Source organism: Mesoplodon bidens (assembly GCF_964165515.1).
Source record: "Mesoplodon bidens genome assembly, chromosome: 15".
Taxonomy (NCBI): domain Eukaryota; kingdom Metazoa; phylum Chordata; class Mammalia; order Artiodactyla; family Ziphiidae; genus Mesoplodon; species Mesoplodon bidens.
In genome coordinates this window covers 68,009,115-68,081,203 of record NC_138171.1, presented here as the reverse complement: position 1 = coordinate 68,081,203, position 72,089 = coordinate 68,009,115, and the positions used below count along the sequence as shown (strand labels likewise).

The 72,089-nt window shown below is 42.9% G+C and overlaps 2 protein-coding genes across 3 annotated transcripts; both read right to left on the bottom strand.

Moving 5' to 3' along the window:
- Positions 1-14,156: 14,156 nt before the first annotated feature.
- Positions 14,157-14,632, bottom strand: LOC308629792 (small ribosomal subunit protein eS12-like). The gene has a single exon (XM_081258030.1). It carries the CDS (start codon positions 14,550-14,552, stop codon positions 14,214-14,216), a length of 339 nt encoding a protein of 112 aa, XP_081114156.1. The 5' UTR covers positions 14,553-14,632; the 3' UTR covers positions 14,157-14,213.
- Positions 14,633-23,866: 9,234 nt separating this feature from the next.
- On the bottom strand, positions 23,867-58,637 carry ZNF133 (zinc finger protein 133). Of its 2 annotated transcripts, none has more exons than XM_081257866.1 (4): positions 58,042-58,637; positions 42,222-42,348; positions 41,290-41,388; positions 23,867-25,785 (listed from the first exon to the last, which is right to left on the bottom strand). In XM_081257866.1, the coding sequence occupies exons 2-4, from the start codon at positions 42,340-42,342 to the stop codon at positions 24,026-24,028; spliced, it is 1,980 nt and encodes a 659-aa protein (XP_081113992.1). In that variant the 5' UTR covers positions 42,343-42,348; positions 58,042-58,637; the 3' UTR covers positions 23,867-24,025. The 2 variants fall into 2 exon arrangements, with proteins under 2 accessions (XP_081113992.1, XP_081113993.1); XM_081257867.1 differs by having other exon boundaries at positions 41,290-41,385.
- Positions 58,638-72,089: the final 13,452 nt, after the last annotated feature.

Below are 72,089 nucleotides of genomic sequence, written 5' to 3'. Positions count from 1 at the left end.
CTCCTCACCAGACAGGCAACCCCAGGCTTTTCTTCCATCCAAGCCCCACCACCCGCTATGTGCCCCGGCCCATGCCAGCTCACACTTTGGTGGCATCACACAAGGGGATGGGAGTTAACAAGGCGGGGGAAGGGAGAATTCACTCTCTCTGCCTGGCTCTTGAGTTGGGACCTCCGTCTCCTCCTGCCCTCAGACTGGGCCCAAACCAGTGCCCCTGGTTCTCCGGACTTTGGACTCAAACCAGAACTACATCACCAGCTTTCCTGAGTCTCGGCTGCAGATGACAGGCGGTGAGAATTCTCAGCCTTCGTGAGAGCACGAGCCAGTTCCGATAATAAATCTCTCTGTGTTTATCTGACTGGCTGTTTCTCTGGAGAACGCTGACCAATACACTTCTGTACTTTACTGTCCTTTTTTTCTTTGATATTCATCCCCGTATTCACTCTCTTTTTTCCCTTCAAACTGGGGGTACAAAGTGCTGAGGACCAGTCATGACAGGCAGCTCTATGATGACGCCCAGCGAGTCCCTCTCGTGGACACCGTGGGGTGCCCCTCCTGTCATTGGATGTTATGTGGCAAAGGTGACGTGAGTCTGTAATGTAATTAAAGCCATAATCAATTGATTTAAAGTTAATCAAACAGGAGGTGATCCTGGGTGGGCCTGACCTTATCAGTGGAGCCCTTTAAAAGAGTGGCTCAAGGTCAGAGACTCGAAACAGCCGAGTCCTCCTTTTGGTTCTGAAGAAGCACACTGCAGGCTGTGGGGACCCATGGGCGGCCGCCTGGAGCTCAAGGCCTCGGAGCTGAACTCGGCCACGAGCCTGCTGGGGTGGGAGCTGCAGGGGGCCTGTCTCCCCTCGGCCCTACTGCCCACAACACCTCTCCCCGCAGTGTCTCCGCCCGCCCAGGGAGGGGGGTTGGTGGCAGCTTTCGCTCCTCTGCAATGTCCACCTTCTTTCTTTTCCCTTTTCTGTGGCCTTTGGCTTTGGCGCTGCTGGGCTTTCAGGTCATTTTGCTCTGTTCTGACACTGCCCACCTAGGGCCACCCCAGTGCATCCCCCCTGGGTCCCCCCCGCGGCTGCTGTGTCCAGGATGCTCATACCCGCGGGCTGGGATGATGCTCTCTCTGGGCTCCCGACCCTGTCAGCCCACCTCCAGACCCTGCCCTTGCTCAGGCCTGGCCTCCCCTCCTCCCCTGGGCCCTCCATCCTCCTCCTTCCCATCCTGCCCACGTCCTGCCTTTCACCAGGCAGCCTCATCTGTCCTCGTGAGAAAACCAAACCCCCTTCCCGAGTTGGCCAGGGACTCCTGGACCAGGGGCTGAGGCCATCATGCAGGCTCTTCTCTGGTTCTGCTCCTGAGGTCCTACCTGGGCTCCAAAAATTTACCTGGCCCCTCAGCTCCGGGCCGGGCAGGACTGGCTGCCCTCCTGCCCCCCCACCACTGGCCCCAGCCGCATGTGCCTCTCCCATCAGCAGAGATGACGCATCCAGCTGGTACCTCCCGGGTCACAGGCCCGTCTCCCCGGAGACTAAACACCTGCGGGCGCAGAATCTTGGTGCCTCCTCCCAGTTGCTGGCACATGGCTGATGAGTCTGATCCACTTCACCTGCCGGCACTAATCAAGGTCGTTTTCAGATTCGCACGTCCTGCAAGCCGCATGGAGCCTGAACGGTAAGATGTTTGCCCGAGCTGTTTCCAGGAGCTTGGAATCAGCTGCGTCTGTGTGAGGTCAGCCAGTTAAGATGCGCCAGCGTCGTGGAGTGACCTTTAGAAGGTGCGGAGCCTGAAGCCTAGGGATACCTGCGCAGAATGATGATTATCACACCTTTTCCCAATCACCTCTCCCCACGCTCCCCATGCTTCAGACCGCCTTGCTGCTTGATTGGTTATGCCATAAAGACCCCAGCCCCGCGCCTTCGGGGAGGTGGATTTGAGATTTGTTCTCCCCTTTCCTCGCTCGGCTGCTTTGTGAATAAATCCTTTCTTTGCTGCAAACCCCGGCGTCTCGGCTTCTGCGTGTCTGGCAAACTGAACATGGTGAGGTAGGTTCTCAGCAAAGAGCTGTGGAGAAAATTCACTGTGGCCTTTGGGTTTGGGCAAAAGAATTTTGTAGCCAAACTGCAGGTTTTTCAGCAGGGGTATTCCGGCTGTGAGGTTTGAAAAACATGTTATTTTTTTTATCAGATAGTTCTAATATAACGTTGTAGATAAAAATAAAAGTACGTGTGTCAGTAGACTAGAAAATGTTTGGGTATCAACTGTTTTATAACCTAAAAAAAACCTTCAAACTATTTTAAATTTCAGATAATATCCTGGTTACGTGGGTTTATGTGTTGTTATAAAACGGGTAACGTTGCAGTATGTTTTGTCTCTTAGACACATTTATAATCAAGGTAGATATTTAGGCTTCATCAAATTCTGACAGACTAAATGATTTACTAATTCTCTTACTGAGATAATTTATTGTTTTTGCAAACCATTACATGCTTATTGTAAGAAATTAAAACAATGCAGAAAATTCAAATGAAGAGGGAAAAATTGTACCATCCAGAGAGTTTTCTAAACGTCTCTGTGGATAGACTTATGTAAATTTTTTTTTTTTTTTTTTTTGCGGTACACGGGCCTCTCACTGTTGTGGCCTCTCCCGTTGCGGAGCACAGGCTCCGGACGCACAGGCTCAGCAGCCATGGTTCACGGGCCCAGCTGCTCCGCGGCATGTGGGATCTTCCCGGACCGGGGCACGAACCCGCGTCCCCTACATCAGTAGGCGCACTCCCAACCACTGCGCCACCAGGGAAGCCCATGTAAATATTTTTGCACACTAATAATATTGAAATCGATTTCCTTGTTTAAAAAAATAATATCCTGACTTTTTGCTCCATATGCCAAGAAATATGTTACTTGTTGGGAAAGAATACCTGCTTCTCCTACTCTCCTTTTTTCTTAAATTCCTTAAGATCAGGAACAGCTTTTACAAGGGAAGTGAAATTATCCAATCAAAAGGTGTTTAAAGAGCATTTAGCGTGTGCCTGCCCTTTGGTGACTGTGACAGTGACAGCTTAGTCCGTGGGTCCCTCCACTTGTCAGGAAGGCAAGTTCCTCAAAGGGCACCAGCTTCGCTCTGTCTTCCTGTCTTCCCTCTGCTCCAGGATCCGTCCCCAGCCAATCCCTGTAGACTTGTCGCTCTGTGTAAACAGCAAGCAGAACCTGCAGGTGTGCAGGATGTGGGTTTACCCACCTCTGATCACAGTTGTGATCAAATGCAGCTGGTCACAACCAGCGAGAAGAGGAGAAGGCAGGTCCAAATCTCTCTTGTGATTTGAGAGAAATCAGAGGCTTCATTCCTTAGCTCTCTTATAATTTGTACTGATTCTCTGGTTTCCAGAAGCTGGGGAGCCACTATGTCTGTGGAGCTGTTTGCTTACTTATCCAAGCCCTGGAGGAGGAGGCTGAGGCTGGGCAAGCTGGTGATAGTGTAGCTGCAGCAAAACCAACATGCCACCAAGTGTCATTGAAATGAGGTTGGGGGTGGCTGGAGGAGGAGGCCTGTATGTGTCAGATTTACTAGAAACGGAAAAAGGAAATCTCTAACAAAGCATTAAATTATTACATGTTCCAAAACTATTTGTGCTAAGCCTCAGGGGTTTTTTGGTTTTGTTTTTTGTGGAATGACTATTGGAATTCCAGCTTTTCTCAGTGGTTGGCACAATTTTAATTATAGCAGGACAGATGCTAGCCTGGTCTGCATTTCTGTGCCTCTCCTTTTGATTTATACATTCACTCACACATTCTTAACTTTTTTAAAATTAATTTATTTATTTATTTTTGGCTGCATTGGGTCTTCGTTGCTGCACTTGGGCCCTCTCCAGTTGCTGTGAGCGGGGGGTTGCAGAGCACGGACTCTAGGCGCGCGGGCCTCAGCAGTTGTAGCACGCGGGCTCTAGAGCACAGGCTCAGTAGTCATGGCGCACGGGCTTAGTTGCTCCGCGGCATGTGGGATCTTCCCGGACCAGGGCTTGAACCCGCATCCCCTGCATTGGCAGGTGGATTCTTAACCACTGTGCCACCAGGGAAGCCCTCATTAAGTTTTCAAAGTAAATTTTTATAGAGCACATACCAAATGCAATGTGCCATATTAAGTTTTTTCAAACAGTTTCCTTGAGGATTTAGAGGTGTTCTGTGATAAAGAATGGAAAAAATCTTGATATTATGCTACAATGATGGGGGGGCGGTGGAGAAGCTGCCTGGATCAAGTTAGATGATCATTCTTTTTTTTTTTTTTTTTTTTGCGGTACGCGGGCCTCTCACTGTTGTAGTCTCTCCCGTTGCGGAGCACAGGCTCCGGACGCACAGGCTCAGCGGCCATGGCTCACGGGCCCAGCCGCTCCGCGGCATGTGGGATCTTCCCGGACCTGGGCACGAACCCATGTCCCCTGCATCGGCAGACGGACTCTCAACCACTGCGCCACCAGGGAAGCCCCTAGGTGATCATTCTGATAAGCTTTTTCTCTGAAAACTGTTCATCTGAGGTGCCCAAAGTTACATAAGGATATTGGGTAGAAAACATGTTTAAGGTTTTCACAATTGAGATCCTTAAACCGTCTGTAACTTAGAATGTTTTTACTTAAAACAGTGTTTAAGTAACCAGTCCCCTGGTTTCCAGGGGACTGTGCCCGTGGTGTTCCAGAACCTCCTGTCTGCTTTAACAATACACCAAGAAGTTGCTGCATCCTGAGTCCACATGGCAGGGACACCAGGACCACAAACTCACCAGTCATGGCTTCTGTGGATGGTGGGACTCTCTCTGGCCTGATCCAGTAACGGTGAAGTCCCTGCCTGGAGCTGGGACCCCAGCTTCAGGCATCCTGGCCCTGGGCCATGGAGGTACATCTCTGGTTGGAGTGTGTCCCAAACACCATTTTTCATTTTTCTTTGATTTACTTCTGCAGGGGGTCCCAAGAACTCACTCCAGTTGCTTTTTTCCCCTTGTCTGTTTACAAAAATGCTCCAGTCCCAGGTTCCTGCTCCTCCTTGACCAACTACAAAATTGAAAAGACTTAGTTTCTCCCAGCACTCCAGTCAGTCAGCTGCATTCCCAGCAACTTCAGGGGGCTTCCTTTACATCAAAGACACGGACCGGGGGCTTCCCTGGTGGCGCAGTGGTTGAGAGTCCACCTGCCGATGCAGGGGACACGAGTTCGTGCCCCGGTCCGGGAAGATCCCACGTGCCACGGAGTGGCTGGGCCCGTGAGCCATGGCCGCTGAGCCTGCACGTCCGGAGCCTGTGCTCCGCAACGGGAGAGGCCACAACAGTGAGAGGCTCGCGTATCGCAAAAAAAAAAAAAAAAAAAAGACACGGACCGGAAGACTCCGTAGTCGGCTCCTCCCTCCTCCATTTGATCCTGCAGTGACGGACAGAAGGGCACAGATGCTTTCAGGCTCGAATTGTACAGAGAGCTGGACCATCTCCTGCCTTTCCAGGGAAGAACTGGACGCCACAAACTGCTGGTGGTTTTGTCCCAGGAAGTGGGTAGGGGGCTCAGGAGAACAGAGCTGGGCCCGGGGAGCAGCTGTGGGCTCCCCGCAAAGGCAGCCCTGTCACCCTCTTGCTGCCCCCCTTCTGTTGAGGACCCTTTCCTGGGTGAGTCGGGAGCGGGCACTGCATGTGGTGGGGATCCAAGCCTGGGGGCGGCGCAGGGCTCTTGTTGCCCTTTGGTTGGCCAGACCAGCATGTATCTGTAGCGAAAGCTCTTAAATACGTGGATCATCTGATGACAGAGGAACTTACACATTTCTTAAAACAGGCTTTTTCTGGGTTTGGGCCAAGTTTTTTATTAGAATGCAAATCCAGTCTAACATGGTTCCGTTCGGATAGGACCTAAGAAACATCTGCATGGAATTTGCTGAATATTTTGGACCTGCTTTGCCGCCTTCTCCCCTAAAATTCCCTCCTCATCTCTTACATCAACTCTTCCCCCCCGCCCTTACCTTCATCTCTCTGTTTACCCTTCCTGTCTCCTCCCTCCCCGCCCCCCTTAACCTTCTCCCCTCCCACTCCCCTCCCCCATCCTCCTACCCACCCCCTCCTTCCCCTCCTCACCTGTATTTCTAAGTGTTACCCACCCCACCATCTCTTCCTCACCCTCTTGTTTCCCAGAGGCGGTATTTTGTATTTACCTTAATAGACTCATTGCTTTAATTTGTTCATTTCTCCTCAGTGAAGACTCATGTCAGTGTTTTACGGGGAGACCCCCTTGTTTATTTAGGGAATATGAATTTGAACTGGGACACTCACCTCACGTGAATATAAACTCTGTAAGTTTTCACATATGCAAAACATATGTAAATTTTCACACAATACAGGAATCTAGCTACTGAAAACTGTCAATGTGTACAGTGTCTAGAAGTTCATTCCTGGAATTCTCACTAATCTCCCATTCTTTCCCCAAAGGAACAACTGGAAAGTTTTTAATTCTCTTAAACCGCATGGACATAATCAAATATGTGTGTATACCTGGCTGCCACACGTGATGTCATGCTCACTTACATGTACTATTGTTGATGCTCTTCAGTGGCTGGTGGGCCTTTGTGGGTGGTCAGTATTAGTAAGTGACTGACTGGCAGGATTGGTACATACAGGTTCATAGTGATGCTGGGCCTGTGTCAGGGGCTTGTCAGCTCCCAGGCTTTGCTCTAAGGAGCACAGATATGGAGCAGGCAGGGAGGTGGTTCTTCCCCATTCCAGACTGCTGAGTAGGTGAAGGAATTTAACTCACTTCCTCCAGGGCAAAGCTGACTTCCTTACTCTCATCCTACCCACGTGGTTGGAGATGGCCCAGAGTGCCCTGTGCTTGAGCTCTATGCCTCTGACATCCTTACATCCATACTAGACTTTGTTTTTTAAAGTATTCTATTTCTTTACTTGTTTAGATTTTCTGTTTCTTCTTGAATCAATTTCTGTAGTTCATCGTTTTCTACGAATTTGAACATTGAGTCTAGGTTATCTAATTAGTTGAAGAGTGTACAGTTGTTCATAGTATTTCCTTGTATTCCCTATGATTTTTGTAAGGTCAGTAACAATGTCCTCACTTCAATTTCTGATATTAGTTATTTGCATCTTTCTCTTTTTTTCTTTTGTTGATCTTTTTCAAAGAACAAACTTTGGGGTTCACTGATTCTATTGTTTTCTATTCTCTCATTTTTCTCCACTCTAATCCTTATTTCCTTCCTTCTGCTAACTTTGAGTGTACTTTTAACTTTCCTTTTCTAGTTTCTTAAGGTGGAAGTTTGTTACTGATGAGATCTTTTTAAACGTAGGCATTTATAGCTGTAAATTTTCCCTGAGCGCTACTTTCAGTTTCCCATATCTCTCGATATGTTGTGTTTTCATTTTCATTCATCTCAAAGTACTTTCTAATTTCCTTTACGATTTCTTCTTTGAACCATTGATTATATAAGAGGGTGTTATTTAAATTTCCACAGGTTTGTGAACATGGATTCTGCTGCTGCTGTGTGGTGTGCTCTGTAGGTCTGGTTGGATTAGAGTGGTATTCAGTTAGGTCTGGTTGGATTAGAGTGGTATTCAGTTCCTGTTTCTTTGCTGAGCTGATAATTGTTTTGGCCACTCTTGAAAGTAGAGTATTGAAATCTCCAATGACTGTTGTTGAGTTTATTTCTCCCTTCTGTCCTGTCAGTTTTGCTTCGTGTATTTTGAGGCTCTGTGGTTAGGTGCAAATTATGCTTACAGAAAGAGCTGTTTGGGGCAAGTTAGTCAATCCCTTTAATTTTCTCTAAACTCTTTATTGAAAATGGCAACAATGATATAAATTTAAAAACTCAGGTATATTGGGTAGAAACAAATCCTCAATGGTGGCACACCCAACTTGAATTACTCCTGGATCCTTTGTGAGATGGTCTTGTCTTGGAAATTGCATTGGTGGTGGTTAGTTGCCACAGAAGCCCAGAGATGCCACCTTGCTGACTTATTAATGGTCCAAAATGTCCTTCCATGAGGTCCATGCGTTCTGTGTTTCAGACAACTTGAATATAAGAAGCACACACAGCTCAAAGTGAGGGCTGCCTCTGGGGAGGGCAGTGCGAGTTTTTCTAGCTGTAATTCTGTAACGTTGATCCCCTCAACTTGCAACAAGTGTCCAGAGTCGAATGTCCTGTCTCCCCTCCTAGAGTAAATTGCCAGAAGCATTACTTTGTTCCCCCCGAGACATCTCTTTAGTAGGTACTACTTAGTACCTTTATTAGTACTAAGAACTTGCTTCCCAGAATTTACGTTGGGGAGGGCTAGAAAATAGGCAACCTAACTTACATTTTCCAAAAGAGAGGTATAGCTTATAACAATTCTTTAAAAATGCTTCCTTTTAAACTAGAAAACTCACAAGTATGTGGAGACATGCTACTGAACATGCTACTTAAACAACCAATGGGTCAATGAAGAAATCAAAAGCAAAATAAAATACCTTGAGACAAACTAAAGTGGACATACAAGGTACAAAAACTTAAGGGATCAGCAAAAGCAATTCTAAGAGAGAAGTTCATAGCAATAAATGCCTACCTCAAGAAACAAGAAAAATCTCAACCTTTATACCTCAAGGAACTAGAAAAATAACAAACTAAGCCCAAAGTTAGTAGAAGAAAGAGAATAACAAAGATAATAGAGAAGCTCAATGAAACTAAGAACTGGTTCATTGAAAAGATAAACAAGACTGACAAACCTTTAGCTAGACTTAACCAACAAAGAAGATAGAGGGCTCAAATCAGAAATAAAAGGTGTTAAACTGAAACTACAGAAATACAAAGGCTAATAAGAGACTACTGTGAACAATTATACACCAACAAATTGGACAACCTAGAAGAAACAAATTCCTAGAAACAGGCAGCCTTCCAAGACTAAATCATGAAGATATAGAAAATCTGAACAGATTAGTAGTAAAGAAATTGAATCAGTAGTCAAAAACATCCCAAGAAAAGTTCAGCACCAGATGGCATCGCTGAATTCTCTCAAATATTCAAAGATGATTTAATACCTATGCTCTCAAACTCTTCCAAAAATTGAAGAGGAATAAATGCTTCCAAAATCATTTTGAGACCAATACTACCCTGATATCAAAACCAGACAAAGACATTACAAAGAAAGAAAATTACAGGCCAATATTCCTGAAGGACATGGATGCAAAAATCCTTGAAATTTAACAAACCAAACAAAACAGTACATTAAAAGTGTCATACACCATGATCAAGTGGGATTTTTTTTCCAGGGATTCAAGGATGGTTCAACATGTGCAAATTAGTCAGTGTGATACACCACATTAGCAAAATGAAGGATAAAAATCATATGAGCATCTCAATAGTTGCAGAAAAAGCATTTGACAAATTCATCTTTTTTGATTAAAAACTCCACGAAGTGGGTAGAGAGGAAACATACCTCAACATAATAAAGGTCATATATAAGAAGCCCACAGCTAATATCATACTTGATGGTGAAAAGCTGAAAGATTTTCCTCGAAGATCAGAAACAAGACAAGAATGCCCACTCCTGCCACTTTTATTCAACATAGTATTGGAAGTCCTAGCCAGAGCAATTAGGCAAGAAAATAATAAGAGGCATCCAAATTTGAAAATAAGTAAAACTCACTATTTGCAGGTGACAAGATATTATATGTAGAAAACCCTAAAGACGCCACCAAAAACTGTTAGAATAAATGAATTCAGTAAAGTTACAGAGTACCAAGCAATATATAGAAATCTGTTGCATTTCTGTATACTAGAAATTTCTATCAAAGAAATTAAAAATCCTATTTACAATTGTGTAAAAAAGTATTAAATACCTAGGAATAAATTTAACCAAGATAGTGAAAAACCTGTATACTGAAAACTATAAGACACTGATGAAAGAAGTTGAAGACACAAATAGAAAAATATTCCATACTCATGGACTGGAAGAATTAATATTCTTAAAATGGCCATACTACCCAAAGCAATCTACAGATTAAATGCAATTTCTATCAAAATTCCAATGGCGTTTTTCCCAGAAATAGAACAAACAATCATAAAATCTATATGGAACCACAAAAGACCCCGAATAGCCAAAGCAATATTGAGAAAAAAGAACAAAGCCAGAGGTATCACATTCTGTGATTTCGGACTATGTTACAAAGCCACAGTAATCAAAACAGTATGGTACTGGCATAAAGCCAGACACAGATCAATGGAACAGAATAGAGTTCAGAAATAAACCCATGCATATATGGTTAATTAATTTACAACAAAGGAGCCAAGAATATACAATGGGAAAAGACAGTCTCTTTGATAAATGGTATTGGGAAAACTGAACAGCCACATGTAAAATAAACTGGACCACTGTCTTACACCATACACAAAAAGTAACTGAGAATGGATTAAAGACTTGAATGTAAGACCTGAAACCATAAAACTCCTAGAAGAAAACATAGGCAGTAAGCTCTGTGACATTGGTCTTGGCAGTGATTTTTTGGATTTGACACTGAAAGCATAGTCAACAAAAGCAAAAATAAATGAGTCTCCATCAAACTGAAATGTTTCCTTTGCTGTGCACAGAAGCTATCAACAAAACGAAAAGGCAACCAACTGAATAGGATAAAATATTTGCAAATCATATCTAATAAGGGGTTAATATCCAAAATACATAAAGAACTCACATAACTCAATAACAAAACACGAAACCATCTGATTAAAAAATGGGCAAAGGATCTGAAGAGACATTTTTCCAAAGAAGACATACAGGTACATGACGAGATAATGGCTCAACATCACTAATCATCAAGGAAATGCAAATCAAAACCACAATGGGATATCAATTCACAGCCGTTAGAATGGTTATTATCAAAATGACAAGAAATAACAAGTGTTGGTGAGGATGTGGAAAAAAGGGAACCCTTGTGCACTGTTGGTGGGAATGTAAATTGGTGCAGCCACTATGGAAAAATAGTATGGAGGTTCCTCAAAAAATTAAAAATAGAACTATATATGATCCAGCAATTCCACTTCTGGGTATTTATCCAAAAAAAAACTGAAAGTACTAACTTGAAAAGATATATGCAACACCTCATAGTCATTGCAGCATTGTTTACATTAGCCAAGATATGGAATCAACCTAAGTGTATATCAACTAATGAATAAAGAAGATTTATATATATATACACATGCAATGGAATATTTTTCAGTTGGAAAAAGAAGGAAAGCTTGCCATTTGTTACAACATGGATGGGCCTCAAGTGCATTATGCTAAGTGAAATATCAGAAAAAGAAAAATTGGGTGTTATCTCACATATATGTGGAATCTAAAAGAAAAAAAAACCAAAAACATTTTGGATATAGAGAACAGATTGGTGGTTGCCAGAGGCCGGGTGGTGGGCAAAATGGGTGAAGGTGGTCAAAAGGTACAAACTTCCAGTTATAAAATAAGTCCTGGGGATGTGATGTACAGCATGGTGAATATAGTTAGTAACACTGTATTGTAGATATAAAGTTGCTAAGAGGGTAAATCTTAAAAGTTATCATAATAAAACATTTTGTAACTATGGTGACAAATGTTAACTAGACTTATTGTGGTGATCATTTCACAATATATACAAATATCAAATCATGTTTTACACCCAAAACTAATATAATGTTGTATGTCAATTATACTTCAAAAACAATCTTTCCTTTTTGCCCCTGCTTTGAAATGCAGTATTTCTCATAAACCCAACGCCTGCATGTATAGAAATCTGTCTTAATTATTACAGCTCTATAGTATGTTTTTGAAATGTCTTAGAGGAAGTCTCCCACCATTTATCAAAATTCTTTGCTTTTCTCCAAAATTTGCTCTTCTAGATGAAACTTGGAATCTATGATGGTCCACTAAATATTTTATTTATTTATTTATTTATTTATTTATTGCGGTACGTGGGCCTCTCACTGTTGTGGCCTCTCCCGTTGTGGAGCACAGGCTCTGGACGCGCAGGCTCAGTGGCCATGGCTCACAGGCCCAGCCGCTCCATGGCATGTGGGATCTTCCCAGACCGGGGCACGAACCCATGTCCCCTGCATTGGCAAGCAGACTGTCAACCACTGTGCCACCAGGGAAGCCCTATTAAATTATGTTTACTTTATTGTACTTATAGATCAAGGGAGGAATATACACCTCTAAAGTATTGTCTTTTCCAGAATTCATGTTTGTGTCTTTTCAATTATATGTGCCTTTTAAAATATCCTCAGTAAAATCTTACAGTGTTCTTCTTTTAAACCTTAGATATTTCTTCATAGGTTAATGGTAGGTAAAGTGTTTCTTGAAGTCAAAATGATGTTATCTTTAATTATATTTTCTCATTGGATTTTGCAGATATATAAGAATTTTTATGTGTTTCTCATGGTTTTACTAAAAACCTCTTTTTAAAAATTTAAGACTTTTTTTTAGAGCAGTTTTAGGTTTGCAGAAAATTGTGGCAGAGAGTTCTCGTAGATAGTTTCCCCTAGTTTAATGTCTATTAATGTGGCACGTTTGTTACACTGGAACCACTATTGATAAGTGATTACTAACTGAAATCCGTAGTTTACATTAGGGTTCACTTTGTGTTGTACGTTCTATGGGTTTTGACAAATGCATATCGTCACATATCCATCCCAGAACCAGACAGGGTAGTTTCACTGCCCGGAAAATCCCATGTACTCCACCTCCTCATCCTTCCCTTTTTCCTCCTGAATGCCTGGCAACCACTGATCTTTTTATGGTTTCCATAGTTTTGCCTTTTCCAGAATGTCATACAGTTGGAATCATACATTATATACCCTTTTCAGACTGGCTTCTTTTAAAAAATTTTTTAATTGAAGTAAATGTACAATATTATGCTACAGGTACAATATAGTGATTCACAATTTTTAAAAGTTATACTCCATTTATCGTTAATAAAACATCTGCTATATTCCCTGCATTGTATAGTATATCCCTGTAGCTTATTTTATACATAATTGTTTGTACTTCCTAATCCCCTACCCCTGTCTAACCCCTCCCCCCTTCCCTCTCCCCTCTGGTAACCGCTAGTTTGTTCTCTATATCTGAGTCTGCTGCTGCTTTAAAAAAATTTTTTAATTAATAATTTTTATTTATTTTATTTTTGGCTGCATTGGGTCTTTGTTGCTGCACGCAGGCTTTCTCTAGTTGTGGCAAGCAGGGGCTACTCTTCGTTGCGGTGCATGGGCTTCTCATAGTGGTGGCTTCTCTTTGTTGCAGAGCATGGGCTCTAGGCACGCGGGCTTCAGTAGTTGCGGCACGCGGGCTCAGTATTTGTGGCACACGGGCTTAGTTGCTCCGCAGCATGTGGGATCTTCCCAGACCAGGGATCGAACCCATGTCCCCTGCATTGGCAGGCGGATTCTTAACCACTGCACCACCAGGGAAGTCCCTGCTTTTTAAAAATATTACTAGTTTGTTGTATTTTTTAGAATCCACATATAAGTGATATCATACAGTATTTGTCTTTCTCTGACTTATTTCACTTAGCATAATGCCCTCCAAGTCCATCCATGTTGCTGCAAATGGCAAAATTTCATTTTTTATGGCTTAAGTATTCCATTGTGTGTGTGTGGGTGTACACCATATCTTCTTTATCCATTTTTCTGTTGTTGGACACTTACGTTACTTCCATATCTTGGCAATTGTAAATAATACTGCTATGAACATTGGGGTGCAAGTATCTTTTTGAATGAGTGTTTTTGCTTTTTGCAGATATATACCTAGGAGTGGAATTACTGGGTCATATGGTAGTTCTGTTTCTAGATTTTTGAGGAACCTCCATACTGTTTTCCACAGCAGCTGTACCAATTTACATTCCCACCAACAGTGTATGAAGGTTCCCTTTTCTCCACATCCTTGCCCATATTTGTTACTTGTGTTCTTTTTGATGATGGCCATTCTGACAGGTGTGAGGTGACATCTCATTGTGGTTTTGATTTACATTTCCCCTATGATTAGCAATGTTGAGCATATTTTCATGTGCCTGTTAGCCATCTGCATTTCCTCTTTGGAAAAATGTCTATTCAGTTCTTCTGCCCACTTTTTAAGTGGGTTGTTTATTTTTTGATATTGAGTTGTATGAGCTGTTTATATATATATATATATATTTTTTTTAAGAGCCCAGTTTTTTTTATTTGATCATTTCTTGCATTTGAAGTACTCCTCAATGACATCCTTGGCCTGAGACTCTGCCATAGTCCTTAACCACCACACAGCTGCAGCCAACCACTTTATGGGGTTTTCCCTCTCTGTCAATTTTACAGAGGCCTACCCATTCCCCTAGTTTCTTGTTGTTATCAACCTTAATCAGGTTGATTTGGTGCTCAGCACAAAGGGCCTCCACCAACTTGACATACATAGGCTCATCACAGTTGGATGCAAGCACACAGAGATGGGCTTGGCGCTTGTCTAAGGCTTTGGCAGCTTTGCCAATTCCACGTGCTAGGCCATCGTGGATGAGGACGGTCTTCACCACCTCTTGCAGAGCAGTATTAACGTCCATTACACCTCCAGCAGCAACGCCTTCCTTGGCCGTGGCGGTGGGTTACGGGTGGAGCCGAACCTTGAGCGCACCCATGCCTCCGCCTCCGCGCTGCTCCGTGGCGGCAGGGAAAGAGCTGTTTATATATTTTGGATATTAACCCCTTACTGATCATATCATTTGCAAATATTTTCTCTCATTCAGTAGGTTGTCTTTTTGTCAGTGGTTTCCTTTGCTATGCAGAAGCTTTTAAATTTAATTAGGTTCCATTTGTTTTTGCTTTTATTTCCTTTGCTTTAGGGGATCTGAAAAAATATTGCTACGATTTATGTCAAAGAACATTCTGCCTATGTTTTCCTCCAGGAGTTTTATGGTTTCTGGTCTTACATTTAGGTCTTTAATCCATTTTGAGTTTATTTTTGTATATGGTTTTAGAGAATGTTCTAATTTCATTCTTTTACATGTAGCCATCCAGTTTTCCTGCCACCACCTATTGAAGAGACTGTCTTTTCGCCATTGTATATTTTTGCCTCATTTGTCATAGACTAATTGACCATAAGTGTATGGGTTTATTTCTGAGCTTTCTATCCTGTTCCATTGATCTATGTGTCCTTTTTTTGTGCCAGTACCATACTCTTTTGATGACTGTAGCTTTTTTTTCGAATTGACTTCTCTTGTTCCTTTTTACTTTTTAAAAAATATTTATTTATTTATTTTTCTGCGCCAGGTCTTAGTTGCTGCGTGCGGGATCTTCGTTGCGGCATGAGGGCTCTTTTAGTTACGGCATGCAGGTTCTTAGTTGCAGCATGCAGGATCTAGTTCCCTGACCAGGGATTGAACCTGGGCCCGCTGCACTGGGAGCGTGGAACCTTAACCACTGGACCACCAGGGAAGTTCTTCTTTCTCAAGGTGGTTTTGGCTATTTGGGGTCTTTTGTGTTTCCATACAAATTTTAAAACAATTTGTTCTATTTCTGTGAAAAATGCTATCGGTATTTTTTTCAGAGATAAACTTTATTTATTTATTTATTTGGTTGCACCGGGTCTTAGTTGTAGCGTGTGGGCTCCTTAGTTGTGGCATGCGAACTCTTAGTTGTAGCATGCATGTGGGATCTAGTTCCTTGAGGAGGGATCGAAGCCAGGCCCCCTGCATTAGGAGTGCGGAGTATTAACCACTGAGCCACCAAGGAAGTCCTGCTATTGGTATTTTGATAGGGATTGCATTTAATCTATAGATTGCCTTGGGTAGTATGGTCATTTTAATGATATTGATTCTTCAATCCAAGAACACAGTATATCTTTCCATCTGTTTTTGTCGTCTTAAATTTCTTTCTTCAGCATCTTATAGTTTTCAGAGTACAAGTCTTTGGCCTCCTTAGGTAGGTTTATTCCTACATATTTTAGTCTTTTTGATGTGATGGAACTGGCTTCATTTTTTTTAATTGAAGTATAGTTGATTTACAGTGTTAGTTTCAGGTGTATAGCATAGTGATTCAGTATTTTTACAGGTTATACTCCATTAAAAGTTATTACAAGATAATGGCTATAATTCCCTGTGTACAATATATCCTTGTTGCTTATCTATCTTATACACAGTAGTTTGTATCTCTTAATCCTCACCCCTAACTTGCCCCTCACCTTCCCTCTCCCCTCTGGTAACCATTAGTTTGTTTTCTGTATCTTTGAGTCTGTTTCTATTTTGCTATGTACATTCATTTGTATTTTTTATATTCCACATATGCAGTATTTGTCTTTCTCTGTCTGACTTATTTCAGTAGGCATAATATTCTCTAGGTCCAACCATGTTGCTGCAAAGGCAGAAGTTCATTCTTTTGTATTGCTGAGTAATATTTCATTGTGTATATATACCACATCTTCTTTATCTATTTTTCTGTTGATGGCCTCTTGGGTTGCTTTCATATCTTGGCTATTATACTGGCTTCTTTCACTTAGCAATATGCATTTAAGCCTCAAAGTGTTCTTCAAAAAATAATTCTTAGCTTTAAACAGAAAGAGTAGAAATTAACACGGTATGTGTGCAAATCAAGAACCTAGGAGGGCTTCCCTGGTGGCGCAGTGGTTGAGAGTCCGCCTGCCAATGCAGGGGACACGGGTTCGTGCCCCGGTCCGGGAAGATCCCACATGCCATAGAGTGGCTGGGCCCGTGAGCCATGGCCGCTGAGCCTGCGCATCTGGAGCCTGTGCTCTGCAACGGGAGAGGCCACAACAGTGAGAGGCCTGCATACCGCAAAAAAAAAAAAAAAAAAAAAAGAACCTAGGAAAAAATTCAGCCAAAGAAACCCAAGAAAAAAGATGAAAGAAATAAAACTGTTATTCAAATTAATGCAATAAAAAAGGCCTAATTAGTAGTGACTAGTAGGGCAACCACAGTACTTGGCTAAGTGTGGATTTTCAGTTATAAGCTTACCAATATTCGTATTCTTTATTCTTTAACATATAATTCTCAGATGCGATTTATTAACCAATAGGCCATGAGAAATTGCCATTAAATTTGTGTTTAGATAGATTTTTTTTTAAACTGATAGTGATTTTGAATTTGTTGCCATTTTCTCAGGGAATATGGCTGAAACAGGTTCTGTTTCAGAGAACTGGAAGCAGAGACACAGATTATAAATTCTCTTCTTGGGTACAGAGGGGAGGCAGGAGAGCCTTGGTATTTATATTGACTCAAACCCAGGCAGCTTCACCACTTATTGTTATACTCTCTAGACTCAAATCATGAGGAATAAAAGAACGTCGTCGATCAGGACCTCAGACTCTGGGCCAGTCAGCAAGTGTCTCCCTTCAAGTAAAGAACACAGTATACATATTTGGGGTTGTATTAATTTAACGTGAAGGAACTATCTGAAAAGGCTCATCAACACTAAACAGCACTAAAATTTTACAAATCAGGACCTAATCGTCTCTTGGTTCCCACATTCTCCTGTCAAAGCTCAGGGCAGTGGGGCAGCAGAGCACACGCTTTTCAGGATGGAAAACACCCTTGTTTACTCAGCAGTCTGAGCCCTGGTGGAAATCTCTGCAGTGAGACACATGAAGGAGAGTGGAGATGTGTTTAAAAAAAAAAAAAAAAAAAAGCTACAGATGCAGTTGGAAGCATAGGGTATCCTCTGGATTTGAGATAAACTAAAATAGCAAAAGTAGAAGAGTATACTAGCACTGAAAGATATTTAATGGTTGACTTGGAAAAGGCCAGGCATCTTACCTTTTCTCTCCTACCTCTATATCCAGACTTGAGTACCATTTATTGTCAGGCTGTTGGTGGTGTTTTTTTCCACCTTTCACTGAATTTCTCCCACGGTTTAAGTGCCTCAGCATTTTGTTTATTTTATTTTGTCCCTTTCCTTTATAATTACAATTCTAGACTCCTCAAACTGGCTTCTGAAGCCTCTAGAATTTGACCATTAGTAACAATTTATCTTATTTCCCTAATAACGTTCCCTAAAATCCAGGCAAAGCAGTCTCTTTGTGGAAACTATAGCTGTTATTTCCATGCCTAAAAATTCTACTTCCAGTTTTTCCTGGGTTATTCTTTCTCTCCTCTGACTTTCCAAGTCCTTGTCGTCATTCCCTGATCTCTCCCTAAAGTTCCACACCTTTAATGAAAACTTTCTTGGCTAACCCTCTCCTCGATGAGGGTGTCCCCTTTGGCTCACCAGTAGCACTGAGAGACTGGGGTACAGAAATGAGCCTTTCGCCGTGGACTGTCTCAATATTCTGTAAGGACTGCGTTGTTCTTCTGTATAATACTGTATGGAGCTTGAGAACAGGGATTAGAACACAAAATTTTGCTTCTCCCAAGAAAGACTCCCTGCAAATTGACATCACAAAACCAAGCACTCATTCTGGCTGGCCAGCAGGATGGTACACCTGCTTCTGAGATGTTTGCTTTCACACTTTATAGATTGATAAACAGGTACTTAGAGGATTTAACAATCCCAAACAATCAGCTGTGCGCCATACACAGAGTAAAGGCTCTGGTTTTTCAGAACCGTTTCTCTCAATTTGTTTTGGAAAAACTTAAGAAAACAATTGAAATGCTGTTGCTGCCAGTTTAGGATTTTACCAAGTGTGTGTGAGCTTTATTTTATTTTATTTTTTTAAAAATATGTCTTTGGCCGCACCGGGTCTTAACTGCAACATGCGGGATCTAGTTCCCTGACCAGGGATCGAACCCGGGTCCCTGCATGGGGAGCACGGAGTCTTAACCACTGGACCACCAGGGAAGTCCCGTAAGCTTTATTTTACATTGGCAATTTTAGGCCTCAAATATTTTTGTGGCACCAGATTTGTCCCTAGATTTTTATTCTTCTACCTACTACAGGATTTGGGTAGGTAAGATTTTTTAAATTTTTAACTGAGATAAGATTCAGATAATATAAAATGTATCATTTTACCATTTTTAAAGTATACAATTCAATGGCTTTTGACACATTCACAATGTTCTGCAGCCATCATCACTGTCTAGTTCCAGAACATTTTTATTACCCCAAAAGGCAGCCCTTTATCACTAATAGGGAAGTTACTCCCTATTTCCCCCTTCTCCTTAGCCCCTGGCAACCACTAATTTGCCTTCTGTCTCTTTGGATTGGCTTATTCTGGATATTTCATATAAATGGAATGTGTGTGTGTTTGTGTGTGTGTTTTAACCGTCATTCTATGAACGTGGTGTATTGTATTGATGGATTTTCCTGTGCTGAACCAGGAAACCACTCCGTCATAGTGTAAAATCCTTTTAACACGCTGCTGGATTTGGTTGCTAGCATTTTGTTGGGGGTTTTTCCATCTGTGTCCGTAAAGGATATTGGTCTGTAGTTTTCTCGTGTTGTCTCTGTCAGGCTTTGCTATCAGGGTAGTACTGGCCTCACAGAATGAATTAGGAGGAGGTTTTGTAAGATTTTGAGAAGAATTGGTGTAAAATCTTTAAATGGTAGAAGTCCCCAGCGAAGCCATCTGATTTCCAGGCTTTACTTTGTTGGAAGGTTTTTGATTACTGACTCAATCGCCTTATTCGTATTGGTCTGTTCAGATTTCCTATTTATACAGGATTAAGGGTTTGTATGTTTCAAGCTATCTGTTTATCTAGGTTAACTAATTTGTTGACATAATAATTCACGGCATGCTCTATTTTTTTTTTTTTTTTTTTTTTTGCGGTACGCGGGCCTCTCACCGCTGTGGCCTCCCCCGTTGAGGAGCACAGGCTCTGGACGTGCAGGCTTAGCGGCCATGGCTCACAGGCCCAGCCGCTCCACGGCACATGGGATCCTCCCAGACCGGGGCACGAACCCGTATCCCCTGCATTGGCAGGCGGACTCTCAACCACTGCGCCACCAGGGAAGCCCGACGGCATGCTCTTATAATCCTTTTCGGTTCTGTAAAGTCATTAGTAACGGCCCACTTTAATTTCTAATTTTAGTCATTTGAGGCTCCTCTCTTTTTGTCTTGGTCAGTCTCGCTAAAAGTTTGTCGGTGTTGTTGCTCTTTTCAAAGAAACTTTTGGTTTCACTGATTTGTCTCTATTAATTTCTATTGTCTATGTTAATTTCCACTCTAATCTTAGTTCTTTTATCCTTGCTTCAAGTTTGAGTTTGCCCTTTTTCTAGTTTCCTAAGATCAAAGCTTAGGTTCATGATTTGAGATCTTCCTTGATTTGAGATCTTCTTCTAATTTTTTAATTTTTTAAAATCTATTTATTTTTGGCTTCATTGTGTCTTCGTTGCTGCATGCGGGCTTTCCCTAGTTGTGGCGAGCGGGGGCTACTCTTTGTTGTGGCGCACGGGCTCAGCAGTTGTGGCTCGTAGTCTCAGTAGTTGCAGCGAGAGGGCTTAGTTGCTCCGCAGCATGTGGGATCTTCCCTGACCAGGGCTCAAACCGTGTCCCCTGCATTGGCAGGCAGATTCTTAACCACTGTGCCACCAGGGAAGCCCCTAGATCTTCCTTCTTTTTAAACGTAGGCCTTGATAGCTATAAATTTCCTGAGCACTACTTTTGCTGTACACCATAAGTTTCGGTGTGTTTTCATTTCATTCATCTCAAAGCAATTTTAAATTGAATAGTCATTGGTTTCCTTTTAATCTAAATTAATTTTGACAAAAAATAAAAAAATTAATTTTGATCTTTTAGTTTTTAAAGTGGAATCAACCAGAAGGCAAGGGTGTATGGGAAATAATTTTCCAACATTGCTAATATAAACTCAAATTTGAGATTCCTTTCACGTTTTACATTTTTTGGAGTGTAACAGGCTCTGTTGTTTACAAGGTTGAGTTGAAAAATTATCTGCCCCCTCTGTGTTTTAAAATTCCCATGTTCCCCATTTGATTTTAGCTGTCATAATGAGACAGAAAGCATCAGAAAACGTCCTTGCACCTGTGGTGGAAGCCTTAGCAGCAGGCATTCATTGCTCCATTCAAAGCATTTTCTAGTTTCCCTTGCGATTTCTTCTTTGACCCATTGGTTGTTTGCAAGTGTGTTGTTTCCACACATCTGTGGAATTTCCAGTTTTCCTTGTTACTGATTTCTAGTTTCATTTTATTGTGGTCAGACAGAGAAGATACCTGGTATGATTTCAATCTTTTAATATTTATTGATAACTTTTCTATGGCCCTACATATCTTGGAGAATATTCCACATGCACTGGAGAAGCATGTTTATTCCAGTTGTTGGGTGGAGTGTTCTGTGCATGTCTGTTGGGTCTAGTTGGTTTATAGTAATGCTCAAGTCCTGTTTCCTTATTGATCTTGTGTCTAGTTTCTCCATCCATTATTTAAGGTGGGGCATTGAAATCTTCAATTATTATTGTAGAACTATTCCTCCCTTCAATTCTGTTAATTTTCTACTTCATATGTTGTGGGGCACTGTTATTAGCTGTGTATGTAATTGTTACATCTTCTTGATGGATTAACCCTTCTATCAACATAGAATGTCATTGTCTCTTGAAACAATTTTTGACTTGAAGTCCAATAATGTGATATTAGTATAGCTGCCTCATCCTGTTTTGGTTATTATTTGCATGGAATATCCTTTTTTCCATTCATTCACTTTCAACCTGTTTGTGCCTTTGGCTCTAAAGTGAGTATCTCTGAGATAGCATATAGTTGGATCATGTGTTTTTTAATCTATTCTGCTGGTGTCCCTCTTAATTGGAGAGCTTAATCCATCTGTATTCGAAGTAATTACTGATAAGAAAGGACATACTTTTCCAACTGTGGTATTTTCTGTATAGCTTATGTAAGTTTTGTTCCCCAATTCATCCAATACTGCCTTCTTTTGTGTTTTTTTCAAGTGTATCATTTTTTTCTCAAAATATAAATTCTGTATATTTCTGTATATACATATTTACATATGTACAGGATATACTTCTGTATATTTTTTCTAGTTATTTTCTTCAGAATTACCCTGGAGATTATAATTATCATCTTAATTTTCTAACAATCTAGTTTGAATTAATGCCAACTTAATTTCAATAGCATATAAAAATTATTCTACACAATTCCATCCCATCTTATGTTGTGTTGTCACGACTTATATCTTTATACATTACGTGCTCATTAACAGGTTTATGATTATTGTTTATTCATTTGTCTTTTAAATCACATATGAGAAAGAAAGTTACAAGCCAAAAATATGATGATACTGACTTCATACTTAACTATGCAGCTACCTTTACTGGCATTATTATTATCATTTTGTATGGCTTCAGGTTACTATTCCAGTGTCCTTTCGTTCCAGCCTTGAGCATTTCTTGTAGGTCATGTCTATTAGTTATGAAATCCCTCAGACCTTCTGAGAATGTCTTAACTTCTCTACTTTTGCCAGACATAGAATTCTTGGTTGACCTTTTTTTTCTTTCAAGCACATTAAATATACCATCCCGCTGCCTTCTGGCATCCATGGTGTCTAACAAAAACCGGAGTCAATCTTACTGAGGATCTCTCATACGTGGCACGTCTCTTTCCATGCTTTCAAGATTCTCTTTTGACAGTCTGACCACGTGTCCTGGTGTGGACTGTGAAGTTGAGCCGGACACATGCCATCAGTTCCTTGACAAGTGCCCAGTACTGCCCCCTGGGAGTGACTCTCATGGCTTTTGTGTCTGCACTGTTATTCCTCCTTTTCCCTAAGAAATGGCCTGTTTACAGATCAGTATATTTCTCAGCCTGCCTCCCTGCCCATATAAACGTAGGCGTTTTTCTCTGTCCTTTTCAGACTAAGCTGGTGTTTCTATTTCAAATGTCTTGGGTTTCCTATGCCTCTCCCTGAATTTCACTCCATTAGATGAAACCAAACCTACAAACCTTTTCAAGTCAGGCCCCTCTCTGGTTTGGGTTGAGTGTAGGGTGCCGTGGGATGATACCCTTAAAACTCATAGAAGCCATTTTGTGGAGTTGGTAGGGTCTAGGAGCCGCACACTGAAATCTTCTGAAGTCTTAAAGGTTTTCATAGCTGCAACCTTGAGATGATCCTTACCTTAAAGGCCACTTGTTTAGAGCAAAACCACTGTGGATGCGAACACAATGAAGGAGGTATGGTTGAGAATCTTCAAATATGATTAAATACCTTTTCACTATGATAAATAGCCTTGTGGTCGGAGAACTACTAAGTTCTAACTCTTGAGGGTGTGTGGCTAAGGGACCTTAGACCAGTTACTGGATGGTTGGCATGAGGGCTGGGCATGGGGTGGAGTGCCAAGGAGCACAACTGGAAGTTCTAACCCTAATGTTACAGGGCTGATTTGGGAATGTGACTTCAAGTCTTATTCCTGTTACCGAAGGGCTTAGGAGGGCACCTGCTTACAGGCTGTCTCATTATCAGAGTACCATGTTCTTCGTGATCTGAATGGGTGTGACTGGAGACCCAAGGTTGTCATAGCCAGAGGACCAGGCTCTGGGACTGGAGTGCTGGGGACAATATATTGTCAAGGGGGCCCCAAGACATGAGGACTAGGGACCAAAGCCTGAAAAAAAGCAATAAAGGTAGTTAGGGGATGATTCAGCAAAGGCAACAATGTAGATGTTTCAGAGCCAGGAGGAGAGGGGCAAGAAAGGGGGCTACAGATGAGAGGAGTGGCTAGGGGAAGCCATATTTCCTGGAAGATTCCCTCCCCTCACCTGAATCCCCTGAATCCCCTGAATACTGTCCCCAGATTCTCTCCCTATACAGGGGACCAGACTTTTCTAATAAATATGGAGTGACTCAGTTCTTATGTCTTACAAGGAACTGAATTTTTATGGAATAGTGGACTCAGCAGCTCAAGATTTCCATAACACTCCTTATTCCCTATCTTTATAGAGGAATGAATGAGGTACACAGCCACGGTTTGTAAAGAAGCAGTTTATTAGAACAAAAAGACCACAAAACATGAAGACGTAGCATGGAGGAAGTAAATGAAGTCAAATGTCCTTTGACCACTTACGGAATGTGTTTCATGAAAGTGTAAGATGTTTGTTTATTCAGTCCTCACCACCATCTTCACTCTCAAAGAGAGTGTAAGGGGTCAGAAGATTGCTCTGAGTAGGCCTCAGGGTCAGACTGAAGTCGCAGTTTGTGGTGGGCGGACTTCATCCTCCTGTGTCTGCTGAGGTGAGACTTCTGGCTAAAGCCTTGTCCACACATTTTGCACACATAAGGCTTCCTGCCGTGGTGTGTCATCTGATGTAAGATGAGGTGTGACTTTTGGGGAAAGCCTTGGCCACACTCTCTGAAAAAACAGGGCTTTTCTTCCGAGTGTACCCATTTGTGCGTGATTAAAGCTGACTTACTGCTAAAGCCAAGTCCACACTGCCTGCACGTGTAAGGCTTTTCCCTCGAGTGTTTCCGCCTGTGCCGGATGAGACCTGCCTGGTGACTGAAGCCTCGCCCACACTCCCTGCACACGTACGGCTTTTCTCCTGAGTGTGTCCTCTGGTGTGCAACAAGGTTGGACTTCTGGCTGAAGCCTCGCCCGCACTCCTCACACACCATGGGCTTTTCCCCTGAGTGTGTCCTCTGGTGTCTGATGAGATTTGACTGCTGGCTGAAGCCTCGCCCACAGTCCTTACACACAATGGGCTTATCCCCTGAGTGTATGTTCTGGTGTCTGTTGAGGTGTGACTTGAGACTAAAGCCTCGCCCACACACCCCACACACATAAGGCTTCTCCCCAGTGTGTGTCCGCCTGTGTGAGATGAGGGTTGAATTCTGGCTGAAGCTGTGCCCACACACGCCACACACATAAGGCTTCTCCTTGGAGTGTGTCCTCTGGTGGTTGACAAGGGTGGTTCTCTGCCTGAAGCACCGCCCACACTCCTTGCAGGCATAAGGCTTCTCCCCGGAGTGTGTCCTCTGGTGTGAGATGAGGTTCGACCTGTCGCTGAAGCCCAGTCCACAGTCACTGCACACGATAGTCTTCTCCTCCAAGTGCGTCCTCTGGTGTCTGACGACAGCTGACTTCTGGCTGAAGCCTTTCCCACATTCCTGGCACACGTAGGGCTTCTCCCCAGAGTGTGTCCGCTGGTGTATGATAAGGTTTGACTTCTGGCTGAAGCCTCGCCCGCAGTCGCTGCACATGTAAGGCTTCTCACCTGAGTGTGTCCTCTCGTGTATGATGAGTGTCGACTTCCGGTTAAAGCCTCGCCCACACTCCCTGCACACAATGGGCTTCTCCCCCGAGTGTGCCTTCTGGTGTCTGGCAAGGCTTTTCTTTAGGCTAAAGCCCTTCTCACACACCCCGCACACATAAGGCTTCTCCCCTGAGTGTATCCTCTGGTGACTGAGCAGGTTTGTCATCTTGCTGAAGCCCAGTCCACACTCCCCACAGTTGACTGTTCCAAACCCTAAGACTTCTATCCTCTTCAACAGTCTGTCTGTTTCCTCGGGGTTCCCCGTTTGAGCTGGGCTGGCCGCTACCTCCACGCCTTGGATGCCATCCCCAGAGCTGACCGGCTGCCGCTGGGGTGGCGGCCTGGGGAACGCACCTGAAGTCCTTTTCTTTGTCTTTCCAAACAAAGGCTGGGTGCCTTCTCTCTCCTGACCTTCTGCTTTATTGTTCCAGGGACTTCCATCAGAGGCTTGCTGGGGCTGCTGCTGCTGCTGGTCCCCAGGGCACGGATCTCCTGGCCGGACAGGCCCTTCTGCACACCAGCACGTGAAGATCCAGGGAGGGTGACTACACAGCATGTGCTGCTGCACGCGGAACTGCTGACTGGAGAAGTCCGGAGGGCGGAAGGGACCGAGGTGGAGTTCTGGCTTTGGTTCTCCTGCAGAGAGAGGAGCGTGAGTCAGAACTGAGACCCGAGGCAGCCGGAGCAGTTCTGCCTCATCTGATGTTAAGACTTGATTCCCTGTTCTTCCAAATGCTTAGAACTTATGGGCTACCTGGCAAGACTTCCTTCACAGGACCTGCTACATTTACCTCCTAATGCCCAGCCACCACAGTGATAGAAACTGGGCCCAAACGATATTCTATGACAGAGAGATCTAACCACAGGACCCTCGTGGAAGGGTCTTGTCTCCCGTTTCCCTAGGAGAATGGGGTGGAAGGAGAGCAGTCATTCAGACTGGAGGACCCCTGGTGGAGGAGGCAGCATAGTCGCGGTTAAAGAGATCACGAGCGAAAACACCTGAAATGGAGTGTCCCGCCTCACTAACAAATAGTCATTAGAGGATTACTTTGTACCAGAATTTCTACAAGGCAGTAGGCTTTCTGCAATAAACAACACATACATAGTCTAGGCGCCCCCACCCCCAGGGACTGCTGCCCCTGACCAATTCAAGCCCTGTTAACTTCCATAATTAATCTAAATAAAAATTTCTCCAGGGGGAGGAACCAAGATGGCAGAGTAGAAGGACGTGCTCTCACTCCCTCTTGTGAGAACACCACAATCACAGCTAGGTGCTGGACAATCATCGACAGGAAGACACTGGAACTCACCAAAAAAGCTACCCCACATCCAAAGACAAAGGAAAAACCGCAATGAGACGGTAGGAGGGGCTCAATCACAGTAAAATCAAATCCCATAACTGCTGGGTGGGTGACTCACAGACTGGAGAACACTTATACCACAGAAATCCACCCACTGGAGTGAAGGTTCTGAGCCCCACATCAGGCTTCCCAACCTGGGGGTCCAGCAACGGGAGGAGGAATTCCTAGAGAATCAGACTTTGAAGCCTAGTAGGAATTGATTGCAGGACTTCAACAGGACTGGGGGAAACAGAGACTCCACTCTTAGAGTGCACACACAAAGTAGTGTGCACATCGGGACCCAGGGGAAGGAGCAGTGACCCCAGGCGAGACTGAACCAGACCTACCTGCTAGTGTTGGAGGGTCTCCTGCAGAGGCAGGGGGTGGCTGTGGCTCACCGTGGGGACCAGGACAATGGCAGTAGAAGTTCTGGGAAGTACTCCTGGGTGTGAGCCCTCCCCAAGTCTGCCATTAGCCCCAGCAAAGAGCCCAGGTAGTCTCCAGTGTTGGGTAGCCTCAGGCCAAACAACCAACAGGGAGGGAACCCAGCCCCACCCATCAGCAGTCAAGTGGATTAAAGTTTTACTGAGCTCTGCCCACCACCAGTCCCTCCCATCAAGCCTCTTAGATAGCCTCACCCACCAGAGGGCAGACAGCAGAAGCAAGAAGAACTACAATCCTGCAGCCTGTGGGAAAAAAAAAAACACATTCACAGAAAGATAGACAAGATGAAAAGGCAGAGGGCTATGTACCAGATGAAGGAACAAGATAAAACCCAGGAAAAACAACTAAATGAAATGGAGATAGGCAACCTTCTAGAAAAAGAATTCAGAATGATAGTGAAGATGATCTGGTACCTTGGAAAAAGAATGGAGGCAAAGATCGAGAAGGTGCAAGAAATGTGTAACAAAGACCTAGAAGAATTAAAGAACAAACAAACAGAGATGAACAATACAATAACTGAAATGAAAACTACACTAGAAGGAATCAATAGCAGAATAGCTGAGGCAGAAGAATGGATAAGTGACCTGGAAGACAGAATGGTGGAATTCACTGCTGTGGAACAGAATAAGGAAAAAAGAATGAAAAGAAATGAAGACAGCCTAAGAGACCTCTGGGACATTAAACGCAACAACATTCACATTATAGGGGTCCCAGAAGGAGAAGAGAGAGAGAGAAAGGACCAGACAAAATATTTGAAGAGATTATAGTCAACTTACCTAACATGGGAAAGGAAATAGCCACCCAAGTCCAGGAAGCGCAGCGAGTCCCATACAGGATAAACCCAAGGAGAAACACACCGAGACACATAGTAATCAAATTGGCCAAAATTAAAGACAAAGAAAAATTATTGAAAGCAGCAAGGGAAAAATGACAAATAATATACAAAGGAACTCCCATAAGGTTAACAGATGATTTCTCAGCAGATACTCTACAAGCCAGAAGGGAGTGGCATGATATACTTAAAGTGATGAAAGGGAAGAACCTACAACCAAGATTACTCTACCTGGCAAGGATCTCATTCAGATTCGATGGAGAAATCAAAAGCTTTACAAGCAAAAGCTAAAAGAATTGAGCACTACGAAACCAGCTCTACAACAAATGCTAAAGGAACTTCTCTAAGTGGGAAACACAAGAGAAGAAAAAGACCTACAAAAACAAACCCAAGACAACTAAGAAAATGGTCATAGGAACATACATATCGATAATTACCTTAAACATGAATGGATTAAATGCTCCAACCAAAAGACACAGGCTTGCTGAATGGATACAAAAATAAGACCCATACATATGCTGTCTACACGAGACCCACTTCAGACCTAGGGACACATACAGACTGAAAGTGAGGGGATGGAAAAAGATATTCCATGCAAATGGAAATCAAAAGAAAGCTGGAGGGCTTCCCTGGTGGCGCAGTGGTTGAGAATCTGCCTGCCAATGCAGGGGACACGGGTTCGAGCCCTGGTCTGGGAAGATCCCACATGCCGCGGAGCAGCTGGCCCCGTGAGCCACAATTACTGAGCCTGCGCGTCTGGAGCCTGTGCTCCGCAACAAGAGAGGATTTGATAGTGAGAGGCCCGTGCACCGCGATGAGGAGTGGCCCCCACTTGCCGCAACTAGAGAAAGCCCTCGCACAGAAATGAAGACCCAACACAGCCAAAAATAAATAAATAAAATTTAAAAAGGTAAAAAAATAAAAGTATTAAAAAAAAAAAAAAAGAAAGCTGGAGTAGCTATACTCATATCAGATAAAATAGACTTTAAAATAAAGAATGTTACAAGAGACAAGGGCACTACATAATGATCAAGGGATCCATCCAAGAAGAAGACAGAACAATTATAAATATATATGCACCCAACATAGGAGCACCTCAATACATAAGGCAACTGCTAACAGCTATAAAAGAGGAAATTGACAGTAACACAATAATAGTGGGGGACTTTAACACCTCACTTACACCAATGGACAGATCATCCAAAATGAAAACAAATAAGGAAACAGAAGCTTTAAATGACACAATAGACCAGATAGATTTAATTGATATTTATAGGACATTCCATCCAAAAACAGCAGATTAACTTTCTTCTCAAGTGCACACGGAACATTCTCCAGGATAGATCACATCTTGGGTCACAAATCAAGGCTCAGTAAATTTAAGAAAACTGAAATCACATCAAGCATCTTTTCTGACCACAATGCTATGAGATTAGAAATGAATTACAGGGGAAAAAACGTAAAAAACACAAACACATGGAGACTAAAAAATACGTTACTAAATAACCAAGAGATCACTCAAGAAATCGAAGAGGATATCAAAAAATACCTAGAGAAAGAAGACAATGAAAACACGACGATCCAAAACCTATGGGATGCAGCAAAAGCAGTTCTAAGAGGGAAGTTTATAGTTATACAAGCCTACTTCAAGAAACAAGAAAGATCTCAAGTAAACAATCTAACCTTACACCTAAAGGAACTATAGAAAGAAGAACAAACAAAACCCAAAGTTAGCAGAAGGAAAGAAATCGTAAAGATCAGATCAGAAATAAATGAAATAGAAACAAAACAATAGCAAAGATCAATAAAACTAAAAGCTGGTTCTTTGAGAAGATAAACAAACTTGATAAACCATTAGCCAGACTCATCAAGAAAAAGAAGGAGAGGACTAAAATCAATAGAATTAGAAATGAAAAAGGAGAAGTTACAACTGACACTGCAGAAACACAAAGCATCCTAAGAGATTACCTCAAGCAACTCTATGCCAATAAAATGGACAGCCTGGAAGAAATGGACAAATTCTTAGAAAAGTATAACCTTCCAAGACTGAACCAGGAAGAAATAGAAAATATGAACAGACCAATGACAAGTAATGAAATTGAAACTGTGATTAAAAATCTTCCAACAGGGCTTCCCTGGTGGCGCAGTGGTTGAGAGTCCGCCTGCTGATGCAGGGGACACGGGTTCGTGCCCCGGTCTGGGAAGATCCCACATGCCGCGGAGCGGTTGGGCCCGTGAGCCATGGCCGTTGAGCCTGCGCGTCCGGAGCCTGTGCTCCGCAACGGGAGAGGCCACAACAGTGAGAGGCCCACGTACAGCAAGAAAAAAAAAAAAAAAAAAAAAAAAAAAAAAAAATCTTCCAACAAACAAACGTCCAGGACCAATGGCTTCACAGGTGAATTCTATCAAACATTTAGAGAAGAGCTAACACCTATCCTTCTCAAACTCTTCCAAAAAATTGCAGAGGAAGGAACTCTCCCAAACTCATTCTATGAGGCCACCGTCACCCTGATACCGAAACCAGACAAAGATACTACCAAAAAAAAAAAAATTACAGACCAATATCACTGATGATTATAGATGCAAAAATCCTCAACAAAATACTAGCAAACAGAATCCAACAACACTTTAAAAGGATCACACACCATGATCAAGTGGGATTTATCCCAGGGATGCAAGGATTCTTCAATACATGCAAATCAATCAATGTGATACACCATATTAACAAATTGAAGAATAAAAACCATATGATCATCTCAATAGATGCAGAAAAAGCTTTTGACAAAATTCAACACCCATTTGTGATAAAAACTCTCCAGAAAGTGGGCATAGAGGGAACCTATCTCAACATAATAAAGGCCATATATGACAAACCCACAGCAAACATCATTCTCAATGGTGAAAAACTGAAAGCATTTCCTCTAAGATCAGGAGCAAGACAAGGATGTCCACTCTCACCACTATTATTCAACATAGTTTTAGAAGTCCTAGCCACTGCAATCAGAAAAAAAAAAGAAATAAAAGGAATACAAATTGGAAAAGAAGAAGTAAAACTGCCACTGTTTGCAGATGACATGATACTATACATAGAGAATCTTAAAAATGCCACCAGAAAACTACTAGAGCTAATCAATGAATTTGGTAAAGTAGCAGGATACAAAATTAATGCACAGAAATCTCTTGCATTCCTATACACTAATGATGAAAAACCTGAAAGAGAAATTATGGAAACACTCCCATTGACCATTGCAACAAAAAGAATAGAATACCTAGGAATAAACCTACCTAGGGAGACAAAAGACCTGTATGCAGAAAACTATGAGACACTGATGAAAGAAATTAAAGATGATACCAAGAGATGGTGAGATATACCATGTTCTTGGATTGGAAGAATCAGTATTGTGAAAATGACTATACTACCCAAGGCAATCTACAGATTCAAAGCAATCCCTACCAAATTACCAATGGCATTTTTTACAGAACTAGAACAAATCATCTTAAAATTTGTATGGAGACAGAAAAGACCCCGAATAGCAAAAGCAGTCTTGAAGGAAAAAAACGGAGCTGGAAGAATCAGACTCCCTGACTTCAGACTATACTACAAAGCTACAGTAATGAAGACAATATGGTACTGACACAAAAACAGAAACATAGATCAATGGAACAAGATAGAAAGCCCAGAGATAAACCCATGCACCTATGGTCAGCTAATCTATGACAAAGGAGGCAAAGATATACAATGGAGAAAAGACAGTCTCTTCAATAAGTGATGTTGGGAAAACTGGACAGCTACATGTAAAACAATGAAATTAGAGCACTCCCTAACACCATACACAAAAGTAAACTCAAAATGGATTCAAGACCTAAATGTAAGACCGGACACTATAAAACTCTTAGAGGAAAACATTGCAAGAACACTCTGTGACATAAATCACAGCAAGATCTTTTTTGATCCACCTCCTAGAGTAATGGAAATAAAAACAAAAATAAACCAATGGGACCTAATGAAACTTAAAAGCTTTTGCACAGGAAAGGAAACCATAAACAAGACAAAAAGACAACCCTCAGAATGGGAGAAAATATTTGCAAAGGAATCAACGGACAAAGGATTAATCTCCAAAATATATAAACAGCTCAATATTAAACAAACAACCGAATCCAAAAATGGGCAGAAGACCTAAATAGACATTTCTCCAAAGAAGACACACAGATGGCCAAGCAGCACATGAAAAGCTGCTCAACATCACTAATTATTAGAGAAATGCAAGTCAAAACTACAATGAGGTATCACCTCACACCAGTTAGAATGAGCATCATCAGAAAATCTACAAACAACAAATGCTGGAGAGGGTGTGGAGAAAAGGGAGCCCTCTTGCACTGTTGGTGGGAATGTAAATTGATACAGCCACTATGGAGAACAGTATGGAGGTTACTTAAAAAACTAAAAATAGAATTACCATATAATCCAGCAGTCCCACTACTGGGCATATACCCAGAGAAAACCATAATTCAAAAAGACACATGCACCCCAATGTTCACTGCAGCACTATTTACAATAGCCAGGTCATGGAAGCAACCTAAATGTCCATCAACAGACGAATGGATAAAGAAGTTGTGGTACATATATACAATGGAATATTACTCAGCCATAAAAAGGAACGAAATTGAGTCATTTGTTGAGACGTGGATGGATCTAGAGACTGTCATACAGAGTGAAGTAAGTCAGAAAGAGAAAAACAAATATCGTATATTAACGTATGTATGTGGAACCTAGAAAAATGGTACAGATGAACTGGTTTGCAGGGCACAAGTTGAGACACAGATGTAGAGAACAAATGTATGGACACCAAGGGGGGAAAACCACGGTGGGGTGGGGATGGTGGTGTGCTAAATTGCGCAATTGGGATTGACATGTATACACTGATGTATATAAAATTGATGACTAATAAGAACCTGCAGTATAAAAAAACGAAAAAAACAATACTAAACTTTCTTCGGGTTATTTGTATGACAATATGTTAATATAAATGTTTCAGACATTACATGAAATTTCTAAAAATCTTATATGTTCTGGTATAATGTTATAAGTCATAATTCTAGTTATTACTTTAAAATGTATATCTCAGAAATAACTAAATTTCCTTGTCAATTGCATTATTATGAACTTTTATCAAATCTTTAACCGTGGTCATTTTTAAGTCTTTTGTCATTTACAGACAGTTCTGGGTGTACTCTGATGCTTTTGCAAAAATGTTCCTATAAAAGGGTTTCATCTTCAAGGAATTCATGGAAAAGACTCTGACAAGTACAGGTTTCTGGTAACTGACTACACTGCTGAACTGAATGAATAAGCATTTTCAGAACTCTACTGGAAAACTGATGAATTCATAAAAGTGCTAACAAAAGATCAAGATAAAATTAATTACATGGGACTGAGTGAACTGATGAGGATGATTATAATTTTTGTGACTTTCTGTTTGAATAAAAAAAAAAAATCCCCCCCCCCAAAAAAAAGAATGATGGGGAGTCAACGGGTGAGTCGAATCTGGCACCAACAGAACAAAGAAATACAAGTTGAAAACTATAGATTATGTGAATTTTCTTGTAGCACTGCCAGCCATCTGGGTATAGGAGTGGAAATCAATTGTTGGAAAAAAAAAAAAAGGGTGGCTATGATAGGTCAACAGAAACAAATGAGAATGCTGGTAAGAAATGGAGATGAAGCAAGAGACTGAGGAAAAGTTACTGGCTTAGAAAAGTGCAATAAGCTTGATTTAATGGGAGAGGATGGAAGGATAAGGAAACAACAAAACGGGAGAATTTTAGAGTTGAAGGTATCAGAAGTGGCAAGAAGCTGGGGTTATATTCCCTAACGGTAAGAAAGAGAACTAACTCTGAGGTCAGAGTGTCCAATATGGTATACAACCCCAAGATGGTAACAAAGGAAGGAGGTGAAATACAAATGCAGCCAGGTATTAAAATCAATAAAGACAGAGAGAGAGTATCTTAGAGGTCAATGGAAAATATGGACTAGGATAGGTGACAATTTCAAATAGGGAGAAGTTACTGAAGGAGAATAGGTCTTTTTTATTTTAAGAGACATACAGTGTACTGTAAACATTTTTAATTTTCTCATTGGAACTGTCAACATTAAGAAATTTACTTGGAATCACACACACACAAAAAATTTCCCCAGAAATCAATATAAAAATTTTGTTCTTATATACCTCTTTGTAAGGAGATGTCAACACTGAGTGCATTGTTTCATCACAGCTGGTTCTAGTCAGCTGAAGACAATAAATGATCACACAGTTTGAGAATCCAGGTACAGATATTGCTGTATCTACCTGAACAGTTGCCTTGATCAGTGAACTGAACTTTCAAAAACCAACTGTGTACACATCTACATTCTAGAATTATTCCATCCTGTATAGTACGCTACTGTCTTCAGAGATAGGGCCTTTAAAGAGGTCATAAGGCTCTAATCCAATATGACTGGTGACCTCCTTGTAAGAGGCGGAGGAGCCGGGATGTGCAGGCACAGAGGAAAGGCCAGGTGAGGACAGAGCAAGAAGGCAGCCATTTTCAAGCCAAGGAGACAGGACTCCTGCGTAACCGAATCTGCCAGCACCCTGATCAGCCAAGAATTGTGAGCCTCCAAAAACACAGAAAAAACTCTTGTGCTTGTGCCACCCAGTGTTGTATTTTCTTTTAGCAGCCTCCTAAGCTAAGACAGATGCTTTCTTCCTTTGCCCTGACCTTTCCTATCACTGTAGTCAAGAACCTCTGCATCTGCCCCAGAGTTCGCCCCTAAGTAAGTCCCATGAAACTGATCAGTTATTACAGTAAATGTGAAAGGGCAAAAGTTCCTATTCAAAGACAACAGTTGGTCTGGCATAAAATGCAATACCAGCTACAAACCACCAAAATCGCATTAAATACCATACCAACCCACCCCCACCCAAAACAAACAAAAAACCACAACAAAGTGGGTGCTAAGACTAACAAGAAATAAGGGAAAGTTAAAGGAATATCACATGGAACAAAGAATTTTAAAAACTTCATTAATGAATGAAACAAAATTGTCATGAAACTTTACATGCCTAACAGTACACTGAAGTGGAATATAAGGCAAAAACTTAGAAATAAATGGAGGATTTGATATAAATTACATGACATTGGGGAGCTTTATGACTTAGCAGACAAAAAACAAGAATATAAAAACTTGAAAAATAGAAATAGTTTCTATTATATATGCTATATTCCCTTGATTCTAAGATAAAATTAACTGTAAGTTTCTTTTAAATTTAATAAAACTGAGAAATAGAAAATTTCCTACACAGAAAAAGAAAACATATACTTCTCTGTGTATGAAACATTTATAAAATTGTCAGAAGTATTTTAAAAACTAAAAAACACACAATTCCATGGAGTTCCCTGGCGGTCCAGTGGTTAAGACTGCGCTTCCAATGCAGAGGGCGTGGGTTCAAGTCCTGGTCAGGGAACTAAGATCCCACGTGCCGCATGACATGGCCAAAAGATGGAAAAAAAAACAACCCCCCCAACCCCCCCTCCAAAAAAAAAACAAACAAAAAACCACACACAATTCCTTAAAGTTATCTATACCTCTATCATTTAAAAAGAATGCCAAGTAAAAAACGCTCCCAGAAACACTTTGCCCCACTCTCTCCAATTCTATCCCCACCAAGGTAAGCACTGGTCACAGTAAATAATAATGCAGACATCTGTGTTCACATAAACATACTGATATACAGTCTTTCACACACTTCTCTTAATAAAAAACTGAACTGTGTAATGAACACTGTTTTGCAATTTTTCATTTAAAAATGTATCCAAAGCTTTAAATGATACATTAAACAAGATGGACTTAATTGATATTTATAGGACATTCCATCCCAAAACAACAGAATACACATTCTTCTCAAGTGCTCATGGAACATTCTCCAGGATAGATCATATCTTGGGTCACAAATCAAGCCTTGGTAAATTTAAGAAAATTGAAATCATATCAAGTATCTTTTCCGACCACAGTGCTATGAGACTAGATATCAATTACAGGAAAAGATCTGTAAAAAATACACACACATGGAGGCTAAACAATACACTACTTAATAATCAAGTGAGCACTGAAGAAATCAGAGGAAATCAAAAAATACCTAGAAAGAAATGACAATGGAGACACGACGACCCAAAACCTATGGGATGCAGCAAAAGCAGTTCTAAGAGGGAAGTTTATAGCAATACAATCCTACCTTAAGAAACAGGAAACATCTCAAATAAACAACCTAATCTTGCACCTAAAGCAATTAGAGAAAGAAGAACAAAAACACCCAAAGTTAGCAGAAGGAAAGAAATCATAAAGATCAGATCAGAAATAAATGAAAAAGAAATGAAGGAAACGATAGCAAAGATCAATAAAACTAAAAGCTGGTTCTTTGAGAAGATAAACAAAATTGATAAACCATTAGCCAGACTCATCAAGAAAAAAAGGGAGAAGACTCAAATCAATAGAATTAGAAATGAAAAAGGAGAAGCAACAACTGACAATGCAGAAATACAAAAGATCATGAGAGATTACTACAAGCAACTCTATGCCAACAAAATGGACAACCTGGAACAAATGGACAAATTCTTAGAAATGCACAACCTGCCGAGACTGAACCAGGAAGAAATAGAAAATATGAACAGACCAATCACAAGCACTGAAATTGAAACTGGGATTAAAAATCTTCCAACAAACAAAAGCCCAGGACCAGATGGCTTCACAGGCGAATTCTATCAAATATTTAGAGAAGAGCTAACACCTATCCTTCTCAAACTCTTCCAAAATATAGCAGAGGGAGGAAGACTCCCAAACTCATTCTACGAGGCCACCATCACCCTGATACCAAAACCAGAAAATGATGTCACAAAGAAAGAAAACTACAGGCCAATATCACTGATGAACATAGATGCAAAAATCCTCAACAAAATACTAGCAAACAGAATCCAACAGCACATTAAAAGGATCATACACCATGATCAAGTGGGGTTTATTCCAGGAATGCAAGGATTCTTCAATATACACAAATCAATCAATGTGATACACCATATTAACAAATTAAAGAATAAAAAACCTATCATCATCTCAATCAATGCAGAGAAAGCTTTCGACAAAATTCAACACCATTTATGATAAAAACCCTGCAGAAAGTAGGCATAGAGGGAACTTTCCTCAACATAATAAAGGCCATATATGGCAAACCCACAGCAAAACTGAAACCATTTCCATTAAGATCAGGAACAAGACAAGGTTGCCCACTCTCACCACCATTATTCAACATAGTTTTGGAAGTTTTAGCCACAGCCATCAGAGAAGAAAAAGAAATAAAAGGAATACAAATTGGAAAAGAAGAAGTAAAGCTGTCACTGTTTGCAGATGACATGATACTATACATAGAGAATCCTAAAGATGCTACCAGAAAACTACTAGAGCTAATCAATGAATTTGGTAAAGTAGCAGGATACAAAATTAATGCACAGAAATCTCTGGCATTCCTATACACTAATGATGAAAAATCTGAAAGTGAAATTAAGAAAACACTCCCATTTACCATTGCAACAAAAAGAATAAAATATCTAGGAATAAACCTACCTAAGGAGACAAAAGACCTGTATGCAGATTATAAGACACTGATGAAAGAAATTAAAGATGATACAAACAGATGGAGAGATATACCATGTTCCTGGATCGGAAGAATCAACACTGTGTAAATGATTATACTCCCCAAAGCAGTCTACAGATTTAATGCAATCCCTATCAAACTACCACTGGCATTTTTCACAGAACTAGAATAAAAAATTTCACAATTTGTATGGAAACACAAAAGACCCCGAATAGCCAAAGCAATCTTGACAACGAAAAATGGAACTGGAGGAATAAGGCTCCCTGACTTCAGACTATACTACAAAGCTACAGTAATCAAGACAGTATGGTACTGGCACAAAAACAGAAAGATAGATCAATGGAACAGGATAGAAAGCTCAGAGATAAACCCACGCACATATGGTCACCTTATCTTTGATAAAGGAGGCAAGAATATACAGTGGAGAAAAGACAGCCTCTTCAATAAGTGGTGCTGGGAAAACTGGACAGGTACATGTAAAAGTATGAAATTAGAACACTCCCTAACACCATACACAAAAATAAACTCAAAATGAATGAAAGACCTACATGTAAGGCCAGACACTATCAAACTCTTATTAGAGGAAAACATAAGCAGAACACTCTATTACATAAATCACAGCAAGATCCTTTTTGACCCACCTCCTAGAGTAATGGAAATAAAAACAAAAATAAACAAATGGGACCTAATGAAACTTAAAAGCTTTTGCACAGCAAAGGAAACCATAAACAAGACCAAAAGACCACCCTCAGAATGGGAGAAAATATTTTCAAATGAAGCAACTGACAAAGGATTAATCTCCAAAATTTACAAGCAGCTCATGCAGCTCAATATCAAAAAAAAACAAACATCCCAATCCAAAAATGGGCAGAAGACCTAAACAGGCATTTCTCCAAAGAAGATATACAGATTGCCAACAAACACATGAAAGAATGCTCAACATCATTAATCATTAGAGAAATGCAAATCAAAACTACAATGAGATATCATCTCACACCAGTCAGAATGGCCATCATCAAAAAATCTAGAAACAATAAATGCTGGAGAGGGTGTGGAGAAAAGGCAACCTTCTTGCACTCTTGGTGGGAATGTAAATTGATACAGCCACTATGGAGAACAGTATGGAGGTTCCTTAAAAAACTAAAAATAGAACTACGATAGGACCCAGCAATCCCACTACTGGGCATATACCCTGAGAAAACCATAATTCTGAAAGAGTCATGTACCAAAATGTTCATTGCAGCCCTATTTACAATAATCAGGACATGGAAGCAACCTAAGTGTCCATCAACAGATGAATGGATAAAGAAGATGTGGCACATATATACAATGGAATATTACTCAGCCATAAAAAGAAACGAAATTGAGTTATTTGTAGTGAGGTGGATGGACCTAGAGTCTGTCATACAGAGAGAAGTACGTCAGAAAGAGAAAAACAGATACCGTATGCTAACACATATATATGGAATCTAATCTAGACAGGAATAAAGACACAGACCCACTAGAGAATGAGCTTGAGGATATGGGGAGGGGGAAGGGTAAGCTGTGACAAAATGAGAGTGGCATGGACATATATACAGTACCCAACGTAAAACAGATAGCTAGTGGGAAGCAGCCGCATAGCACAGGGAGATCAGCTCAGTGCTTTGTGACCACCTAGAGGGGTGGGAAAGGGAGGATGGGAGGGAGGGAGATGCAAGAGGGAAGAGATATGGGAACATATGTATATGTATAACTGATTCACTTTGTTATAAAGCAGAAACTAACACACCATTGTAAAGCAATTATACTCCAATAAAGATGTTAATAAATAAATAAAAATGTATCCACTAAGCATATGAGTTATTCTGCTAAAGAAGGTAAAGGAAAATTTGCTCTTCATTAATGAACAGTTAGGAAATATCATCATGAAAATGGAAAATTATAGTAAAAGTAAATGGAAATGACAAAACTGAAAAAATACTGTATCTAAAATGAAAAATTCAATGTCCAGAACTTAGTAGCATATTGGAGATGACAGATGAACAGAAATCAATCTGAAGAAGAGAGAGGGGAAAAAAAAAAAAAAAGGACAGGCTCAACAACCTGTGGGACAATGTAAAAAGGACTAATACACATGTAACTGTAGTCCCCAAAAGGGGAAGAGAAGGGAACAGAAAAAAAAATACGATAGAATAATGTCCAAAAATTCCCCAAATTTGGCTCTAGCCATAAATTTATAGATTAAAAAATCTCAGCAAGCCCTAAGCAGGGAAAATAGAAAGAAAAGCATGTTTCCTCTGTTACGTCACAGTCAAAGAGCTGAACACCAAACATATACAGAAAACTCTGAAAGTAGCCAGAGGTTTAAAAAGAAAAGGAACAAAAAAACCAAGGTAATAATTGTGTAAATGACAGCTGATTTCTCATCAGAAACAGTAGAGGCCAGAACAGGGGAACAGTATCTTTAAAGTGGTGAAAAAATAAGCCAATCTAGAATTCTATATCCAGTGAGAATATCCTTTGAGAATGAAGATGAAATACACATTCAGAAAAACAAAATTTAAATGAATACACTGCCACCTGTACTACAAGAAATGCTAGACAACCAAAATGCTATCAGGTAGAAACTCAAATCTTCAGGAAAATAATGAAGAGCACAGAAAATGGTAAATTATCTGGATGAGTATAAAAAACATTTTTTCTTTTGATTAAAAAATAAATACATATGAGTGTTTAAAACAAATATTTTAACATTGTATTAGGGAGTTTAGAACGTATAGAGGTGCAGTACAAATGACAACTACAAAATAAAGCAAGTGGGGAAAAAGGTTTAATGTGAAGTGTGCAATTGCACTGTTCTTACATTTTACACAAAGTGGTGTCCAGAATAAGTAGAAAAGGAAAAGTGAAGGCTGTATATTGTAATCCCTTTGAGCAGGGGTCAGCAAACTTTTTCTTAAATGGCCAAATAGTAACTAGTTTAGGCTCTGAGGGCTAAGAGACAAAATTGAGGATTATATAGGTACTTACATAATCGTTTAAAGTTTCACCCTCCTGGGTGAAATCCATTCTTATAATTTTTTTACAATTCCATTTCAATTTCCCAGTTGGCTTTTTATAGCCTGCCTTCCTTCCACTGGGCTTGTCTTTTTTCTTTAGCTCACTCAGTGTTACTTCCACATTTTTGCTTGATCTTTTAAAAATACAGTAACAGGGCTTCCCCGGTGGCGCAGTGGTTTAGAGTCCGCCTGCCAATGCGGGGGACACGGGTTCGGGCCCTGGTCCGGGAAGATCCCACATGCCACAGAGGAACTGGGCCTGTGTGCCGCAACTGCTGAGCCTGCGCTCTGGAGCCTGGGGGCCACGGCTGCTGAGCCCGTGTGCCACAACTATTGAAGCCCACGTGCCTGGAGCCCATGCTCCACAACAAGAGGGGCCATGGCAGTGAGAAGCCCGCCCACTGCAGCGGGGAGTAGCCCCCGCTCGGCGCAGCTAGGGGGGGCCCGCGCCCAGCAACAAAGACCCAGCTCAGCCAAAAAGAAATAAATAAATGAATAAATAAATAAATAAATTCATTAACCAAAAAAACAAAGTTCATCAACATAGTCCTCTAAAAAAAAAAAAAAAAAAAAAAAAAAATACAGTAACAAGAGCAAGAAGCCTATGAATGTGGGAGAGAACTGAGTGAGGCAGAGAGGGCTAAAAGGGAAAGCTCGAGTGCAGATGAAGGGCTGGAAGGTCACACGGCGGGCAGCACACAGGGTGGCCCCGGGGCCAGCACAATAGCCTCCCTCCCCAGCACCTGAGCGAGGCCTTCTCGCCCACAACCCCGAGCTGCCCAGTGTTCCCCACTCACCCAGGCCAGTGGCAGGTGGGCATTTTCTCTCTTCTCTCCAGGTTTCCTTCCCTTGCTCCAGCTGGGTGATGAGTTTTGGTTTAGAAAATGGAATCCCTGCTCATAGGAAAAGAAAACAAGATGGCTGTAGGTTACAGGCTCAAAAGCCAGTTCCTGAACTCAGAGCCACACTGGGTGGGGACTTTCAAAAGGTGTTGGGAAAGACCTGAGAGTGGGGAGCTCTCTGCTGGGGAGGTGAAACCAGGAAGACAGCTCACTGACCCTACTCCATCCTGGGGAGAGAACAACTCCCTCATTTAAAAGAAGTTAATAGGGCTTCCCTGGTGGCGCAGTGGTTGAGAGTCTGCCTGCCAATGCAGGGGACACGGGTTCGAGCCCTGGTCTGGGAAGATCCCACATGCCGCGGAGCAACTGGGCCCGTGAGCCACAATTACTGAGCCTGCGCGTCTGGAGCCTGTGCTCCGCAACAAGAGAGGCCGCGAGAGTGAGAGGCCCGCGCGCGCACTGCGATGAAGAGTGGTCCCCGCTTGCCACAACTAGAGAAAGCCCTCGCGCAGAAACGAAGACCCAACACAGCCATAAATTAATTAATTAATTAATTAAAAAAACAAAAAAAATATATACATTTCTTTAAAAAAAAAAAAAAAAAAAAAGAAGAAGTTAATAACTAGGAAGACATGTCATGCTTACCCAAGAGATTGGGAGAAAAGGCCTAGAAATGCAGATTATCACATACACAACACACAGACACATACATACCTCGACACATTTCAATTCTACAAAATCAGACCTTCTATGGGGAAAGAGGGAACAGAGTGTCTCTGCTTTTGAGTCCAACCCAAAGACAAAGTCAGAAAGCAAGATAGCTGCTTCAAGCACAACCTAAAGTACCCATTAGCTGGGATACGGGTCCTGAGAGATGACAGGCTTACCCAGTGAGACCAGGTTGCTGTAGTTCTCCAGCATCACCTCCCGGTACAGGGACCTCTGAGCAGGGCTCAGCAGCATCCACTCCTCCTGGGTGAAATCCACAGCCACATCTCTGAATGCCATGTGTACCTGTAACACAGAATACAGCCCTGCTCACCCAGGAGCCTGCCTTGCCCAGGACTCAGGGTAAGGGGCAGGCAGAAGGCTGTCTGGCGGGACACCCTGGTGCCCTGTGTTCCAACACTTTTAATCCCTGTCACCATCGGGGCAGTGGCACTTAACCTACACATTCGAGATACTGAATGGGCTGTTTTGGAGAATACCTACAAAAAAAATGGAGTCTTTAACTTTCAGGAACGTTAGGCTGAGGGAAGAGCAAATAACATAAAAATTAAACAACAGTAAAGCAACAGACTTTAAGAATTTAAAAGAATAGTCAGAACAATTTTTTTTAAGCTTTGGTTCTTTTATTTATTTATTTATCTATCTATCTATCTATCTATTTATTTATTTTTAGCTGCATTGGGTCTTCCTTGCTGCACATGGGCTTTCTCTAGTTGCGGCAAGCGGGGGCTACTCTTTGTGGTGCATGGGCTTCTCATTGGGTGGCTTCTCCTGTGGCGGAGCACGGGCTCTAGGCACGTGGGCTTCAGTAGTTGTGGCAAGCGGGCTCAGTAGTTGTGGCTCGCGAGCTCTAGAGCACAGGCTCAGTAGTTGTGGCGCACGGGCTGAGTTGCTCCACGGCATGTGGGATCTTCCCGGACCAGGGCTCAGACCCATGTCCCCTGCATTGGCAGGTGGATTCTTAACCACTGTGCCACCAGGGAAGCCCTGAACAATGGTTTTAATGTTGAAGCATCAGAATGAAGTTAGTACAATTCAATTATGGCAAAGACCAAATACAACTCAGTCCTTCCCTTCAATCCCATGGCCCCTTCGGCCTTCCCTGGCCTTAGAGGCACAAGCAGCTGGTGGTAAAGAGCATGAACTTGAACACTACTGCCTTGGTTTGGGGCCCACCCCGCCATCAACTAGCACCTCTGTTTTCTCACTTACGAAATGTGGGTAACAGTCCATTAAACTTCCCGTCCCACACTGTGGATGCTCAGCATGGACGTTCTTGGCTACTCGGTCTACAAATTCATCTCTACGTGCCATTCTCATCTGCCTGCCCCATTTTACTATCTCTACCTCAACACTATTTCAAAATGGAGAGTGCACTGGAATATAGACATCAGGAAAGGTTTCATGAGAGGCCCAGGAACTTGGTCTTGAGGGAAGAGCAGGAATCAAGGGAAGAGGAAGGTGCCAGGTATTCCTGATGAGGCGTGTGGGGAGCAAAGCAGAGGACACTGTGGGCCAAGAAAGAGAGAGAGCCTGAATCACGGGAAGCAGGACCACCTGGGAGGAATAAAAGGCACCTAGTGAAAGAATACAGAATAGGTCGAGTGTAGTAGCAGCCTGTAGGTTTTAAATTTTTATTGTAAAATATACAGAAACATTTTACTACTTTTACCATTTTTAAGTGCGTATTTCTGTACATTAAGTATGTTGACACTGTTGTACAACCACCACCACTTTCCATCTCCAGAACTGGTTCATCATCCCATGCTGAAACTCTGTAACCATTAAACCGTGACTCCCTCTTTCTCACAAACCCTGGTAACCAACTATCATTTTACTTTGTCTCCATGTATTCAATATTTGGCTAGTCTGTGTATCACAAATAAGTGGGATCATACAGTATCTGTCCTTTTGTGCTGGCTTATTTCATTTAGCATAATGTCTTCAAGTGTCAGCCATGTACTCCAAAGACATACAGATGGCCAGGAGGCACATGAAAAGATGCTCCACATCATTACTTATTAGAGAAATGCAAATGAAAATTACAATGAGATATCACCTCACACTAGTCACCATCAAAAAGTCTACAAACAATAAATGCTGGAGAGGGTGTGGAGAAAAGGGAGCCTTCCCACACTGTTGGTGAGAATGCAAATTGGTGCAGCCACTGTGGCAAACAGTATGGAGGTTCCTTAAAAAACTAAAAATAGAGCTACTATATGATCCAGCAATCCCACTCCTGGGCACATATGCAGAGAAAACCATGGTTTGAAAGGATACATGTACACCAATGTCCACTGCAGCGCTGTTTACAATAGCCAAGACATGGAAGCAACCTAAATGTCCATCGACAGATGAATGGATAAAGAAGATGTGGTACATATATACAAAGGAATATTACTCAGCCATGAAAAATAATGAAATAATGCCATCTGCAGCAACGTGGATGGACCCGGAGTGACTTAAGTCAGCCAGAGAAAGACAAATATCATATGATTTTGCTTATATGCAGAATCTAAAAAAAAAATGACACAAATGAACTTATTTACATAACAGAAACAGACTCACAGACTTAGAAAACAAAGATGGTTGCCAAAAGGGAAAGGTGGGGAGGAGGGACGTTTGAGATTGATGTATACATACTACTATATTTAAAATCGAGAACCAACAAGGACCTAGTGTATAGCACAGGGACCTCTGCTCAGTATCCTGTAACAACCTAAATGGGAAAAGGATTTGAAAAAGAATAGATCCATGTGTCTGTATAACTGAATCACTGTGTTGTACACCAGAAACACAACACTGTGAACTATACTACAATATAAGATAAAAGTTAAGAAAAAAGTTTCAGCCACGTAGACGCATGTACTCAGAATTTCCTTTCTTTTTAACGCTAAAAAATACCCTACTTGGGCTTCCCTGGTGGCGCAGTGGTTGAGAGTCCGCCTGCCGATGCAGGGGACACGGGTTCGTGCCCCGGTCTGGGAAGATCCCACATGCCGCGGAGCGGCTAGGCCCGTGAGCCATGGCCGCTGAGCCTGTGCGTCCGGAGCCTGTGCTCCGCAAGGGGAGAGGCCACAACAGTGAGAGGCCCACGTAACAAAAAAAAAAAAAAAAAAAAAAAAAAAAAAATACCCTACTGTGTGTATATACCATTCCTCCACTGACGGACGTTGGGTTTGTATACACCTTTGAGCTACTGTGAATACTACTACCATACCAACCGTTTTCAGTTCTTTTGGGTATACACCCAGAAGTTGAACTGCTGAATCAAATGCTAATTCTATGCTCAGTGTCTTCAGGAACCACTGTACTGTTTTCCACAGGAGCCACACCATTTTATATCCCCACTAGCCATGTAAAAGGATTCTAGTATCCCTACATCCTTGACAACACTTGCTGCTCTCTGAGTTTTGGGTAATAGCCATCATGTGAAATGTATAAAATGATCTCACTGTGGTCTTTCTTTGCATTTCCCTCATGATTAGTGACAGTAAGCATCTTTTTATGTGCTTATTTGTTATCTGTATATCTTCTTGGCAAAAACATCTATTCAAGTCCTTTGACGGTTCTTGAATTGGGGTGTTTGGTTTTTGTTGTTGCTATCTGAGATCTTTATATATTCTGGATATTAATTACTTATCGGATCTATGACTTGCAAATATACACTCTTTAATGCACAAAAGTTTTTAACCTTGATGAAGTCCAACTTATTCTTTTGTTGCCTGGGCTTTTGGTATTATTACCCAACAAATCATAACTAAATCCAACTTCATGAAGCTTTTCCTCAATGTTTTCTTCGAAGAGTTTGACAGTTTTAGCTCTTACCTTTTTAGGTCTTTGATCCATTTTGAGTTAATGTTCATTCTCTTCCATGTGGGTATAAGTTTTCCCAGCAGCGTCTATTGAATAGACTGTCCTTTCCACATGGAATGGTCTTGGTAGTGTTGTTGAAAATCACCTGATCATACATCTGTGATTAAGTTCTGAGCTCTCTGTTGCTGCTCTCAAGATTCTCTGTTGCCTTTGGCTTGATTATAATGTATCTTGGTGTGGGTCTCTTTTAAGAGGTTATCCTACTTAGAGTTCATTAAGCTTCTTGGTTCCTCTTCATGTTTTCTATCTCTTTATTGGCATTTCCATTTTGTTTTTACATTGTTTTCCTGATCTCGTTCATGTTTTCCACTAGCTCTGACAGCTGTCTTAAAGTCTCTTGTCTAGTAAGTCCACCATCTGGCCTTTATTGGGGGTCATTTCTATTGATTTATTTTTTAACCTCAGAATGGGCTATACTGTCCTGTTTCTCTGTATGCCTTGTGATTTTTTTGTTATTGAAAATGGGATATCCGAATCTTATAGTATGGCAACTCTGGAACTCAGATTCCCCAGATTTGCTTGGTTTTTGTTTTTGTTGTTGTAGTGTGCCTCTGTGCCAAGGTTCAATCTGAGGTGTAAACTAAAGGTTTTTCTTGCATCTTTTCTGATCCTGTGCCTTTCCAAGGGTATTATTTCCAGGGATGGTAACTTCCTAAACTGACCGAGTCATGGGTCAAACAGGTTGCAGGTAAGATAAGTTACACTTCCAGGACTAGAGCTGGACTTTGCCAGGTGCCAACAAGGTGGTCAAGACCAGAGAAAGGACTGTGTCCATCCTGCGACAGCCAGTGTGGAAATGCAGGAAACACTCACCATTACCCTGGCTTCCCAGGACCCTGTGGCCATTTTTCCTGGTATCCCTAAAGGATGATATCTCAGAAGGCAGATCCGGGTAAGGAAAGCAGAAATTAGAGGGTGTCAGCTGGAAATGCTCTCCCAGTGAGCAAGTCAGGGTCTGCTCTCCAACCCCACAACTGGGGGAGGGGTGGCACGGTGGAAGTGTAACAGTCTGGTTTTTACCAGGGCCCTGGAAAAAAGTTCAGAGTCAGGCCTTCAGTAGGTTTGGTCCCAAACTCTCCTGATTCCAACAAACTAAATGTAGAAGGACATTTTTCAGGCTATCTACTTGACTGTAGATGTTAACAAATCATTATTTATTTGAGGGGTTGTGAAAATGGTATTATTGTGGTTGTTTTTAAAAAATATATACACTGAAGTATTTATGGATGAAATGATCCATGGGATTGCTTTTAAAAACACTTCAGGAGGGCTTCCATGGTGGTGCAATGGTTGAGTCCGCCTGCCAATTCCGGAGACATGGGTTCAAGCCCTGGTCCGGGAAGAACCCATGTGCCATGGAGCAACTAAACCCATGAGCCCTAGAGCCCGTGTTCTGTAACGGGAGAAGCCACCGCAATGAGAAGCCCACGCAGCGCGGCCACAACAAGAGAAAGCCCACGGGCAGCAATGAAGATCCAACACAGCCAAAAATAAATGTATTTATAAAAACAAACAAACAAACAAAAAAAAACACTTCAGGAAAAATTGGACAAACCACACCCCCTCCCAAGATTGCTACACAGTGATTACTGTTAAAGCTGGGGTTTTATTATAGTTTCCTTGCTTTGAATATGTTTGAAATTTTTCCATTAATAAAAAATTATTTTAAAATTCTTAAACACCAAAGGAACCCAAAAACCAAAAACCCAGATGCAACAAATATGGCAAAATATAAACAAGTGTTAAATCAAGATGATGCACATAAGGATGTTCATTATGCTACTGCCTCCTTTATTTTTAAGACGTTTCTTTTAAATAGTAAAAAGTATACACAGAAAAAACATTGCGTTGTGAACAAAACCAGAGAAACCTAAAGCAATAATGAAGGTTACAAAAATTGGCCATTAGAATCAACGATCAATTCATTTCCCCTTGGGTAACCATAAGTTTGTTTTTGAAATATGTGAGTCTGTTTCTGTTTTGTAACTAAGTGCAGGGAACTAAGATACTGCAAACCACACAGCCAAAAAAAAGAGAGAAAGAAATGAAGACTAAATTATAAGACGCCAAGAAGAATAGAGTGAAATGAAAACATGATGGCCACTGAAAGCTAACAGGAGGAAATGAAAATGAAATAAAGAAGTAAAAAGAGTTAGAGAAAAAATGGTTGAAATGGAAAACAGGCAAACAAAGAATTTCATTTGTATCATTGCAGCTCCTGCAGAAGAAAACAAAGAAATAAATCAAAAAAGGGTTGGGGTGGAGGAGGGGAACAGAACTAATATTTAAAACTATAACCCAAGAAAACTTCAAAAATAGATGACTTGAATCACAGCAATATCTTTCTTGACCCCCCTCCTAGGCTAATGAAAATGAAAACAAAAATAAACAAGTGGGATCTAATTAAACTTAAAAGCTTTTGCACAGCAAAGGAAACCATAAGCAAAATGAAAAGACAACCCACAGAATGGGAGAAAATATTTGCAAATGAAGCGATCGCCAAGGGATTAATCTCCAAAATATACAAACAGCCCATGCAGCTCTATGTCAAAAAAACAACCCAATCAAACAATGGGCAGAAGATCTAAATAGACATTTCTTCAAAGAAGACATACATATGGCCAAAAAGCACATGAAAAGATGCTCAACATCACTAATTATCAGAGAAATGCAAATCAAAACTACAATGAAGGATCACCTCATACCAGTCAGAATGGCCATCATCAAAAAATCTACAAACAATAAATGCTGGAGAGGGTGTGGAGAAAAGGGAACCCTCTTGCACTGTTGGTGGGAATGTAAATTGATACAGCCACTATGGAGAACAGTATGGAGGTTCTTTAAAAAACTAAAAATAGAACTACCATATGATCCAGCAATCCCACTCCTGGGTATGTATCTTTAGAAAAGATACATGCACCCCAATGTTCACTGCAGCACTAGTTACAGTAGCCAGGATATGGAAGCAACTTAAATGTCTATCAACAGAGGAATGGATAAAAAAGATGTGGTACACATATACAATGGACTATTAGCCATAAAAAAGAACGAAATAATGCCATTTGCAGGAACATGGATGGACCTAGAGATAATCATACTAAGTGAAGTAAGTCAGAAAGAGAAAGACAAATACCATGTGATATCACTCATATGTGGAATCTTATTTATTTATTTATTTAATTTATTTTTGACTGCGTTGAGTCTTCGTTGCTGTGCGCTGGCTTTCTCTAGTTGCGGCGAGTGGGGGCTACTCTTCCTTGAGGTGCACGGGCTTCTCATTGCAGTGGCTTCTCTTGTTGTGGAGCACGGGCTCTAGGCACGCGGGCTTCCGTAGTTGTGGTGCCCGGGCTCAGTAGTTGTGGCTCACGGGCTCTAGAGCACAGGCTCAGTAGTTGTGGCGCACAGGCTTAGCTGCTCCGTGGCATGTGCGATCTTCCTGGACCAGGGCTCGAACCCGTGTCCCCTGCATTGGCAGGAGGATTCTTAACCACTGCGCCACCAGGGAAGCCCCTGGAATCTAATTTTTAAAAATGATATAAATGAACTTATTTACAAAACAGAAACAGATTTCAAAAACAAACTTACGGTTACCAAAGGGGAAATGTGGGGGGGGGAGGGATAAATTAGGAGCTTGGGATTAACATACATACACTACTATATATAAAATATATAGATAGATATAGATAGATAAACAACAAGGACCTACTGTATAGCACAGGGAACTCTACTCAATACTCTGTAATAACCTATATGGGAAAAGAGTCTAAAAAAGAATGAATATATGTATATGTATAACTGAATCACTTTGCTGTACACCTGAAACTAACACAACATTGTAAATCAACTGTACTCCAATAAAATTTTTTTTAGTGACCTGAATCTAAATATGAAAGGGCTTACAGAGTACAAGGGAAAAATTGACTCACAACCAACAACTTCAAGGTATCTACTGGAAAAACTATCAGGCTTTGAAGAATAACAACAAAAATCCTAAGTGACTCTAGGCAAAAAATATACCAGACTTCCATCAGACTTTTCATAATCATCATTCAACCCTTGTGCATTGCTGGGGGGAATGTACAATGGTGCAACCACTATGGAAAATAATATAGCAGTTCCTCAAAAAATTAAAAATAGAAATTATCAAAAAAAAAAAAAGAAATTATCATATGATCTACCAGTTCCACTTCTGGGTATTTCCCCAAAAGAACTGAAAGCAGGGACTTGAACAGATATTTGTACACTTGTGTGAGCAGCATTATTCACAATAGTTACAATGTGAAAGTAATCCAAGTGTCTGCCAATAGATGAATGGATAAACAAAATGTGGTATATACATACAATGAATATTATTCAGCCTCCAAAAAAATTCTGACACGTGCTACAACATGGATGAACTTTAAAGATATTATGCTAAGTGAAACAAACCAGACACAAAAGGACAAATACTGTATGATACCACTTATATGAGGTACCTAGAGTAATCCATAGAAACAGGAAGTAGAATGAAGGTTGAGAGGAGCTGGGGGGAAGGGGAAATAGAGAGCTACTGTTTAATGGGTACAGAGTTTCAGTTCTGCAGGTGGAGAGTGCGGATGGTTGCACAACAATATGAATGTACTTAACGCTACTGAACTATACACTGAAAATGGTTAAGATGGTAAATCTTATGTTATATATATTTTACCACATTAAATGTATAGCAAAAACATACCATCATTCAAAGCAATAGAAAATATTTCACAATGACAAAGTGGGATTTACCCAGAAATGTAAGACTGGTTCAGTATTAGAAAATCCATTACTATAATACACCATATTAATGAACAGATCCAAGAAGAAAAATCATGATTGCATTTATACATGCTGAAATATTCTTTAACAAAACTCAACTCTCATTCTTCCAACATCTAATTCAATGTAAGATTGATGAATCCATAAAACTTTTCATTTTTAATTTTAGACTTAAAAAGAAGTTGCAAAAATGTCAATTCCCATATAACCGTCACTTAGTTTTCTCTAATGTTAACATCTTGGAAAACCAAAATACAATGATCAAAACCAGGAAATTAACATTAATACTATTATCAAAACTACAACTCTTAACCACATTTCAACAGTCTTTCCACTAATGTCCTGTCCTTCTTCTGGTCCAGGAATCAACTGAGCTTCCAACATTGCATTTAGCTGTCATATATCTTTCCTCTCCTCCAATCTGTGACAGTTCCTTCTTTCATGAAAGTGACATTTTTGAACAACATCCCTCAATTTTAGTTTATCTGATTTTTAAAAAATGATTAGAATGGTATTAGTTCATTTGCGGCTAGAATTCCTCAGAAGTCATGTGTCTTTTTCAGTGCACCCTATCAAGGGGTTCGTGATATTGATATGTTTCATTATTGACGATGTTAACCTTAATCTTTTTTTTTTTTTTTTTTTGCGGTTCGCGGGCCTCTCACTGTTGTGGCCTCTCCCGTTGCGGAGCGCAGGCTCAGCGGCCATGGCTCACGGGCCCAGCCGCTCTGCGGCATGTGGGATCTTCCCGGACTGGGGCACGAACCCGTGTCCCCTGCATCGGCAGGCGGACTCTCAACCACTGCGCCACCAGGGAAGCCCTTAACCTTAATCTTGATCACTTGGTTAAGGCAATGTCTGCTGGCTTTCTCCATTGCAAAGTCACTCTTTTTCCCTTTATAATTAATATGTATCTTGGGAGAGATACTTTGAGATTATACAAATAACCTGTTTCTCTTCAATCTTCCACCCACTAATTTCGGCGTAATTTTGTGGGACCTGTCTGCAACAATTATTACTGTGGTGTTGACCAAATGACAATGTTCTATTTCCCTCTTTCATTCTAAATTCATTAACTGGGGACTTCCCTGGTGGCACAGCGGATAGGACTCCATGCTCCCAATGCAGGGGGCCTGGGTTCGATCTCTGGTCAGGGAACTAGATCCCACATGTATGCCTTAACTAAGAGTCTGCATGCTGCAACTAAGGAGCCTGCCTGCTCCAACTAAGACCTGGTGCAACCAAATAAATAAATATGAAAAATTAATTAATTAATTGGAATTTTTCTGTAAGCAAGAGTTGTCCCTTCTTATTTATTTCAGTGTGGATTTACAGTTTATCCTATGGGTTATATTAGAATATTATCACTTGATTATATGTGGAATCTAAAAAAATGGTACAAATGAACTTAAAAAACAGAAATGAGTCACAGATATAGAAAACAAACTTATGGTTACCGGGGGGAAAGGTTGGGGGGTAAGGGATAAATTGGGAGGTTGGGACTGACATATACACACTACTATATATAAAATAGATAGCTAATAAGAACCTACTATATAGCACAGGGAACTCTACTCAATACTCTGTAACGACCTATATGGGAATAGAATCTAAAAAACAGTGGATATATGTATATGTACAACTGATGACTTTGCTGTATAGCAGAAATGAACACAACATTGTAAGTCAACTATACTCCAATAAAAAAATAAAAGAGGATGAAGTGAGAGAGTAGCACTGACGCAAATACACAACCAAGTGTAAAATGGATGGCTAGTGGGAAGCTGCTGCCCAGAACCGGGAGATCAACTCAATGCTTTGTGATGACCTAGAGGGGTGGGATAGAGAGGGGTGGGATAGGGAGGTTCAAGAGGAAGGGGATATGGGGACATATGTATACATATGGCTGATTCACTTTGTTGTACAGCAGAAACTAACACAACATTGTGAAGCAATTTTACTCCAATAAAGATGTGAAAAAATAAAATAAAATCAAAAGAATATTATCACTATTTTGCTGCTCAGATTATTTCAACTTCAAACATTGGGAGCTCCTTCAGGCTGACCTCGTTCCTGCTTTAACCAATAAGTGTGGCACAAGTGACACTGTGTCAGTTACAGGCTTAAGTCTTTTTTTTTTTTTAATATTTATTTGTTTATTTTGGCTGTGCTGGGTCTTAGTTGCAGCATGTGGGATCTAGTTCCCTGACCAGGGATTGAACCCAGGCCCCTTGCATTGGGAGTGTCGAGTCTTACCCACTGGACCACCAAGGAAGTCCCACAGGCTTAAGTCTTAAGAAGGCTACACAGCTTATGCTCTCGGGAGGCCCAAGATGCCACTTTAAGAACTTCAACTCCCCTGCTGGAGGGACCACGCAGAAGCAGAGGCCCCGATACTCTGTGGAGACAGAGTGTGGGGCCCAGGTGCCCCCAGCCTTCCAGCCAGTCTACTAAAGCACCAGATGTGTGACGGAACCGTCTTGGATGGTCCAACCCAAAAGAGTCCACAAGTGACTTTGGGGGAAAATTCACCTGGATCTATAACTCCCACGGAGCAGAAGGACTGCCCAGTGGGTTTAACCCAAGGAACTGGGAGAGATGATAACATGGTGGCTCCTCTACGCGCCATGGTTTTGGGGAGCTTGTTGTGCAGCAATCAATAATGAAAGCCCTCGCAGACATGCTGTGCCTCTGCCTTCTTCAGCTCCGTTAATGACAGAAGCACCCTTCCCATCACCCACATGCTGACTCAGGCACCAGGTGTACCTCTCTTCCTGCCAAATCACACCAGTTACCAAGGCCTACTGAGTCCACCTCCAAGAACTCTCTATGCCTCCCACCCCCACCCCAGCTGGGGAAGGGACAGTCCCTCCTGAGAGAAGCTCTGCAGACCATCTCCCGACATCCCGGCCAGCCTGATCCGTTCCTCCCAGAATTAGCTCCACCTACACATGGCTGGATTACTTATTTAAAATGTCCTAAGCTCTTACTGTGCGACAGACACTATCTTAGACCCTGGGGATATAGAAGTGAACAAAGACAAAAACATCTGCCCTCACTGACATGCAAGTTTAGAGAAGGAAGATGGACATAATAAATTAACAAATAAAACACACACCAGATCAGAAAGTCATGAGTGAGATAAAGAAAATAAAGCAGGGAAGCAGAAAAGAAGTAACACAAAAGAGACGGGGTTTTGAGATTTTAAATAGTGGTTAGGAAGGCCTTGCTGAGAAGATGACTGAATAAAAATCTGAAGGCTGTGAGGGAATGAGCCAAGTGAGTAACTTTGAAAAGAGCATCGCATGCAAGAGAACAGCCAGTGCAAAGGCCCTGAGGCGAGAGCCGGCCTGGCACAGTCAAGGCACAGAGACAGTTCACTGTGGCTGGTATGCGGTGACTGACACTGAGTGGGGGAGGTTTTGACTTTGACTGAGGTGAGAAGCCACTGGAGGTCTTTGAGCAAATGCATGACCTGCCTGCTGAACTGACTAATACAGCTGTACTGAGGGGGACAAGGAAGGAAGCAGAGAGATCACTCAAGGGCTATGACCATCCAGGTGAGGTGGTGGCCCGGACCACAGCAGGAGCGGCAGAGGCTGCTTATTGGGGATATGGAGTGTAAGAGCAAGAAAGGAGTCCAGGACGACTCCGAAGTTCTGAGCCTGAGGAAGCTGAAGGCGTTGTCATTTCTCTGCTCCCTTTTACAGCTGAACTCCCTGAAAGAACTGTCCATCCTCCACGGGGGGCGGGGCATGTTTACAGGAGCTGATCAGAGTTTGTTGTTAGACACATCACGCTTGGGTGCCCATGAGATACCCAAGTGGAAATGCCAAGTAGACAGGAGACTGGGATTTGGAGTTGAAGGCAGAGATCTTGGCTGAACCTCAGAGAGATGGCATCTCAGGTGTTGAGAGTGGACAGGGCCACAAAGGAGAGATGGAGCTGAAGCGGGGCCTTCCACAGAGGGGTCTGGGAGTAAAGAAGCCAGCCAAGGAGACAGAGGAGGAGCAGCCTATGAGGTAGGAGGAAAACCTGGAAACCAGGGACAGCAACATGAAAGGAGATCCTAAGACAAATGTAACTATGTAAAATGTTGCTGAGCATGGACTGGTGGTATTCAGCCACAGGAAGCTCAGTGGTAACTTAGACAGAGAATATTTTTTAGTGGGTAAAGCTGAAAAGCCTTACTGGAATATTTAAAAGGCAATGGAAGGATATAAATGGAGACAGCAAGACAAGAGAATTCTTTCAAGGAGTTTAGCTCCGAAGGGGAGGAAAGCTGCAGGGCAAGAGCTGGAGGGAAACTGTGGTCCCTGCTCTGCTCAAGACCCTTTACTCGGTCCCTCCTGCACCCACATCAAGTCCACGCTAACTTGCTATTCAGGGCTCACTCCACTAATGCCCACAGCGCACTTCCCAATCAGACTCCCCATGTGAACTTCCATCCTTCCAGCAAGGATGACGCTCATGTCTTCACCATGCATCACTCGCTTAGTCTATCTAACCCGGTGCCAGGAACTGTATCAGTGGCTCAAGAAGCACAAGATGAGGCACCCGACCGTCAAAGAACCACCTCCCAGTCCAATGGGACAGCTGGACAGTCATGACACAGCCTGAGCCCTGGGGTCCTGATGTGTCAAGCATCCCACCGCGAACGGGAGCCCGGGAATACTGCCGGGGACGTGCAGGATGCTCTGCCGGGGGAGCGCGTCCCAGCTCATCACAGGAGTTGATACCAAGCAGAGAGGTACGGAGAAACAAAAGCAGACAATGGAATAAGTTTCCATGCAGCTGTAAAGCAGAGTCTGACGAGCATGGGGAATAGGGGAGGACACTGAAAGGGTGACTTGGAGAACAAGTTGGAAGCATCAATAATAATTCTAACGAACAGTTACTGAGTATTTACGTACTAGATGCTCTAACCGCATGGCTAGGGTTATGACACCCAACAGCCCTGTCAGGTGGACACCATTCTGATCCCCATCTGGCAGATGAGGAACAGAAGGCTCAGAGAGGTAACGTAACATGCTCAGGGCCACACGGCTAGATATGGTGAAATTGAGATTGAATCTGGGCAGTCTGACTTTGGCATGGGGACAGAAGCAAACGATTAGAAAGGTCCCTTTCTAGCAGGCTGAATGGCATGAACCGTATTTATACCTCAGGTGCCCAACTCAAGAGGCAGCGGTGGGGGGAGGGGGGCAGAGGGAGAAGAAGGTGGCGAAGAGGCAGGAGCGAGGGCGCTGCAGGAGTGGAGACGGGGAAGGAGAAGGGGATCCAGCGCACAGCACAGGGGAGAGAACACGGCAGCCACCGAACAGGAGGTAAGTCTGGAAAGAACAGAGAGGCCCAGCTTGTACCAAGGGCAGAAGTTGCAGATGTTAACCAGATCCGCAAGGTTAGAAGAAATGCGGGGAGAGGGGCAGAGACAGGGAAAACCACCACACCGAATTCCACATACATCTCCCTCTCCTGTCTCTGACCAGAGCTGTTCTGACGGAAAGAAATTAAAACAACTGGAAAAGGAACTATTAATTTTGTTGGGTGTAATGATGACATTGTGGTTATATTACAACGAGAAGTCCTTATGTGTAAGCTGCCTCCTGAGGTATCTGTGTGTGAAATGACAGGCCTGGGACAAAAAGGCAGTGAGGGCGCTGGAGGGAACGAGACCAGAAGGCCGAGGCCTTCACGGTGGACAAGCCCCGGGAGTAAGCAGGTCTGAACAAACGCTGAGACGGAGCGCTGGCGCAAGGATGGATGGGTAGTGAAGGAGGACGCTGGGTCTGAGGGACAGTCCCTGTGAAAATGGCCACCCTTATCACAGGCCTTGCTTCCCGGGGAAACCAGTTGGGGCCCTGATCCCGGGATGGGGCATTACAAGGCACAAGATGTCAAAGTTGAGCGAAGGAAACCCACCCATGGTTCAGCAGGCAAAAGGCAAGCGGTCCCCACTGAGGCTGGGCTGTCAGGAGCCCAGGAGTCCTCCCCTGGCCCACCAGGCAGTCCTCTCTGGGCAGGCAGGAGCCACAGGGGGCAGAATGGAACCGAAAGGTTCAGGAGAGTCGCTGGAAACTCTCAAGCTCCAGCAGGGTAGGGTTTCCTCTTCCTTAAAGGCATCGGGAAGGGACCTGCCACAGAAGAAAAGACTGCGGGCAGCCTGCTGGGAACAGAGCCGGGATATAGGCTAGAACACGGGGCCTTAGCTGATGCTCTCTCACCGCTGATCTTTACTAGGGAAGTTCACACTCACTGGGCACTTAGTATATACTGGAGACTGTTCCGGGCGCTGGATGAGTTTTATCTTATTCTAACCTCACAACCCAGTGAAGTAAGATTTATTATTTTCATTTTACAGATGAGATAACCGAGGCACAGTGAGGTCAGTCTCTTGCCTAAGGTGACACAGTCTGGATGAAATCTGGCTGTGGAGGCCAGGCTCTTAAGCAGGGCAGTGACAGCGAACCTCTGTGTGTTGTAAGGATTCTCAGTGCATCATTTTGAGATCAATCAAGATTGTTCACGAGGTGATAAGGGTTAAATCTGCGTGATAGGTCTACGGAGTTCTATTTACTTCCGTTTAAAATTTCTCCGTAATAAAAATTTAAAATGGAACGTAAGATCCCAAAGCCGGGCCACACCAGAGATGTGTAAATCCTTGATTCCCGTGATCAATGGTTTCCAGGACCTCTGAAAAACTTGCTCGGTGGGCCCCAGACGACCTCTTCCTCCAAGTCCCAAACCCAGGGGCGACCAGCCAAACTGAGACACCTCCCCACACCCCACAAGATCGCGCCAAAATGGCCACTCCACGCCCAGCTCATCCCGGGCGCGCTGGCCCACGCCGGCCGCCCACGCCGGCCGCCCATCCGCGGGAGGCCTCAGCAAAGCCGAGGGGTAGCCGGGCCCGAAAGAAAACTACCAGCTCCCACCCACCAGAACTCGAGACACCTGGCTCCGGGGCCTGCTGGCACCTGGCACTCCCTCGGAAACATAAGGCCCCCAAAGCCTACTTACTCAAACCCCTAAACCCGGGGACTCGTGGCATGAGCAACCCCCTCTCCCAATACCGCTATTTCGGCCAAGGCCGAACCTGGGAGGAGGCCGGAGCCCAGCAGCCGTCACAACTGGGCATCGCGGCTGGGCTTCACCCACGTCCCTCGGAGATGCGCGCCCACATCCCAAAATGTGACACCCGGCAGGGCACGGCCTGAGCCACGACAGCGCGTCCCCGCCGCCACCTCCTCTCCCCACCACCCGAACCGCCTCCAGCCCCAGCCCGCAGGCCAGTCTTTCAGGACTTACCTTTCCGCGCGGGGAAGGGCACGGCTGCAGCGAGGGCCCGCGGGAGCCACACTCACCAGCGCCACCAAAGAACAAGGGGTCACTCGAGCCACCAGCTCGGGGGCCACTCCAGCAGGACGCCAGGACTACACTACCCAGAATCTTCGGGTCGCGCCGGGACCACACCTCCCAGCATGCTCGGCGCCATCAAACGCGCCGCGCGGCAGCCGCTCCCACTGGCCTCGCCGTTTCTGGGTGACATGCTCCGGCCACCGGAGAACGGCCACTGTGGCGCCCGGATTCCCCCCGTTTTTTTTCTTCAAACCACGTGGAGAAGGCATGTAGCGAAAGCATGTAGCTTCTCTCCGTGCAGTGACCCCTTTCTCTAACGCCTCCGCCTTAAAGACTACCCTCCGCAGTGACCCCTGCAGTGACTTCCGCATCCGGTGCCGAGCCCACCCCCTCGGTTGGCGGAAGTGACGTGTTAGGGGGAGCTTCCGTTTGGCTCCTGGGGTGGGCGCCGATGGGTGGCGCTGGACGTGCGGTCTTCCCCGCTCCAGTTGCGGGGGAGCGAGGCTATGTCCGTGCTCCGTGAGCGCCGCGCAGGCGTGGTGTCCACCAGTTCACATAACCCTTGAACTCACTTAAACCCATGGCGGGGGTGGTTACTGAGACTGGGAGAGACAAGGCATATTACCAGGATCTCACGGCCGAAGGAGGCAGACGCGGGTTCCAGCCCATGTCCGCAACCGAAACATCCCTCTGTGCGCCCTGAGGTCTTGTCCCTGTGTGGAGTCCACAGATTTATGGGCAGCCTCTCATCCATCTACTGGGGGGACAGGAACCTCACTGATAGACCATAGCTTGGGGCTGATCCCCTCATAGTCTGTGTACCGGAAAAACACAACAACCTGAAAGTTGAGAATTATGTTTCATTTGGTGAGCTTACACCTGGGAGACAGCCGCTCAGCTAGCTCTGGGGAACTGTTTCAAAGAGGTATGGGAGGAGCCAGGATATATAGGAGTTTTTGCTGAAAAAAAAACGCGTGGTTGAACCTCAAAAGATGACCACTAGTCACAAAAGAACACATATCCCAACTTAATGAATTTAGCACTTTTCTATGCATGGGAAGATGCAAGAGTCTGGGCTCAGTGAAATTATTCCTTTGATATGGCAGTTAGCTATCTAGGGCCAATATCCTGTTTTTCTCCATCCTGAAGTCCCCTCAGGGTGCACCCTCGGTGTGGCTGCAGAGACTGATGCCTTGATGGCAGGCAACATTCGTTGTTTATTGGAATGGCAGGCGCCATATACATTTTTTTTTTTCCTTTTTTTGTCCACAGCTCTCTGGGTCTTTGTTCAGGGTCCTGAAAATGGGGCAGCACTGGTGCCATCTGGGATACCTCAACTGGGGAGCTGAAGAACACACCCCACTTCACTGTGGAAGGGCGTTTCCACTAGGGCACCCTCTCAGTTCTGTTTACTTTCCTCAGATTTGCTTTCTGAAATTTTGTCCTCTAGGAAGACCAAGAAAATATTCACATGGCCCGGAAAGCCAGGGAGAGACAAGAATTTCCCAAAATTCCTTTTTAGCTCTTGGAGGCTGAATCCATCCCCTTCTCTTGCCCGGAAGCTGCCTTGTTCGTAATGAATTCCATTCAGCCCCTGCCCTGGAGAAAGTGCCCAGTCTGACTTGGACCCTCTCTCCACATCCCTCTCTGCCTCACCCTATGACTAGTCATTCACCAAGAAATTAGTGTCGACTGAAAATACACAACCTGAAAGTTGAGAATTATGTTTTATCAGGCGGACTTTCTGAGGACTTCAAGCTTAGGAGGCAGCCTCTCAGTTAGCTCTGCGGGACTGCTCTGAAGAGGGAGTGGGGGAGCCAGGATATATAGGAGTTTTGCAAAAAAACCAGGTAGTCAGAACGTCAAAAGCTTACTGTTAATTAAAGAAAATCAGACATCAAGTTAATCAATTTAGTGCCTTTCTATGTATGGGAAGATGCAAGAGTCTGGGTTCACTCAAATCATTCCTTTGCTACGCACCTGAGCTATCTGGGACCAGTATCCTGTTCTTTCCCATCCTGAGCCCCCTCAGGGTGCACCGTCGGGGGCGAGGTGTGGCTGCAGTGGCTGATGCCTTGGTGGCCACAACAGCCTTTGTTTACTGATCGGCCAGGTGACTTCCTTGACTTTCTTTGTCCACATAGCTAATGTGGACTAAGAATGCCACCTGCCCGATCAGTAAACAAAGGCTGTTGTGGCCACTGCAGCCCCTCCCAATTGTGCACCCTGAGGGGATTCAGGATGGAGAAAAAAGGGTACTGGCCCTAGGTAGTTGGGTGCATATCAAAGGAATGATTTCAACGAGCCTAGACTCTTGCATCTTCCCATACATAGAAAAGCGCTAAATTCATTAACTGGAGATGTCTGTTTTTTCTGTAAATAACAGGAATCTTTGATGTTCTGACTACCTGGTTTGTTTGTTTTTTCTTCAAAAACTCCTATATATCCTGGCTCCTCCCTTACTTCTATGGAACACTCTCTCAGAGCCATCTGAGAGGCTGTCTCCCAGGCTTAAATCCTCAGGATGTCCATCGAGTAAAATATCATTCTCAACTTTTAGGTTGTGCTTTTTTTTTTTTTTTTAGTCCACACTGCTCTTCAGGGATGTGATGTGGATTTCACCTAAGAGGTGTGAAGGCTGAGGAGTCCTGCTAGGAAGAACCCATACCGAGCGGTGGTGCTGGAGAATAACAGCCACCTGGTATCACTGGGTGATTATGGCTTCCCTTACAACTTAAAACTGACCTACTGGGCTTACCTGGTGGCGCAGTGGTTGAGAGTCCTCCTGCTGATGCAGGGGATACGGGTTCGTGCCCCGGTCCGGGAAGATCCCACATGCCGTGGAGCGGCTGGGCCCGTGAGCCATGGCCGCTGAGCCTGCGCGTCCGGAGCCTGTGCTCCGCAACGGAAGAGGCCACAACAGTGAGAGGCCCGCATACCGCAAAACAAACAAACAAAAAACTGACCTACTGAGCAGCTTAAACCCTTGATGCAGAAAAGACAAGAGAGGGAGAGCTGACCTTTGCCTTAGGAATGGACCTGACAACAAAGATGTGATTTTCCACATCGCCCCAGGGTAGGTCTGCATGTTTTTGTACAGTTGAGAATAGGTGTGTGTTGTTATTGGTAGCGTGTGATTTACCTTTGCTTAGAGAAACATGTCATTGAGTTGAATGTTTTTTTAATTTGTAAAAATAAATATTTTAAACTTTATACTTTTATTTGGAAATAATTTTAAGCTTACAGAACGTTGCAAAAATAGTGCACAGGACACCAATACTGCCTTTACCAGATTCACTTGTCGCTAACATTTTCCTCCAGGGTTTCTCTCTAATTTGTCCAAGTGAGCAAGCACGCGCGTGCTCTCTCTCTCTCTCCTTTTTCTTCTTTGAACCATCTGTAAGTTGCACACACCATAGACCCTTAGTTGTGTCGATGCGTGTTTCCTAAGAACAAGGACATTCTCTTACACGACCACAGTAGTTACCTGGTTCAGTAAATTTAACACTGATGCAATATTTTACATAACCTGCCATCCATACTCCAGTTTGACAACTGACCCAAGAGTGTGTTTTATAACATGGACTTACTCTAGCACAGGATCCAGTCTAGGATTTGAGCTTAGTCGTCATCTCCCTAACTTCCTCTAATCTGGAGTATTTCACAGTTGTGTTTTTGCCTTTTGTGACAACATTCTTGAAGGGTTGGGACTTCTTTTTGGTAGCTGACCATTTCTTACTGGGGTTTACCTGAGGCTCCCACATGGTTGGATCCAGCACTGACTTGAGCGGAATTGTGTCCTTCACGGGGCATCACATCTGGTGCTGCTTGATTTCTGCCTTGTACTGAAGACCATATCTGGGGAGACACTTTAAGACCATACATCCATTGATGATTCTTGCCTAAACCAGCCTTTACTGCGATGGTTACCAAGTTATGATTTTCCAATCAGCACTAGGCATTTAAATAGGATGCTATCTTAAAAGAGAAAATACAGAATTTCCAGGTAGCAATGAGACATGGATGCTCAAACCCCTGATCCCAGTATCACCAGAGCCATTCGGAAGTGCAGAGGACTGGGAGAGCTTGGAGAATGAAGCACGAAGTGGGCAGGGGGCGGGTGACAGGAGTCAGGAATGATGATGGAGGCGGGGGCTCCGTGGATTTCCTCGCCTGCCTGGCTGAGGTGTCCGTACTCAATCCTGTCCACTGGTGAGCTTATAAAATTATAACAGCACAATATCTAATTACTGAGAAAAGGAACTTCATTGATATATTATTTTTTAATTTAAATAATGCATCCGTGTACCCATATATTTAATATTTTCAGAAAAGCCGACTGTCCCTTAATAAGTTAATTTATTAATTTATTTATTTATTTGTTGTGCTACACACAGGCTTTCTCTAGTTGCAGCGAGCGGGGGCTACTCTTCGTTGCGGTGCGCGGGCTTCTCATTACAGTGGCTTCCCTTGTTGTGGAGAACGGGCTCTAGGTGTGAGGGCTTCAGTAGTTGTGTCGTGCGGGCTCTAGAGCGCAGGCTCAGTAGTTGTGGCACGTGGGCTTAGCTGCTCTGCGGCATGTGGGATCTTCCCGGACCAGGGCTCGAACCCGTGTTCCCTGCATTGGCAGGCGGGTTCTTAACCACTGCGCCACCAGGGAAGCCCAAAAAGTTAACTTTTAAACCATATTCATAGTTAAGCAAGACTGAGCATCATAAAATAGATAACTAACAGGGACCTACGGTATAGCACAGGGAACCCTTCTCAATACTCTGTAATGACCTACATGGGAAAAGAATCTTAAAAAGAGTGAATATATGTATATGTATAACTGAATCACTTTGCTGTACACCTGAAACTAACACAACATTGTAAATCAACTATACTCCAATAAAAATTAAAAAAAAAAACTGGGTAGGTCCCAAGCAAACCAGAAAAAAAAAAAAGACTAAACATCATGATCAGATTTTTTTTTTTAATGACAATAATGCCAGCATCAGGGAAGAGCAGATCCTGAAGAAGGAAGAAATTAGGGACAGTAAGAAGTAATATACAGGAGTAAAGCCCTGGTAAAGACAAATGAGACTTATTACCAGTGAACAACTGGGAGTCATCAGAAAACTCATCTAATGCAGACTAGTGTCTTCAAACTTGAAAATGCTGGGGATTCTGACAAGATGCAGATTGTGACTTGGGGACCTGAGCTCCCAGGAAGGGAGATGCTCCTGGCCGGGCAGGGCCCATGGGCAGTTGTCGGTCCCCTGGAGGCACCTTGTAAATGACAGGAGGGTGTGGATAAAGCGAACTACAGAAGGAGCAGCTGAATGAGGTCAGTCCTGGAAATGGGTTGACAAGGTATCTCAGTCTAGATGAGAACCTAGTGGTTCCTTTGGGATTTTGCTCTCCAATAGTTCCACGAGGGCCCGATGACCCAGGTATGACTCAATTTCAGGTATAGGCTACTATTTTTTAAAGCTCTTCTCAGGAGCCAGATACTGTGCTTTGCCCACATTACCTTCTTGAACCTTCAGAACAGCCAAATGGAGATCCCCCCCTTCTTGTGGATGGAGACACAGAAACAGAGCTGGCAGCAGTCAGTAAGTTGCAGAATCCAAATCTGAACCCCTGTCTGGCCTCCAAACCCTGCTCTTTCCACACGTTAATGAAGTGCCCACCACACACCACTCGCAGGGCTCATTAAGTGAATGTGTTGCATTCCCCGCTCCAGCAGCACAGACTATGGGGGAGAGGGATGTGTCTGCAAGTAATTACCGTCCGGCCGTGTTACTAGACAAAGGACCAGAGAGGTACCAGCTCTCCACTCTGCAGACTTCTTTGGTTAGAATGTCCCTTTCCAAAGTAGAATCTTGAAAGTTGAATAAGCTGGAGTAACGTTAGAGATAATAAATGACTGCATCTCTCTTAATTCTTTTCCTCCCAACATTTTATGGTGAAAATTTTCTAACACAAAAAATTGGAAGAATCAGAATGTCCAGATGCCCACCACAGTTACTATTTTACCATATACATATATATTTTTTGTCACACCCCTCTCTATCTGCCCATCCATTAGTCCATCGAATTTTTAGATGCATTTCACAGTCACAGACATCAGTTCACCCCTAAGCACTTCAGCACGCAGGTCATTAGCTAAAGTTCAATATTTGTTTACAGTCCATTTTTTAAGTTTACTTACAGTGAAGTGCACAAATCTTAAGAGTATCATTTAATAAATTTTGACAAACGCAGACACCCATGAAACCCAAATCCTTCTCTAGATACAGAATGTTCCCATCACTCCAGGAAGTTCCCTTGTGCCCCTTCCAGCTAAATCCTCATCCCCACAGCCTCAAAAGCAATCGCTAGATTAGTGATTCCTGTCCTAGAACTTCACATAAATGGAATTAGCTTTTTTTTTTTTTTTGAGAAGCCTGTGGCTTTAGCAAGCAGTTCAACACACCTTTACTAGACTCCAGATACATATCTGGAAAAGAATTAGTTTAGGGAATTCCCTGGTGGTCCACTGGTTAGGACTCTGCCCTTCCACTGCAGGGGGCACAGGTTGGATCCCTGGCTGGGGAGCTAAGATCCTGCAAGCCGTGCTGCGTGGCACGGCCCAAAAACAAAAAACAAAAAACAAATAGTTTACAGGAAACGTTAGTTTTAGCCGAGTGGTCAAGTTTGGAGGGTTGCACAGGCAAGCCCTTCATACCAAGGTAGACACATCTACAGACTAGATCAAGGAGCAGAGTGATCCCCAGGGTGGGAGATTCAGTGACTTACAGCGGTCAGCCCCAGGGTGGGGTTACTGGGCCTCCGGGCATCCTCAGATACCTGTGTCTGTACCTGCTGTCAAAGATACCAAGATCCTTTGAACTCTTAAGATGTTTTTTTCAGTATTTCAAGGTATGAAATAGAAGCGATACACTAATCTTCCACAAGGCAGCAGAGACTGACAAAAAATACCCTTCTCCACTTGGCTTTTGGCTGTGATGATACAATCCTAATAGCTAACATTTTCGGAAAGTCCACACTGTCCCAGTCACTGTTTGAAGTGTTTCACACGTCGAATTTCATTTGGTAATATCAGTCGTACTGTAACATCTCATACATGGCAGGGTGTCTGTGCCTCTAAAAGTGAGAAAACACGTTTCCTCTAAATATGCACTTTGTTTGGTAGATTTAAAAAAACCTGAGGCTTGGGCTTCCCTGGTGGCGCAGTAGTTAAGAATCCGCCTGCCAATGCAAGGGACACAGGTTCAAGCCCTGGCCTGGGAAGATCCCACATGCCGCGGAGCAACTAAGCTCATGTGCCACAACTACTGAGCCTGCGCTCTAGAGCCCGCATGACACAACTACTGAAGCCCGCACACCTAGAGTCCGTGCTCCGCAACAAGGGAAGCCACTGTAATGAGAAGCCCGTGCACCGCAACGAGGAGTAGCCCCTGCTCGCCACAACTAGAGAAAGCCCATGTGCAGCAACGAAGACCCAACGCAGCCAAAAATAATAATAAATAAATAAAATTTAAAATAAATAAAATATGAAAAAAACTGAAAAAAAAGAAAGAGGCAGGCCTCTATTTCATTCTTAAGGAAATTCCTTCCTGGGGAGACTTTGGGATCCAAACATAATGAATGATTTTTTAAAATCATGTATTGAAAATGTGAATAGTTCACATTATAGGAAGCTGAAGGTATCCATCATAAGAAATGGGCACAGTAAATTTATGAGTAATTGTTCTTAGGTTTTAAAAAGGCAAAAGAGACTGGAGTTGTGAGTTCCATTTCCCCTTGATGGGTGACATGGGTCAGGAAATCCAGCTTTTAACCAGCTGTGACCACAGCCAAGACATCTGACCTCTTTGGGCCTCAGTTTCTCCATCTGTAATACGTGGGTTTGAACTAATCACCTCGCAGGGCCTTTCCAGGAAAGTCCAGGGTGCTCTGACCTTTGACCTGAGACCCCCATCCACTGGAAGCCCCGACCCTACTCTCAAAGTGGCCTCAGCACCACTGAACAGCAGGGGGCACCCTCTACTTGGGGAGCCATTCCCTCCCCATAGGCCTCTGGACATCCAGGCGGAGACCAGGCACAGGCCAGCAGCTCAACAGTCAGGGCTCAGCTGTCCAGAGCAGCCATCCCCTGAACAACCGAGGTGACCGCCGCCTCAGAGGAATCCACTGATCTTGTATCTTTCCAAATGTTTGGGAGATTGAAATATGTAATTGTATTTTAAGTATGGCTACCATTGAAGAGGATGGAAATCATGACAAGGCCACACTCCGGGGCCTTGATCTTGGACTTCCCAGCCTAGTGAACTGTCGGAAATAACTTGTTTAAGTCACGCAGTATTTTTGTTTTGGCAGCACAGACGGACGAAGCCATGTGTTCATGTAAGAAAACATCTTTCACTTAAGGAACCGATACAAGAATCCTAGCAAAGAACTCGAGTCAAGGCATCTTCCAGCGCCCTTCACCTCCACAAGATAAAAACAGAAGCTGGAGATGCTGCACATTCTCTTCTGGTTAAAGAACATCGCATTTGACTGTAACAAGAGTTTAACCCTGATTATATCTTAAATTGCGTTTGTTCTGGCTAAAGACTGAATTCCAGGCTGGTATCTATAGTAGGATTCCAGCAACTTGAGAATGAATGGATTGTGTTTCCTTTCAGCCTTCTAATGTCTTGGTGAAATGAATATATGTTACTGTTCTTACATATCTCACCAGTGAACCATCTTCAACAGGAAAAGAAAGCTTCTGCTAGCCCGATAGCATTTTTGTGCAAATTAGAAAAAGATGCCCCCTTCTTTAAGGCATTTTGCTTTTCCTGAAATTTTTCCTAATAGATATTCATTTCTACAAGGTCTAAGATGTAAATTGCACTTAGTTTTGTTCAGTGTACACACCGCACGGTGATATCAAACCGCTCTCCTGATAGGTCCAACCAAGAGAGGAAGAAGAGCAACTTATTTCATAACGCTGTTTTGTAATTGCTTTCTTTCTACCCTTTCCCCTTGTCACCAACTTTTCTTACCTGGAGGCAAACATAAACTTTCACCCCAGGGATTAAGAAGTCTATACCAGGTCCCAGCAATTAAATACATTTTTGGGAGAAGACACTCAGCTAATAGCTAGATGACCACAACAGCAAGCAAAGAAAACTGTGCACACACACACCCTCAAACAAAACAAAACAAATTAAAAAAACCCGGAAGACATCCCAGTCTGGTCTGGCATGGTGGGGGAAGGAGAGTATCTTTTTCAGCGGCCAGATTAGCTTTCATGCTTTTATCACATCTTCTGAACGTGTATTGCTCCATTGTTTTGGAATTACAATCGTCTGCGATCTCTTGAATCAAAACCAAGCTCTATCTGTATACGTGGGAGAATATAAGATGCCTCCCATGGGAGTTTTCTGGAGCTCCAGACCTAGTCTGCAATGCCCGGTGGTGGGCATCAGGCAGCTCAAGCTCAGCATGTCTCAACCTTAGCCTGTTCCCTTCCTTCCCAGGCCTCTTTCTCCTCTTGGTCCCTTGATCTCCATTAATTTCACTACTCTCCTCTCAGTCTCACCGATGATCACCCACCTTCCCAGAGCCTTTCCCAGCATCAAATCAGTTACCAAGCATACCCTGCCTGCTCCAGATTCTTAAATCTGTCTGATTCTCTCTGTTGCCTTGCCTCAGCCTTAGGTGTAGCCTTGGGCCCTTTGTCCTTTCTCTCTGGGAGTAACAACAGCTGCTCAGCCCTGGCATTTGGAAAACTCCTGACCGCCTTTTAATTTTCTGCTCTCCTGTTATCTAAATAGAGCTCTGACCATGTACCCAAACTGCTTATAAACCTCCAGGGGCTCCTTGCTGCCTTCAGGATAAAATCTCAACTCTGTTCCAGTCTACCCCAACTCAACCCTAGTTTTAACCTTCACTGTCCTACCTTCTGCTTCCCCTCTGCACCTCAGGTCTTCCTGGCCACTTCGAACAGCTTAGAATTTCCTCAAAACATTGTGCTTCTAGCTCCCCATTGTCCAGTACCCCATGGACTGACTGAATGTCACCCCTCCTTCCCTGGCAAGCTCTTACTCATCCTTCAAGGTCCAGCTCCAGTGTTGCCTCTTCTCTGCAGCTTCCCCATCCCCTCTTGATTTGACTTTCCTAGGGCAATTTACAAACCTCTGCCTTAGTATTTTTTATCATGGTGTGTTGCAACATGTTTCTCATGGTTTCTCTCCCATCAGGAATGATCTCCCTCCAGGCAGGTGCCGGGTCTCATTTTAGCACCTGTCGCTCTCAGAGCTGACACTCAGAAAGGACTCAAGAGCTGGCTGAACCCTTGAAATGGAAAGATAAGAACAATGAGGTGACTCCATGGATGCTAAGTAACTTCTGATGAGCGTCAAAGATGGAAGGGAGGAGGCTGCTCTGGCCTTGGTGGGCCACTGTTGTTCAGAGAGCCAGAAAACTCAGATTGTGTAAAATCAGAACTTTCCAGAATGTTCTCCTGTTTTGTCCCCTTGACATTCAGGGGTTCTATGGGACTGTGGCTTTACAAAATGAAATAAAAGGATCTTTGCTGTTGACTGTAGAGTGATCATCCTTAGAAAGACAAATACTAAGAAAAAGAAAATTACCGTATCAGTGAATTGCAACTTCAGAGCTCTAGAATTGATTTATGGGCTCCGGCAAGGTGGTCTGACATTAAACGGTGATCTTTTTCTTCTTCTTCCAATTCAGTGTTCAAAAATATTACAAAAGTGAAATCAGTCTTACTGATATATTTGGAATTCCTTGGAATTCAAGATTCTACTGAGAATAAAATATGAATGGGTCTCATTATCTTGCCTGCCAAATTCATTGATGCAATGTCAAATTCATTTTCTTTTTGCCTGAACACAGGCTTTTTCAGAATTTTTTTTCTTAAGGAACAAAAAGATTATCTTAGATTATGAATAGTTAAGTAGATTAATTTAAAAAACAACAAATACATCTATTTATATCTATTTATATAAACAGATATAAATATATCTATTTATGTTAGTTTGAAATACTAGTTGTATGTCTATACTAGTTCGATAACATGCTATAACATATACACAGCTGAAGCCATGCATTGGGTCCTTGCCGGGCTGCTGGGATTCAAAGCAGGGGGTCCTGCTCCTGCACCCAAGACACTCACAAACTTACTGGGGAGATGATGAAGTCAAGAAATACATCAGTGTAGTGAGTATAGAAAGGTCTTTAACACGCTGTTGGTGCCCAAAGCTCCATCAGATAATTCTCTGGGGTCCACATCAAAGGGGAACACAAGCTGGCTCCAGGTGTGGCCAAAAAAGCATATAGTCTAATCAAGCAGTTTCACATATAAGCCAGTGGGAGCTCAAGAAGGGGGCTTCCGAAGTCTTCCGGTTTGGGCCTACTCCTTTACAGTGAAGGTCCCAGGCATAGGAACCGTGGTTTGTGCAAGGTCACCCAGGTCTCCACACAGCGCCAGTCCACCAAGCCAGGTCTAGTGTCTCATCCCACTTCACAGGGGCCCTAAGTCTGGAAGGGTGTGCTAGGAGAGCTTGGCATTCCTGCACCAGGTGGAAACCAAACTCTAAACTTGGTGCATTAAAGAGGCGCTTTGGGTTTTATTTAAAAACTGTGTTCTGTTATAGATTTAGTTAAGTAACTTTTCTGCCTTAGGAAATCAGCTTCCTATTAACCACAGGCTCAAGGGTAGATGTTTATGTCAACCACATGGGTCATGAGAACATCACGTGTGTTGGGGGCATGTGTATCACCTGGGATCCCAAGACGCTTCAGATTCTTGGTTGTCACTGAATGATACACCAGATAGGAAAAAGACTGCAGTGAACTGGAGACAAAAATTAGATGTCTTAAAAAGGCAAATTGGGCTTCCCTGGTGGTGCAGTGGTTGAGAGTCTGCCTGCCGATGCAGGGGACACGGGTTCGTGCCCCGGTCTGGGAAGATCCCACATGCCGCGGAGCGGCTAGGCCCGTGAGCCATGGCCGCTGAGCCTGCGCGTCCGGAGCCTGTGCTCCGCAATGGGAGAAGCCACAACAGTGAGAGGCCCGCGTACCGCAAAAAAAAAAAAAAAAAAAAAAAAAAAAAGGCAAATTATGTCGATGCAGTTCTTTCTCTTTTTTTGTTTCCCTCTCATGTGTGAGTATTGCAACGAGCTCCAGAAGGAATCTGTTTCTCCCTTATTTGCAATATTTTCTTAAAGGGAATGTTTCTTGATTTCATCTCTTTATTCTTTATTTGTATTTCCTTTCCTTTTTTCCTTTTATTTTCATGGTGTGACACTTGGAAGACCCAAGTGCTTTTGGCATGTGTATTAGCCAGAGATATTATTCTACAGCCTCTTTTGGTGATGTGTTAGAATCTTTTTTGTTTCCTCTTTTGGAGAGTGTTTCAGACGCCTAGGGTTTGATATCGCTGTTTTCACTTTGGATGGCAAAGCACATATGCATTTCTCCAAACGTTCCAAATGTCTTTCGTGCCTTGCAGCCAGTGGCAACAAGCTCTAGCAGGTCCAGAACAAAAGGGAAAATTGCAGGACTAAGTTTCCAGTCTCACCTTTATGGCCAGTTTTCCAGGCAATCTTGAGACAGTCCTAACTGCCTAAGACATAATTGGGATGATAATACCCAGCCTATGGATAAGTTTGTCACATAGGTAAATGAGGTCATGTCTGCAAAGGATTCTCAGCTCCTTGAAAGAGGACAATATTATAGAGCCATGGTGAGTACAGCAGTCAAGAGTCTAATTGTTTTTAGTGAGATCGGCTCTGCTGTACTTTGTCTCTGTCTGGTTTCATTATAACAATGAGAGGTCACAGTTGGGTGTTTAATGTGGACACAGAAGGATAAGAGAATCAGGAATGTCAGTCAACATGTAGTGTGTTAAATGCTGCATGTTCTTACCACTATCTTTAATACCTGGTACTCTCCAAAAGGCACTGACGTGTCCCAGTGTGATCATTCTGGACTCAGCAATCTACTTCAGAGGGTCCTCACCACCTTGTCTGTGCCACTGTAGACCAGGTTGGTGCACAGTCCCAATGTTTTGGGAAGTGGCAGATGGGATAAGTAAGTGTCGGCCAAGGAGGCTGCACTGTCCATTTCTGCCCCAGGAGACTCTGACCTCAACAACTTGAGCCCTTCTGAGGCTGCCAGGTGGCGGGGTGGGTTTCAGAATTCCCACCAGCCTTCTGGATGATGGGAGGCGGGAGGGGCTCAAACGAAAGCTTCCAGCGCTTGGGAGTCCTTTTTGAGAGTTGATGGACTGCCATTCTCGGGAAGCCCACAAAATCTTACAGGTTGCTCAAGGGGTCTGTGGGGGAGTCAAGGCCAATGTCATGGAGGAGACTTTGTTATAACCTTCTCAACACTGTGGGACTCAACGGTCAGAGGTCCTATTACAATTAATATTAAGTAAATCCCTTTTTCTGTCTGGAAATGAAATTTACAGATAATAAGCATATATAATAAATATTACATACACAAATTATATCTATCATATATCGTATATGTGATGTATATATATCATATATTTGATGTTATATATATATGCTTATTCCAAACCATAATATAAAGAAGTAGAAGAAAAATAATTTATAAAGAAATACTATGTGGGCTTCCCTGGTGGCGCAGTGGTTAAGAATCCGCCTGCCAATGCAGGGGACGCGGGTTCGTGCCCCGGTCCGGGAAGATCCCACATGCTGCGGAGCAACTAAGCCTGTGCGCCACAACTACTGAGCCTGCGCGTCTGGAGCCTGTGCTTCGCAACGGGAGAGGCCGCGACGACAGTGAGAGGCCCGCGCACCGCGATGAAGAGTGGCTCCCGCCCGCCGCAACTGGAGAAAGCCCTTGCACAGAAACGAAGACCCAACACAGCCAAAAATAAATGTAAAAAATAAACAAATACATTAAAAAAAAAAAAAAGAAATACTATGTAATACACATTTCAATATGTAGTTGCTCCAGCATGA

Bases quoted from the DNA above. Each gene is read 5' to 3' on its own strand.
- ZNF133 (XM_081257866.1), bottom strand. From the start codon at position 42,342: ATGGCATTCAGAGATGTGGCTGTGGATTTCACCCAGGAGGAGTGGATG. The intron at 41,389-42,221 runs GTAAGCCTGTCA...TTTTCCTATGAG, and splicing joins CAGCAACCTGGTCTCACTGG to CAGGGATTCCATTTTCTAAA. The intron at 25,786-41,289 runs GTGAGTGGGGAA...CTCTCTCTGCAG, and splicing joins CCCACCTGCCACTGGCCTGG to GAGAACCAAAGCCAGAACTC.
- LOC308629792 (XM_081258030.1), bottom strand. From the start codon at position 14,552: ATGGACGTTAATACTGCTCTGCAAGAGGTGGTGAAGACCGTCCTCATC.